At 44.9% G+C, this 72,089-nt stretch overlaps 1 long non-coding RNA gene across 1 annotated transcript; it reads left to right on the top strand.

Moving 5' to 3' along the window:
- The first annotated feature begins 40,543 nt into the window (after positions 1-40,543).
- LOC115651886 lies at positions 40,544-57,668 on the top strand. The gene is made up of 4 exons (XR_004000480.1): positions 40,544-40,585; positions 44,015-44,243; positions 45,029-45,055; positions 57,576-57,668. It is a non-coding gene; the product is annotated as an uncharacterized LOC115651886 (long non-coding RNA).
- The last annotated feature ends 14,421 nt before the right edge of the window (positions 57,669-72,089 follow it).

Below are 72,089 nucleotides of genomic sequence, written 5' to 3'. Positions count from 1 at the left end.
CCCCAGCCCCCAATTTCATGAGCATTAATGGCCCAATATACAATTTGCATACCCAGATGTGGCCCTGGGGCCAAAAAGTTTGCCCATCCCTGATCTAGGCTGAAGCCACTAATTCAGTATGAAGAATAAGTGGATGCTGGAAAAGAGGTACCAGGTACGTGAAAGAGCCAGTGCATAATAAAGAGGACAAATTAGATCATCTGTGATTTAATAACAAGCTATAGCACAGAGGATCATGGGGTCCATGATACTATGTTTTGGATCTGGATTTGCTTCAAATGCACTAATCAATAGACTGGCTTAGTGCATACGATCATGGCTCCTAGCAGCTGGCAAGTGATTGTAATAGCCTGCTAAGCTACTGGCCATTCAAGAGGGGCTCCTTTATCCCTAATGGAGAAGGCCATTGCTGAACATCCCAAGCCCAGTCACTACTGATGCCCGTGTTCTCTCTCTGTTTGTACCAATGGCTCATTACACTGACGTACAAACAGTATTTAAACCAAACCCATATACAGCGTTATCCACTCTAGTGATTTTGTCTCAAGTCGAGGTGGGCAAATAATTGATTTTTCGGTTTGATCAGCCAAAGGAAAAATCAGTAAAAATATTCAGTCCAGTTCTGGAAAAGTCTAGAATTTGTCAGCAAAATGGAAAAGTCTGATGAGTTTTGGAAAATTAAGGGTATAAATGTGTATGCGCCTGGATTGCCCTTTAGCCCAGAGTTAAGGTGCTTGCCTGGTATGTGAGAGATCCAGGTTTAAATCCCTACTCTGGAGCAGTGACATGAGCTCAGATCTCCCTCTTCCTTCCCACTCCCCAGGTGAGTGCTCTGACCACTAGGCTCTTCTGGGATGGGTTGCTCTCACTCTCTCCTGTTGAAGCTGGTCCACTTTGTATAATCATTTCAATATTCATTGGGACAAAGAGAGCAAGTATAAGAATGACTCTATAGCCAAGAGATTAAGGCATTCACCTGGGAGGTAAGAGATGTGGCTTCATATTATATGTATTAAAAACTGGCTAACTGATAGGTATCAAAACGTAATTGTAAACAGGGAACCATTGTCCAGTGGATGTGTTTCCAGTGAGGTCCTGCAAGAATTGGTTCTTGACCCTATTCTATTTAACATTTTTATCAATCACCTTAAAGAAAGCAAAATCGTTTGTTCTTCGGCCTCAATTTTTGTCTTGGTAGACATGGTTCCTGTTTTCTTGTGTTGGGGTGACCTCCGGTGTTTCTCTTCTGAACTGCAGGCTCTGTTGCCTCCTGAAGTCTGCCTAGCAACAGTGCCTTTAGCTAATCTTCAATGTTAAGTAAACCTGAAAAACCACTTTATTTGCATTTATATAGTGCTGGTAATGACTCTCAATGGGAGTGCTATTGGGTGACAAAAGACTCTTAATAGCACCTTAATGATTTCTTGCTTAAGATGCAAGCTACAAACTGCCAGAGAGAGCAGAAAAAAAAATTCTCTCTGGTTCCCTTTTAAAACCAAACTTTTTCTCTCTGCTAAAAAGCCCTTAGCAGAGAAAAGAAAAATATAATATTCCTACTGGCTTCTGGATTCTGTCTATCTCCCAACCGCTGCTACACCATGTCATAACCTTAGTCCCAGATTTGGACCTTAGCGTCCAAATTATGGGGGTTAGCATGAAAACCTCCAAGCTTAGCTACCAGCTTGGACCTGGTACTTGCTGCCACCACCCAAAAAATTAGAGTGTTTTGGGGCACTCTGGTCCCCCTGAAAACCTTCCCTGGGGACCCCAAGACCCAAATCCCTTGAGTCTCACAACAAAGGGAAATAATCCTTTTTCCCTTCCCCCCTCCAGGTGCTCCTGGAGAGATACACAGACACAAGCTCTGTGAAACTACACAGAGTGACTCCCCCTCTCCGTTTCCAGTCCTGGAAACAAAAGCACTTTCCTCTTCACCCAGAGGAAATGCAAAATCAGGCTAGCAAATTCAACACACACAGATCTCCCCTGATTTCTTCCTCTCACCAATTCCCTGGTGAGTACAGACTCAATTTCCCTGAAGTAAAGAAAAACTCCAACAGGTCTTAAAAGAAAGCTTTATATAAAAAGAAAGAAAAATACATACAAATGGTCTCTCTGTATTAAGGTGACACAATACAGGGTCAATTGCTTAAAAGAATATTGAATAAACAGCCTTATTCAAAAAGAATACAAATCAAAGCACTCCAGCACTTATATTCATGCAAATACCAAAGAAAAGAAACCATATAACTTACTATCTGATCTCTTTGTCCTTACACTTAGAAACAGAAGATTAGAAAACAGAACTACTTCTCCAAAGCTCAGAGAAAGCAGGCAGCCAGAAAACAAAGACCCAGACACAAACTTCCCTCCACCCAGAGTTGAAAAAATCCGGTTTCCTGATTGGTCCTCTGGTCAGGTGCTTCAGGTGAAAGAGACATTAACCCTTAGCTATCTGTTTATGACAGTCACTGATAAATTTTGCAGATGAAACAAAAATTGGGGGAGTAGTAAATCATAAAGAGGACAGGTCACTAATTCAGAGCAATCTGGATTGCTTCGTAAACTGGATGCAAGTAAACAATATAAGTTTTAATATGGCTAAATGTAAACATCTAGGAACAAAGAATTCAGGCCATACTTACACAGTGGGGGCGCTCTATCCTGGGAACCAGAGACTCTGATAAAGATTTGATGGTCATGGTGGACATGAGCTCCCAATGTGATGTTGTGATCAAAAGGGCTAATACGATCCTGGGATGCATAAACAGGGGAATGTCAAGTAGGAGCTAGAGGTTATTCTACCTCTGTTTCAGCACTAGTGTGACTGCTGCTTAGGGTGACCAGATGTCCCAATTTTATAGGGACAGTCCAGATATTTGGGGCTTTTTCTTATATAGGTGCCTATTACCCCTCAGCCTCCATCCCGATTTTTCATGCTTGCCGCTCTGGTCATCCTACTGCGGCTGGAATACTGTGTCCAGTTCTGGTGTCCACAATTTAAGAAGGATGTTGATAAATTGGAGAGGGTTCAGAGAAGAGCAGTGACAATTATTAAAGGATGAGAAAACACCTCATGGGGTAAACTCAAAGAGCTCAATTTATCTAGCTTAATAAAGAGAAGTTTAAGAGGTGCCATGATTAGTCTAAGTGTCTATATGGGGTACACATATGTAAAATGGGCTCTTTCATCTAGCAGGAAAAGGGTATAACATGATCCAACGGCTGGAAGTTGAAGCTAGACAAATTCAGACTGGAAATAAAGTGTAAATATTTAAAAGTGAGGGTAATTAAGAACTGGAACAATTTACCATGGGTTGCAGTAGATTCTTCATCACTGCCAATTTTTAAATCAAGACTGGATATTTTTTCTAAAGGATCTGGTCTAGGAATTTGGGGGATGGGAGGAGTTCTATGGTCTGCATTATACAGCAGATCAGACCAGATGATCACATGGTCCCTTCCGGCCTTGGAATCTAGGAACGTGTTATATGCTGCAAGGCTGGAACCTGGGACTTTTTGGGCTGCTGCTGCCTCCTCACGTCCATAGGAGACTTAGGCTTGGATTCCACAGGACCCTGTGAGGCTGGGCTCAGTAGGAAATACCACTCATCAGGACCTGAGTGGCAGCTCCTCACAGCCCCTGGATTGGCCGATACCAGTACTTAAGGTATGATGGGGAGCTGTCTGAACAACAACTTTGCCTGTCTCTGCTCCAGAGCCTGCTTGCGATAGGCCCTAGGCTCCGGCCTCCAATCCTGGTTTGTCCATAACTTTGCTATTCGATTGCTGTCTGTAACCTGGTGCATGACCCTGATCTCCTGGCAATCTGACCCTGCCTGCCTCCTGATGCCTGACTCTCAGTTTGTCCTCTGACTTCCAGGTACCTGACTTGGCCTGACTCCCGAGTTCCAGCTCCTGCTCTGACTGCCCTCATCCTGCAGGAAGTTTAGGCTGGATATTAGGAAAAATTATTTCACTAGCAGAGTGGTGAAGCACCGGAATGGGTTAGCTATGGAGGTGGTGGAATCACCATCCCTAGAGGTTTTTAAGGCCTGGCTTGACAAAGCCCTGGCTTGGATGATTTAGTTGCGGTTAGTGTTGCTTTGGGCAGGGGGTTGGACTAAATAACCTTCTGAGGTCCCTTCCAACCCTAATTTTCTGTGATTCTATGCATATATTTAGTACCCAACTCCTTAAAAATAGAGCTTCCTTCACTTGTTTCTTGAACTCTCAGCAGAGGTAGGCTTCATCCTCCTAGTCTAGCTCCACAGGCTCTCAGACTGCATAGTTTCCAACCAAGGCCCACAGTTCACCTTCACTTCAGGCACAAAGTGTTCAGGCTATCGGCCCTCAGTATGTCCACCTCCACCACACACCACCCCCAAAAGTATGGACAAACTGAACAGGTGAACAAAGTATTGGACGAATACTTAGTGCTTTCTAAATGATCATCAGGATAACCGGCCCACACTTCCGCTATATGCAGAGTTTTCTTATAACACTGACCATGCCTGCACTGGTCAGAGTCCCTTCTTTGCTAGTTACAGGTTCCATCCCCTTTTCCACCCAGCATTACCAGTAGCCTCCCTGAACTCTACTGCAGCTGACTGGGTTCAACAGCTCCATCTTCAGAAAGAACTTAAGAACCGCCTAGAATAATCAAAGAAAGCCTACAAAAGGCACATGCACCGTCGACAACAAGAAGCTCCAGTATTTACAGTAGGCCAGAAGGTGTGGCTCATTGCCAAACAACTCCAGACCAGGCGACTTGCCCACAAATTGAACCACCAGTTCCTGGGACCCTTCTCAATCTGCCAACCAATTAACCCGGTTACCTTCGAACTCCAGGCTTCCCCAGTTCCTCAAAATAAAACCAGTTTTCTATGTCTCCCTTCTGAAGCCCTACATTCAGAACACCTTCCCTGACTGAACCACACTGCCACCCCTACAAATCAAAATCCAGAGTCACAAGGAATATGAAGTCCATGCCATCCTCGATTCCTGATGGAAGCACAGCCACCTGTACTATCTGGTGGGCTGGGAAGGCTATGGCCCCAAAGAACATACTTGGGAGCCTGGCTCCCATGTCCACACCCTAGACAAACCTGGGTCAGCACCACCCTATAGGGGAGGCTGATGGGAGGGATGATGTTATAACCTGTGGGGCTGGAACTTGAGGGGTTCTGTGATGCTGATACCTCTGCATTGCCACAGGGAGCTTAGATTGGGCTGAGATTGGGCTTGGCAGGAAGTACTGCCCACTAGGACCTGAGTGGTGGCTCTTCACAACTCCCTGACTGGCCAATACCAATACTTAAATCAGAAAGCCATGAAGGGGAATTGTCTGAGCAATAACATAGACTGTCTGCCCAACTCTTCTCCAGACTCTGCTTGCGATAGACCCGAGACTCTGGCTTCCAACCTTGGTTTATCCTCAACTTCACTGTTTGATTGCTATCTGTAATCTGGTGCATGATCCCAACCTCCCAGTAACCTGACCCTGCCTGCCTCCTTGTGCCTGACTCTGGACTCACCCTCTGGCTCGTCTTGGTCCCTGATTCCCTAGTACCCTACTCAGTCTGACTCCCAACTCCTGCTCTGACCACTAGGTCTGATCTCTCTCATCCTGGTCATGACAGAATATCCCTTCCCTGAATCAGGCAGAAAGAAGATTTGAATCCACCTCTCCTACCTCCCGGGTGAGTGCCTGAATCATCAGGCTATAGAATGGTTCTCACTTTCTCATTGGCCCTGGGCAGGGGCGGCTCCAGGAACCAGCACAGCAAACATATGTCTGGGGCAGCAAGCCGCAGGGGGCGGCATGCCGGTCGCTGTGAGGGTGGCAGGCAGGTGGCTTTTGGCAGCGCGCCTGCGGGAGGTCCACCGGTCCAACGGCTTCAGTGGCAGGGACACCAATGGTGCGGCACCAGCGGACCTCCCACAGGCGCACCACCGAAAGCCGCCTGACTGCCGTGCTTGGGGCTACAAAAAACATACAGCTGCCCTGGGCCTGGGTTTCCCACATCCCAGGTAAATGCCCTAACCACTGGGCTAACACACATCCATGCATCTGAATCTAGCCCTGAAAATCCTTTCCCCTCCTGAAACTAATTGATTCAAATTCGCAAATACTTTTTGGTTGACAGAAACTGCATTAATCCAAAAAGTTTCGTTCAGCTCTTTTAATGAGTCTGATGACATTTGTTGTTTTACTTAAAACCCTGGTCCTAGAAGCAAACCCTGTGCGTGAGTCCTACCTTGTCTGAGTATCTGTGATTGGAATAAATTCTTAGATGCGGCACTGCTGCACCACAGGTACCAATGTCACAAGAAAGCACAATGTGGTTTCAGAACCATGTATTCAGTCAGTTCTGCAGATGAGCTCTCAGTTCTACTGATGAGATCTGCTATGGAATGACTGCATTACGAAAGGATGTTAAGACCCTTTCCAGACCACAAAATATGCAACAAAACTGTGTGCCAAATACCAGTCCTTTCCATGCACTAAGACAAAGAGCCACCCTGCAAGGTATTAATCCATGCAGCTGCCTTGAACTATTAATGTCTCTCAGTCTTACGTAAAAAGCCATTCCAGGCTGGCTGCCACTGTCTCCCAACCAGAGATTTGCATAGTCTTTAAAAAAACTGAAGGTCAGTCCCACACAGAGCCCAAAGGGTTTGAATGGGGAGTGAGCCTGGACACCTTCTCGGCCCTATTGTGGTCTCTCTGTAAACTATGGGCTTTGAGTGCGCATAAAAGACTACTCCCTAGTGGCTAGTCTACACGGAGGATGAGACACCGGCTACCACAACCAGCTTTTCTTCAGCTAAAGTGGGCTGTTGGAGAAAACTACCCAGAGTTCTAATCTCTCCTGTAAGCGTAGGGGTGCCGCCTGGTTGGGTTTTTTGTATTGCCTTCCTGGTTAAAAAGATTTTATGTGCCAGAGTTTCTTCTGCTTGGGACACAATAGCGTGCTTTACAGTTCATACCCCGTAGTCCCAACTGCAGCGCTGTGTGAGGATAAAGTAAGAAAAATGATAAAAATACACAGTGTTATAAAATGGTTCTGTAAAACATTTTAGTAATAATTACAGTTGGCAGTAGGACACTTTGTTAGTGTATGTGTGGGACAGGTTAGGGAGTTGCTGTTTTCTCTGCAGCAATCTTAGGCTATGACTACACCGCACTTTTGACTGTAAAACTTTTGTTGATCAGGGGTGTGAAAAAAACCACATCTCTGACCGACAAATGTTTTATTGATGAAGAGCACCGGCGCAGACAGTGCTTTGTTGGTGGGAGACACTCTCCAGCCATCAAAGCTATCACGCCTTGTTATGTGTGGTTTTATCTGGTCGGCAGGAGAGGTCTCTCCTGACGACAAAGGGTGGCTACACTGCATACCTTACAGCTGTGCCGCTGTAAGATGTGCAGTGTAGACATAGCCTTAGCCAGGAGGATATAAACGATTTTTCTCTGGCTCTGAATTCCAGCAAGCCTTAAGTGCTATTTATCTGTGTACCTCTAGGGCCTCCATCACTATGGAATCTGAGCACTTTGAGATGAGCTTTGGCTAACTTGGTTGGAGACTGTAATGTACTGGCTTAGGATATGTGAATAACAGCCTCTAGTTTCAGGGAGGGATGCAGAAAGTACAGGAGACCTGCAACAACTATTATGTACATGTTGTGTGTACTTTCAGAGCTAGTAGACTAGACTTCTACTGCTGCCTCTGCAAAACTAGGAAGTCTGTATTGCCTGGGGCTCATGGATTCATTATATCCCCAAATTAGGGTTCAAAAGTGTCCACTTTTGTGCTCTGCTGACACATATGCTGTCAACAACTAAAGAGAGACTTCTGCAGTTTTGTTGTAGTGATGTTGGTCCCAAGATATGAGAAAGACAAGATAGGTGATGTAGTATCTTTTATTGGACCAGCTTCTGCTGGTGGGCAGTCAAGTTTTCAAGCTTCTCACAGAGTTCTTCTTCAGGCCTGGCGGAGGAAACCAGAGTGTCTGAGCAAACTACAAGTAGGGACAGGCTGTTAAACGTAAGGGTGCATACCTGCTATAGGAGACTACTTAAAATGTAGTGAGCAGTAAAGGGTTAGCAGGCAAATTGTTGTAATGAGCCATAAAACTAGTGTGTCTGTTGAGTCCATAGTTTTTAGTGTCTAGCAGAATTATGAATTTTATCTCTGAGGCTGGCCTTTTGAAGGTGTTGTGCAGGTTTCTTTGAAGGACCTGTATTGAGAGGTCAGATATGGAGTAATCACTTTTCACAAAGTGTTCACCCACCACTGATAGGGCATTTAGGTATTTTATCATTTTTCCTTCTGAGTTTATTCGAGAGCATACTGTTTGTCTGGTTCACATCCATATAGTTGTTGTTGGGGCATTTAGTGCACTGGACGAGGTACACCACATGTTGTGATACGCCTGTGTAGGACCCATGAATCTTGAAAAGGATGTTGAGCATAGTTGCATTGGAATTATTTCTGCAAGTTTTGTACCTGTTGTTCTGGCAGGGTCTGGTACTGCTTTGAGTTGGTTTGTCCTGGTCTGTGGGGAGCTTACTTCTAATGATGAGCTTGGTGAGGCTGGGGGGTTGTTTGAAGGGCAGAAGAGGAGGTTCAGGAAAGACTTCTGTCGGATGTGGTCCCCATCAAATATGATGAGACCGTGTGTTGGTTCCAGTATGGAATAGCAGGTGACAAAGGGTGTGCGATCAGTGAGTTGGTATTTGTTTTCCCCTGTACTGAAGCAGGTTCTCCCAGGGCACTTGGGTGGTCCTTTCTATGATGAGATCTACTTCCCTGGTGGAGTGTCATTGTTTAGTGAAGGCAGTTTTAAGCGTGTTTATGTGTGTGTCAGATGCTCCCAGAGAGTCAGTCTGGCACCGTTCACAAGCACCAAATCAACTTGTAATAGGATGTCTTGCCCCATGGGCTGGAGGAGAGTAAGCCAACCCAATCACAGAATGAGCCCTGCCTGAGGGGAATCAGGCAATTCCCCATAAAGAACAGAAAGCAGCTCCAGTAAAGAGGAGAGCCAGGCTTAAGTGATGACAAAGCCCAGCTGGGGAAAAGAGCTGGAGTGAGAGCCAACTAAGGAAGCTCAGAAGAGGGAGGAAAGTTGTCCAGCAGGCAAGCCTGCTAGAGACCCTGATTAATCAGGGTAGAGACTAGGCAACCCAGAGGGGAACTTAAGAGGCTGGGTAAAAAGTGGCCCACAGAAAATTACAGGACAAGGAAAGAAGCAGACTTAGCCTGCAGCCCCTCTACTGGGCTCGATAATTCTGACAATAGGCTCATAGTCTCCATTCCTTGGGACAGGTAGGAGAATCTAGTCCCTCCCTCTACTCTGGATTATGGCCCAGGGCCCTGCACTGAACAGCTAAACCCCAAAGACAGGCTAAAGAATAGCTTCAGAGAGGACGGATTTTGTTTTTGTTAAAGACATTTTGGGACATTTAGTTTGGACAACTGTGACCCTGGAAAGGGTGGACTTAGCAGTGACCCTCCTGGGGGGATGAGTCACTGGAAGAGAAGCCACCATACAGTGGTAGAGCAATTGTCCTCAGAGCAGGGGGTGTTAGAGAAGAGAGAGAGCTGCTGTGCTACACATGGCCACAAGGGGGAGCCAATAGTGTGAGGTCTCATTTACTCCATTTAGAAAAACCGTTGCTGAGAACTGGCAAAAGTGAACTACTGGTGCTAATACCTTGCCCTTCCCTAGGACCTTCTATGCAAGAGTCCTAAATCACACCAGAGACATGACTGGATTCAGTCTCACAACACCCCTCTGCAGTAGGTATCACTATCCTCATTTTGGAAATGAGAAAACCAAGGCCCAGAGGTTAAAGGTCTGATTTCCAGAACTGCTGAGAACGTGCATTGGCTTCCATCAAATCCAAAGGAAGTTGCTGGGATTGTGTGTCACCTTACAAGCTTCTCTGAAAATCAGGCCATGGGAGACCCACTGAAAGTCCTATAGCAAGTTGGTGATGGACCTGGGAATAGAACCCACAGTTCCTGGCTGCCATGAGACCATCAGCCCCAAAAGGGTATCTTGACCAGCTAAACTCTTTTAAAGTGACGCCTCAGTCACAGAGCCCTGTGCATCTGTGCACTACAGCTTCTGGCTCAGCACAATGTCTTAACAGGGAACCAGTCTGAAGAGGAAACAAAAAAACAACCAACAACGTGCCTCATTAGTAGAGCAACAGACTTTTCCCACTATTCAAAGTCCCTGTTGTCATGAGGCCCAGCTGGAAATGGAGCCATAATTGCTCCAGTGCCCTCACTTGCAGACTCTGATGAAGTGCTACCATATCCCGGTTCCTTACAAGATCTGACACCTATTTTACATGACACAAAAATCCTCAGTTTATAAGCACACCAAGATGTTTAATGTAGGTATGTGCAGTGTCTGAAATACCTGCATGTTAGGTGACCCAAGGTGGCTTGGGGAATTATACTCCTCTAATGGCTGTTAAAGCTGCTGGATGCCTGGAAAATGGCCTGCATGAACATTCAGCTGCAAGATCTGGTCTTGGAGTTCATAGTCACACAGTGTGGACTGTAAATCAGCAGCTGAAAAGCGAACCTTTGCGGGAAATAGGAATAGGAGAGCAGGAACAAAGGGGAGGGCTGGAAGGAGAACAGGATGGAAAAGAAGAGTTAATCAGAGGGGAAAGAGGTAGTGAGGGAAGGAAAAATAGATCTTTGTTCTCCCGTTGTATAGAAACAGGTTCCAAACCATTACAAAACCCACCAACACTGCCTGCCTGGTCTCATATATCAGGGACACAAGGGAGGGTGATTTTGGAGGGCGCTGGCTGGACAGATAGGGCTGTGAATGGGCACAGGTCAGAAAGCCCAGGAGGGAATACTCTGATAAGGAAGGGGTGTTGGAGATTACAATGCTGAGTTTGGCTTCTGGAGTATTTTTTTATACACTCCATGTTTCCATCTGTGTCTGGTGGGAGACAAAGGGGGGAGTGAAGGGGGCCGGAGTTTGCTGGGTTAGTTGCTTGTTTAATGGTGTCTAACAGAAACTAATTAGCTGAGCTGGCCAAATACCCCACTGCCAGATGCACAGGGGACCAGCTTATTTTCTTTGGCCTGAACTCTTGGCCCCGCACAGGTGTGCAAAGGAGGAGGGGAAAGTGCAAGGAGCCTTTGCCTTGCCTTTTATATCCCAGCCCAGGGACCATCTGCAGCAGGCACTATGCATTGTCAGTGGAGCTAACCTCCCGGAAAGAAGCAGGGCCACATGGACCCCTAGCCACTATGCTAGCCAGGCACAGGCCTTTAAACCCCAGTCTACCCCTTTGTTCTGAAATGCTTTAAAACCATCCCCCATGCAGAAGAAGGCAGCTGGAGTGTTAACATCTTCCAGGGGGATGAACTCACCTCTCCCACCACCTCACCCCTCACACTCTAATTTTCCACTTTCTTCCTCCACTTTTCTGCTTGCCCACATGGGCTTGGTTGGCTACGAACCTGAGATCCACAGCTATCCTAAGGCAGAGTGCACTGTTGCCCCAGCAGGACCCTAGACTCTGGTGTATCAAGGACAGCATGAGAGTCCACAGTGTGCAGAGATCAGCTGAGATGTTTTAAGGAAGTGCCTTGTCCAGTCCAAATGCAGACCTGGGACCCCAGATCTTTCTGAACTGAAAGTTATTTGTGTTACCATGTAGATAGATACTAAGAGGCAGATAATCTCCCCAGCGTCCTCCCAGGGTTAATTCACTAATTAAACTAATTTAAAACTCCGGTCATGAGAAGTATTGTGGACAAATGAACTAAGGCACCATTTCAAACCCTGGCACGAGTTAAACTCCCATCCTTAATGGTCCATCCTACAACTCCAAAATCAACCCACTGGCATCTGTCCAGCCTGGTGGGCAATAAAATACCTGTAAGCAAGAAGTCTCTCCATTATCTCATAGAGCGTGCTCTGAAACTTACACCATAGAGCTCCATTAACAGCGGCTAACCTCCTGAGGAGACTGAACAAGGGGTACAACATGCATGGATTTTTCCATTCAGTCATGAAGCCAACCCAAAGGCAAAGTTCAACCATTTAGCCTAGTGTGTAAAAATTCAACCACCTGTGTTTCTTGGGCTGCCTGTTTCTCTCTCCCTCCTCTTCCATCTCACCTTGTCTCTCTCCTTTCACACACTATTTCCCCTCTTCTTCGGTCTCTCTCTTCCCTCCTCCCCATCTCTTCCATTCCCACATTTCCATGGGAGCCAAGAAGGCCAAAGCAGCATTGCTCACTCTCCAGTCCAGGGGAGATCCTCTGGTAGGCCAGCATAACAACTTTGCCATTTTCTCAATCTCTCAGTGTTTACCTTGTGGATAAATCAAAGCCTTTGAGGTGTCAAGCTCTCTTGCCATTCAACCTGCTAGGGCACGTTTGTAAACCCAGGTCTGCAGGATCCAAGCTTGTGGACTCAGTGTTTCCAAGCCCATGCTTGAGCATCCTCAGTGTATTGTAAACCTGGTGTTACAATTGCTGGACCCGGGTCTCACAGCCATGCTAATGCATCCATACTGCATGGCACAGACCTTCTGACGAGGGTCTGCAGATTGAGCTGGAACAGGACAAAGCTTGGACCCACCCTCTAGCAGGGTTCTAAGACCAGGTCTTGAATTCTTGCTGACCCAAGTCAGACTGATTTGTGTGCGAGTGGAAGGGGGCTTGAGCTCAAACCTGAGTCAGAGCCCGGACTTAGTATTCTGCATAAATAAACCCCTAGAGAGCTGAGCATTCAACATGGTGAGCCAGGAATTACAAACTCCTCTCCCATGCATTGTACTGAAAATTCAGTTCTCTTCATTTTAAATGAATATCTGCACGAAACAGCAATTTTGGAATCTCAGACACATAGCGCACTCTTTATACAACCATTGCTAGAAAAATATTGATCCACCATCATGCAGCAGACCTGCAAAGCTCAGTATATGGCCTGGGGCAGTTAAGGATCTTGATATAATTATTGAGCTGAATTTTGTACTCAGTATGCAAATATAACCAATTTTGCATAATGCAGCATAATTTCAAGATCAAGTACACACTGGACCCTCGCTAGAAGGCAGGATTTGGGATCCATGCTCAGCACCACGTTAACGTGGGGACCACGTTAAAAAGGAATTGTAGTTAAAGTAATTAAATTTGGGATCCATGGCCACAACCGCATTATATGTGAATTCGTACTACATAGACGCACGTTCTAGCAAGGGTCCAGTGTATTACTATTATTATTGTTTATACAGGGCCAAAAGTGTACTAAGCACTTTGCAGAGATCGGAAGACAGCGCCCCTTTCCCAAAGGGTTAGCAACGTAATTAGGCGAAAATTGGGATGGAAGGAGTGCCACACAAAAAGTAAAGAGATAAAATGGGTAAGCTTGGCACACATCTTGCTAGCCCCCCTTTTATTTTTTTTAAAGAGAGACAGTGCAAATCTTACATTATTCAAAGGACATTGCCAAACTCATCCATTTCACCCTCACCCACAACTACTTCAGATTTTCCAACACAGGCTCCCCAATATGTCAACCTCTTCTTGGGCCACCTTGAAAGAGAATTTCTGGAAAAATGCACCTTGGAACCAATGATATACCTGAGATACATTGATAATAATTTTCATCTTCTGGACAGATGAGTTAAACTCCCTCATAGATTTCTACCACAACTTCAACAACCACCACCCATCCATCAAACTCTTTCTAGCACATTCCTATACCAGCATCAACTTCCTGAACACCATGATTAGCTTAACCAATGGAATCCTACAAGCAACTATATACACAAGAAGCCCACCAATCACCGTATTACCTCCAAAGATCCTGCAACAATCCCAGACACACATACACAAAAATCTATTATCTATATCCAGGCACTCAGAACCCAGAGCAAATTCTGTGAAGAGAAAATTTGAGATACACCCCTAAGCACATTTAAAACTGTCTTCGCTAAATAAGGATACTCGACCGGAGAAGTAGATCGCATCATGGAAAAGCCACCCAAATAGCCCAGAAGAACTCCTTCAATACAGAAAAAACAGCCTACTGACTGTACACCCCTAGTTGCCACCTACCACCCCACACCGAAACCCATATGGGGTTTCATTAGACAACTACAACCCATACTTGCTGGGGACCACATATTGAAAAAAATCTTTCCCAAACCTCCTCTTCTGACCTTCAAACACCCCCCCCCAACCTCATGAAGCTCATCATCAGAAGTAAGCTCCCCACAGACCAAAGCCCATCAACTCAAAGCAGTATCAGCCCCTGCCAGAAGAGTTGCAGAATCTACAGACATATCTCCACTGCTGTGATGATCAATCCCCCTCAAAATAGACCTTTCAAGATTCATGGGTCTTAAACATGCCTATCACAGCGTGTGGTGCACCGCATTCAGTGCATCAAGTGTCCCAATGGCAACTATGTGGGTGAAACCAGACGGTCACTGCGCTCTCCAATGAACTCTCACAGATAAACGTTAAAAGACATAAACACCATGTCACTTGTGGGCAAACCCTTTTCACAAAGCGATCACTCCATATTTGACCTCTCAGTACTTGTCCTCCAAAGAACCAAACGCAAGCCTGGGAACTTAAATTCATAACTCTGCTAGACAGTTAAGACACACTGGTTTTATGGCTCTTTACAACTGTTTGTAACACCTCCTACTGTCTCCTAACCATCAATTGCCCATTTCAAACCCTTTATGCATAACAGTCTACCCACTAATTGCCCACTTCATTTCAAGTGACTGCCTGTCACATACCTTACACCTTCTGCTAAACAATCTGTCCCAACTTGTATTTAGCTCAGACACTCTGCTTCCTTCCCCAGACCTGAAAAAGAGCTCTTTATAGCCTGAAAGCTTGTATCTTCCACCAACAGAAGCTAGCCCAAGAAAAGATATTACCTCATCTACCTTGTCTCTCAAATCATGGGGCCAACATGACAACAACACTGCAAACATTACTCCTTAAGACATTTTTGATTATTTGGAATTTTATTGTGAGTTCCTTTTGTGTTAAAAATTGTGTGTTGACAAAATGATATGCTAGGAAAGATCTCTAAGTCAATCATTCTCTATGATCATTAGCGAATAATTAATACATGTTTGCAAATTAGTCTGACCATGTAGCAAGATATCATTATCTGAGAGTATGAACAAAACTTGATGCCATCCATAACACACACACATCTTTTGTGTGTGTGTGTGTGTGTGTGTGTGTGTGTGTGTGTGTGTGTGTGTGTGTGTGTATAAAGGAAATGCTCTTTTCAAGATTTACTGCATGTCTGTTACTGTGTGGGCTGTTTTGACTCTGCCGTGTAGCAGAGACGAGGCAAACCACGCACTATTGGAATCAGTTCAAACTTTTACAGTCCTTCAAATTGGGGCTGGAGCCGGAGAGGAAATACTAAAATCCTGTATATACAACTTCTGTCTGTGAGGGGGAGAGAAATTCCATGAAAATTAAGAACTCACTGATGTATAAATTTATATTCTGTTTGAGGGTGGGTTTTGTTTTTTTTAAAGAAACAATTGAACTCTTATATAAGGAAACCCAGGATCTTTAAATAACATTGGATTCTGTGAGCTGGTGGTAGTATAGGGGTTCAGTTTGTTCAAGCCAAGCTATTTAATTAGTTCGCGAGCCAAGTTTTCTGAAGGTGAGTCAGCTCAGATGTATTTCTGGTTAGAAAGTTAAGCCAAACTTTAAAACAAAAAAAATGGTATGTGCTGTAAACATTAAGCCAGATTGGGAAATCAACAACCCAAGTGTATTGTCCTTCACTCCCTACCAAATAAACCCCCCTCATTATATCACAGCCAGTAGGAAAAAATAGCTGAATTCCTCAGCCCCTCCAGGGGCAGGGAAAGTCCTCAATTCAGCAGGTCTTCTGGGGTACAGGCAGTCGGCAGGCTGGCTACCAAGGGACACTTGGCACCCTCTGGTAGCTGCACAGTTCTGCCTCAAAGGGTCCGTCTGCAGGAATAGGTCAAGAGGGAGAAAAAATCCTTGAATCCTCAGCTACATGGATAGTCCACAGGCCTAAACATAAGAGGTCACATTCCCTCCCCCCGGATCTGACCACTCTGCACTGCCCCAAGGGGTGCAAACAGGCTGCAATGTGGCTACAGCTGCCTAACCACGTATTCCCCGGCTCCTCCGCCAAACACCCCTCACCCCCCACACTCCAGTGAAGTGGGCAAGTGGTGGTGGGTGTCAGGGACGAGGAGCAGTAGCCCCAGTCATGGGCCATTGTATTAGGTGCTGTGCACATTCTTCGTTGGGGTACAGTCCCTAAGGGCATTTGCTAGCAGGCATAAGTAAGAGCACTCTGGTGCCTGCTCTACTTATGCCGGGGCCAAGAGTAAAAGACAGCTATAACTGGCTCCCTGATGCCATCCATCCCTTCACTCCTGCCATAAGCGGGGCTTGGCACAGGAGAGAATCTGGTCTAGGAGGAACCTAGCTCCTCCCACAGCTTTGCTTGTGGCGCTTTGTTTGGAAAACTAAACAGAACATCATTCTCTCTCCCCTATTTCTTTCTTAGAAAAAGTACCTCCACGCCCCCCACCCCCAAGAGCAACCTGAAAACACAGCCCAGGGTTTAGAAACAGGACTGTTAAAAACAGCCCAGTGTTTTCCAAGTGAGCAATCTCCCATTCTTCTGCCCACAGTTCCTATCCAAAGGGGAGCTGCCTTCATCGGTGCAATGCTCATATTGTTTCCATTATATTTTTATGACGGTCACGGACACAAGGGAAAAGAGAGAAAAGAATCGCAGAGGAATTAAAACTAATATAGAACCAGTATGTCAAGTTCTGCCTTTGAGGAGGCGCTTGACAAGAATGTGACGGTCAGTTCCCTCCAGCACACACGCCACCCAAGATATCTGAAACGCATGCAGCCCGCTCCGAAATAAAGCGAGCCAATCACTTCACTTGAATGGAAACATTACTTTTCCGCCCTCCTCACAGGCGAGAACGTTATGACCTCGCCGCACAGTTCTGTTTGAGTTACTTGCTCGTGTGACCAGACAAGTCAGGAAAAAGTAAGAACACTGACTTGTGAAACTGCTTTCTGCCTGCCTAAAATCTCCACCAGGTCTGAACTCCATGCAGCATTCAGCATTTCCTGAGCAGATGCTTCTTGCAGTACAGTGGTGAGCACAGGCACCAGCTTTCTTCTTTCCGGGTGGGTGCTCCACCCCTGCTCTGCCCCAAGGCCCCACCCCTACTCTGACCCTTCCCCCAAGACCTCACCCTCACTCCACTTCTTCCTGCCCCCACTCCATCCCCTCCCCCAAGGCCTCGCCCTACCTCTTCCTGCCCTGCTCACTCTCCCCAGCACTTCCTGCCCACTGCCAAACAGCTGACTGACGGGGCCTGCCAAATAGTTGATCAGCAGGTGGCTGGTGGGTGCTCAGCACCCACTATTTTTTTTGGTGGGTGCTCCAGCCCCAGAATACCCATGGAGTCAGTACCTATGGTGATAAGGCTGTGATCCAGTCAAGGGATAGATACTCTGTAATGTCTTGTAAAGTGGGAGGGAGAGGAAGCCACACAAAGGTACAGATCCTTGGTGCCATAAATAGCCTGTTGTAATGAACTCATGGCCAGCTAGGAACTTTATGGTCGTCACTATGCAGCAGGCCTTGGGCATTCAGACCTACACAGCAACAGCAGGAATAGAACTCAGATCCTCCAACCCCCAGCCACCCCATCAGCCAACATTTAAAAAAAGCCAACATGGCCTTATCACTTGCTAAAGGACACTCTCCATTCATTACATATATAAAGCCTGACACACATAACTGTTCTGATTCTTCCCAGAGGAGGGCAGTGGTTACACAGATACCAGAAAATGTTACCATAAACCACAGAAAACTACATTTAATCCCTCTGCCGGGTGTTGTCAGCAGCAAAGAGAAGTTCCTTCAGAAATCTGAAACACCGGCTCAAGCCACCATCCAGAAAACTTGGAAGCTACATTCACCACCCTGGGTACAGGAGATGCACACCGCTTCATTCAAGGGACTCTAGTCCAGGAGTGTGCAAATCGCTTGCATGCACTAGCATGACCAGGGATAGTTTCTAGTGAGCCTGGTGCCCGCCCCAGTGGGCAAGACTGGGGGGTGGTACAGCCACGCCGGAGGAGCTGCCCGGGATGGGCTCTGGCTTCTGCAAGTAGGGGCCTGACATGCTTCTACTTTCGCTCCTGTGGTTCCTGGTAGAGCCCTGCAGCTCCATGGATATCCGCTTTATATCCGTGGATATCCACATCCGCGGATATAAATTTTGTATCCATGCAGGGCTCTACATGTTTGCCGTCTTAGCTGTAGTATTGCACTGGAAATTCATGTTCAACTAGTTATTTCCCATGGCCCCTGGTCCTTTTCAGTGTCACTATGTTCCAGGATACTGTCTCCCATCTAATAAGTGTAACCTATATTCCTTGTTCCTTGATGTATGACCTTGCATTTGGCTATATTAAAAAGCATGTAGTTCAAATGAGTCCACCTTCCCAAGTAACCCACGCTGGTCTGTATGACTGACCTGTTTCCAACACTATTTACTGCTCAACCAATGTTATTACTGAACATTTTATATTTTCTTCCAGATCATTGATAAAGATATTGGCAAGCATTGGGCCAAGAACAGATCCCTGCAGGACCACATGAGAAATAGCCCCTTTGGCCTGTGATTCCCCATTTACAGTTACTTTTTGAGATCTCAGTGAACCAGTTTTTAATCCATTTAATATGAGTAACACTATTTTGTGTAGTGCTGGTCCTTTTTTTTTCAAATCAGATCATCATGCAGGACTACATCAAATGCCTTACAGAAGTCTAAGTACGTAATGTCAATATAGTTGCCTTTATCAACCAAACTTGCGATCCCATCCAAAACCCATATCATGTCTATTTGATAAGACCTCTTTTCCATAAACCGTGTTGATGGGCATTAATTATGCCGATTGCTATCAGAAGGCAAAGTTCCCATGCTATTCCAAAGATTGTGTATATATATTAGACATGATCCAAGCATATCCCCCCGTCACAGGTTCTGCCTTTGCCAACTTAATTAACAAATAAACTTCCATCTATGCTGCTCCTATTATGTTCTGTGGCAGTACTCAGCAGTCCCTGTTATAGGCCAATCCCCATAGTGCAAGGTGCTGTACAAACAGAACAAAAAGATGGTCCCTGCCCCCAAAGTGCTTACAATCTAAGCTTTTTCTCTGCAGTATGTCTTTATCTCAGGTCCCTGCCCACATTTCCCTCTGTCTCAGAGATACTCAGAGGGATGCTGAAAAATGGGGTGACATTTTTGCAAAAATGTTCATGAGAAATATAATCTTTGTTTTTGATTGAAATTTCATATTTGGTTGAAACTCCTACTAGTGCCCAGCTGCCAGCATGAGTCATCAGAAATAACTACATCTTTATGCAGGAACCTACTATATGACCTGAGGGTGAGTCAGCAAAAGAGCTCTGCATCCTTATGCAATCCTAGACCCTGCCATCCTGTTGCAGTGGTTCAGGGTTAGTAGCCAGCACCTTTTCCTTCCGAGTCAGTTTTAAAACAATTCCATAATATTACATTTTGTCTTGCCTATTGAGGTCCTGGCTATTCTTGTCCATTAAAGATCCCATAACACTTTCACAAGAATAGGGGTATTAGCCCTGTCATGGTATAATTCCCCACTCTGAACCTTCGCGTCCAAGAGATGGGGTACCAGCACGAATTCCTCTAAGCTTGATTACCAGCTTAGGACCTGTAGCGCTGCCACCAACCAGGAATTCCAGTGCCTGGTACACTCTGGTCCGCACAAAACCTTGCCCAGGGAACCCCAAGACCCAGACCCTCTGGATCTTAACACAAGGAAAGAAAACCCTTTCCTCCACTGTTGCCTCTCCCAAGCTTCCCCTCCCTGGGTTACCCTGGAAGATTACTGTGATTCAAACTCCTTGAATCTTAAAACAGAGAGGAAAATCCACCTTCCCCCCTCCTTCTCTCTCCCCCTCCCAGACTCTCCCTGAGAGAGAAAGTAATCCTAACACAGAGAGAAAATTAACCTCTCTCTCCCCCTTCCCTCCTTTCTCCCCACCAATTCCCTGCTGGCTCCAGACCCAGTCCCCTGGGGTCTCACCAGAATAAAAAAACAATCAGGTTCTTAAACAAGAAAAGCTTTTAATTAAAGAAAGAAAAAACAGTAAAAGTTATCTTTGTAAATTTAAGATGGAATACGTTACAGGGTCTTTCAGCTATAAACACTGGGAATACCCTCCCAGCCTAAGAATACAAGTACACATTAAAATCCTTTCAGCAAAATACAAATTTGAACTCTTTCCAGCTAAATACACATTTGCAAATAAAGAAAACAAACATAAGACTAACTCGCTTTATCTACCTAGTACTCACTATTCTGAACTTATAAGAACCTCTATCAGGGAGATTGGAGAGAAACCTGGTTGCACGTCGGTCCCTCTGAGCTCCCAGAGTGAACAACAACCAAAAACTAACAGCACACACACAAACTTCCCTCCCTCAAGATTTGAAAGTATCCTGTCCCCTGATTGGTCCTCTGGTCAGGTGACAGCCAGGCTCACAGATCTTGTTAACCCTTTACAGGCAAAAGAGATATGAAGTACTTCTGTTCTATTAACTCTTACTTATCTGTTTATGACAAGCCCACTCTGTGAATCAAATTCTTATGTACTAAAAATTCCCCCTGGAGCTTCAATTTGCTGTAGTATTCTCCACTTCCTAACCTGAACTCCTTTGTAGTGTTGCTGTGCACTGCTAAACCATTGGCACATTTCACCTCAACAGTGCTTGCAAATATATTTAGTGGTGGGTGAAATCACGGTCATAGATTGTTTATATCTTGCAACCGTTCAAGTATAAAACTAGGGAATTTATGCCAATTGAAAGGGGAGATTTCTAGCTTTCTGATGGGACATACAACACCACCTTTTAACTTTAAGGGTTACATGATATTGAACTGTGATATTTTTATGTAAAGAAAAACTACTTGGAGGAATTTTAGAGGTTTTTAAAATGCATTAGTTATTTTTTTCTCTCTTCCCCTTCATGTTATATAGAGGATGCAGGCTTTGCAGGTGGAGAGATGCCAAAAATAGTTAACATTAAAAAGGTTAAACTCTGAAATATTTCTGAAATACTTTTTCTGTTAAATATGTGGCATATACAGAATAGATGATGAGTTGGTGTGATATAAAAGTTTCACTGGCATCCATTAGAGATGACTGAGTAATACAGTTCAGATAATACAGCCAATCCATCCTTTTATATCACGTATATATTATTCATGCTGCAGTATGCTAGTCACCCCAATAAGTGCCAATAAAACTTTTAGGCCATGTCACACACCATATAGGTCCTATATCCATATACATTTAGCAATGTATTTCAGAAAGTTTACTTTTTTAAAAAGTTATTATTTGTATTACTGTAGCACCTCTGAACCCCCGTCATGGACTAGGACCCCTTTAGGTTAGGTATTGTACAAACATAGAACAAAAAGATGGTCCTTGCTCCAAGAATGTACAGTCTAAGTACTGTATAAGACAAGAGACAAATGGCTGATACAGACAGACACGAGAGTACAAGAAAACAATGAGACAATATTAAGCAAGACTATTTTTTGTATTCCTTCATTTGTAAAGCCTTACTCCCTTCGCACCATGATGGATGGATAAGGTTCTTATAACCAGGACAGTGATCAATTGTTCTTTATGTCCACTGAGGGTAGGACAGGACGTAATTGGCTGAGTTTGCAACAAAGAAGATTTAGGCTAGGTAATCAGAAAAATTTCTAACTATAAGAATAGTTAAGCACTGGAACAGGTTTCCTAGGGAGGCTGTGGAATCCCCATAATGGGGGGGAGGGGTTTAAGAACACGTTAGACAAACACCTGCCTGGGATGGCCTAGGTACACTTAATCCAGGGGGATGAACTGGATGACCTCTTGAGATCCCTTCCAGCCCTACATTTCTGTGAGCTAATTACTGAAATAAAAATTCACATATAGAGATCAATATAAATACATAGGGTTGAAACCTACAAACTCCATATTACCAAGGGAAAGGTCTGGTGGGCAGCTGTGTAATAACAGCCAACACACTACAGGCTACATGTATGCTACAGAGGCATTAACCTAAGGTGCACTTAGTTTGAGCCTCATGTCAGATGCCAAAAACATGTTGCCCATCATCCCACTAGAAGTGAAGACAAGGGACAGCTGCGAAGCCTTTCCACTGTTGGAAACTGAGACCTCCTTCGCACTCCCGAACACGGTGCTCACACGTTTTTGTTTCCATACGAAATGGTGTTAAGCTCATCTGTCAGAAACTGAACCAGAATCACCTCATTTTCCTCCCTATCCCTTCTTCTCCAGACATCAGGCCCCAGCACATTCCCCTGCACATGATCCAGAGCTGGCCCCTTCAGACTCAGAATAGAATCACAGCCTTGAGATTTCCAGGAAGAAAAGAGTTCACTGGAAAGACCATGGGAGGGTTTCATCCTTCAGCAGGAGGACAAGAACCCCTGTTGATATTTAAACTGCCATTATTAAGCTCTGGGTTGTTTTTATACTGCACATTAAACATTAAAGCTAAACACAGTAAGGACTCATATACATTTGGCAGGTCAAAATTCAGAGACCAGGGCGGTGCTTAATTTGTAATGAAAGAGGTGCTGGGGCTCAAGCAATTTTTTTACTTTCATGACTGATGCAGCAAGCCCAGGGGTGCTGGGGCTTTGAATGGCCAAACCTAGAGGTGCCAGACTCAGCCCCGGCAAGTCCTGGCACAAATTAATCACTGGACTTAGCGTTCTAAACTGATCCTAAACACCATGTTTGAATTCTTGGCCCAGATATCGATCAAGGTCCCCACAAAGGTATAGCATCAACTGAAAGACAGTAAAGCAATGGCTGGATCCACGATTATAAAGATCGGAATCAAAACCAATAACCTAGAACATGGCAAAAATAACCTTTTCTCCCCATGTCTAAGTCTTTTCTAATACGAAGAGCACAATGAGGGGAAATGGATGGTGTGGCCTGGGACTGAACGCCAGACAAATAGTTGTGCAATAGGAGGAATTTCTGCCAGATACACCAGAAGCTGGTGAGTGTCTGCGTCCTCTTCTGAGGCTGTATGTAGTAGATACAAGAGGCATGTTGGTGCCACCTCTTTTGCTGCTACATGAGTCTCTTCCTTGGAGAGATCTGGTTCATTTTTTGGCAGGAGGAGCAGTCCTACAGGAAGATGTTTGTGACCTATGTGCCTGTGTATGGTACGTGTAAAACACCCATTGCCTTAGTATCTCAACACCTCACACTCTTTGATGTATTTATCCTCATGGCACCTGTGTGAGGAAGAGAAGCACTATTATCCCCATTCTACAGATGGAGAACTGGAACACAGAGAGACTAAGCAATTTGCCCTAGGTCTCACAGGACGGCTGTTGCAGGATAGAGGCCTGAACCCAGGTCTCAGGAGTCCCAGGCTAGTGCACGAACTCCTGTGCTAGCTTTCATCTCTTAGCTTCTTGGTTCTCACTTCCTCTCCTTGCTATGTGCATGTTTTATTAACGTATTATTTGCTAAGCACTATCGATATGCTTACAAGTAACATAAACTGAGGGCAGTTCCTGCCTCAAAGAACTCACAATGGAACATGCTGTTGTTTCTTGCTCCATCTCTGTTTCTAACCTTCCTCCCAGGGGTTCTTGTCCTCCTGCTGAAGGATGAAACCCTCCCAAAGCCTTTCCAGTGAACTCTTTTCTTCCTGGAAAACCCAAGACTGTGATTCTATTCTGAGTCTGAAAGGGCCAGCCCTGGATCGTGTCCAGGGGAATGTGCTGGGGCCTGATGTCTTGAGAAGAAGGGATAGGGAGGAAAATGAGGTGATTCTGGTTCAGTTTCTGACAGATGAGCTTAACACCATTTAATATGGAAACAAAAACATGTGAGTGCCATGTTCGGGAGTGTGAAGGAAGTCTCAGTTCACAGGTGTGGGGCTGGCTCTTGATCTTGGGTTAGTCTCCTTCAGACCAACTCTTTCAGGGTGATGGGGACGAGTATTTCCTTTGTCAATGCAGGAAGAGAAGGTGCAGTATAAAAACAAACCAGAGCTTAATAATGGCAGTTTAAATATCAACATTTTTAACTACTTCACTGCTAGTCAAATACACAGAAGAAAGAGAGGCCCTCATTATCAAGACCTGCATAGTCTCCTATGAGCAGTAACCCTCTATGAGGTGATGACAGGGTGGAGCTTGGCTTGTAGGAGACATCACAGCTTCTGCCCCTCCCCCATCCCACACCCAATTTAATTTAAGCAAAACTTTAGACTTGACATTTTTTCTAAACTGCTTAAAAAATTAAAATAGATGAGCAAGAGACTGAAAAGACCTTTCAAAATTAAGATTCATTTTTTTAAAAAATTATCTTGCTAAAGCTACGATCATTTATCAATCCTTTTCTGCAAAAAAAAAAATAGTTTAAGCGTTTAGCAATTATTCTGATAAAGTTTGTTCAGACCTGGTAGGGTTTCCAGATAGAAAATGTGAACAACCAGGACAGGAGGTGGGGGGTAATAGGCACCTATGTGAGAAAAAGCTCCGAATATCAGGACTGTCCCTATAAAATCGGGATATCTGGTCACCCTAGGAGCTGGGGATATGAAATTCACACAGAGACTCAAGGCTTTGGATAAATAGTGATCAGTGGGGCCAAAAGGCTCTACATGAGCTAATTGGACTGCAGGCATAAGTGATTTACAACTTCAGCACAGAAAACTTCTACACAGAATACTTGCACTGAGGCTAAAATTCAGGGCTCATAGCCAGCCTTTGGATAAACAAGAGCTTTGGAGAAACGTCACACAAGGAATCAAGTTTCCATCACGACCGATTTCTTTTGGAAATATTTAATGAGTCAAGACTCATTTCAAGGAGGAAGAGTCTGTGTGTGACACATAGCCCGTTGCATCCATGGCTGTCATAGCAACAGCAAACTCAGAAGGACTTGTGGAGTGGCTGTGCAGCTGCTGTGCACCAGAAAGGAAGGACTCCCGGACTGGAGCACTAGTGCGCAGCCCTTCGACTCAGTCTGTGCACTGACGCCCGGAGTTTTGGATCACAGCGGATTCCCCATGCTACACTCTTCTGTCATGTTCCAAACTTGCTTGGTTTTTAAAGCACTTCTGTAGTTCCCCTTTCTACGTTTCCCCTCCTGCAGACTGAAATGAAGCATCCTCCCCTGGATGTGTTATGATCCAGAGGATAACCTCTCTTAATCCAGCAGCATGGGATGTCAGGGCTACAATTTCTAGTGTGGCAAAAATAACATCAAGAGTATCAGCCTATTTCAGGACAATTCTCTCATGTAGTGTGATACAGACAAATTATTCCAGGCTGTTACTGTACTTGCTGATAGATATTAAACATATGTGCCCACATACTGTATTTTCCCTTGTAAGGGCTTGCCCAATTCCCTTCCCTTCCCAAAATGTTCTTCTGGCTATTATCCACCCAAATTCATTCATTCCTGCTAACTAGAAGGAAGTGTCAGAGAATTCAGTTGATAAATTCTAGCTAGTCTCTACTGAGCCTGTATGTGAAAACAGATTCACAGCATCTTATAACTTAGCTAGATTTGGGTGGACTTTCCCAGGGAAGGCAAAAGGCAGATCTCTGACCTCTCCTTCTCCCCACCACATTTCAAGTGCCTGATCTAGAGCTCCTCAACAAAATAGTTATAAGATTTTTTTTTAACAGTGGAAAAACAACATATTTTCCCCTAACCTCATTCTGAGCTATGGTGGAGCCTTTTTTACTGATTATTTAAAAAAAAAATCCACCTAAGGCAAACATCCAGCATGGAAAATTTCAGCCTGAATGGTTTAAGTTTGGCAAACTTATAAGCAACAGAAAACCAGGTGTATACTGGAAAAAGTAGGGAACTTTACCTATAGGTGCTCCCCTGTAATGGCAATATACCTTTACCTATGGGTTACCTATAGTGCTGACCGCTGTATCTCTGCAGGGGTTCTATTCCTCTCCATTTGTGTGTGTGCACTTTACCAGTAATTTTTGTATGATAGAGCTAAAAATAAACTTGATTTGTCTTCATCCTGGTGTCTAGTCTTTACAGTTCAGGGAAGAACAACGTGAAGACAGAAAGTAGCATCGTAAGATAGTTACTATTTACAGACATTATCCTCAAAGAACCAAGGCAACCCTTAGTGATGGGCACATCCAACAGGCAGAAAAACTATGCAGTTATCTTAGTGGGACGCTAAATACTTGGGCCTTGTCTGCACTTCAGAAGGGCTTGCTGGCATAGCTTAAACTAGCTCTCCAAATGAAATAAGCAGTGCATAGCTGCATCTACATTGGGGCTTTTGCTGGCCCAGTTACATCATGTGATCCCGCCCCTCCCTTCCCCCCTACATTCCTAACCAACATAGCTATGCTAGCAAAACTTTTTAAGTTTAGAGGAGACCTTCATTTTCTCTTTAGAAACACACCCCCGGGCACCTTAGTAGAGTCTAGTTTCGGGGTCTTGACAATGCATGACATTGACCACCTGTCAAATGGCAGCAGTTTTCAGCTACTATTGTCCCAGGCAATATCCATACAAGTGACGTTGTGGCGAAAGATTCTGCATACCATTCTAAAGACCCAACTCCATCTAAGAACATGTCTACGCTGCCCCATAGTTTGGACTGTGGGAACGTGAATAGAAGTGCGCACCGAAGTATGGCGCTGTAACTCCCTTGTGTGGATGCTGTGGACACCAACTACAAGATTCCTAGTTTACATGAATGCAGTCCTCTTCAAAGGGGTTCCTGCTTGCACCATCCACAGGGGGGAGCTACAGCTCAACATTTTGGAGCATGCTGCAATTCACACCCTGTAGTCCAAACTGTGGGGTAACATAGACAAGCCCTTAGTCTACCTATATGTGAGGATCTGGTTATTGTGGCTCAGTGATGCTTAAGCACAGAAAGAAGTTCCTTTTTACATTGAAATATCTTCCCACTGACTTGCTGCCAAACTTCCTACTAATTTCACATTCATCTGTATAAGTCAGTTAGGAAGGCTAAGCTTTCAGAAACAATAGATGCCCTGCATTTACTGGCCACAGTCTGTCCCTCTATAATAATGCTTCCTGACATGCACAAACTTCATAGATACATAGATTAATAAGCCAGAAGGGACCATTGTGATCATCTAGGCTGATCTGTATAGCACAGGCCCTGGAACTGCCCAAAAATAATTCCTAGACCAGATACTTTAGAAAAATATCTAATCCTGATTTTAAAATTGTCAGTGATGGAGAATCCACCATGACTCTTAGTAAGTTGTTCCATGTGTTAATTACTCTGATCATTATAAATTTACACCTTATTTCCAGTCTGAATTTGTCTAGCTTCAACCTCCAGCCATTGGACCATATTATATCTTTCTCTGCTTTAGCAATTCAGCAGTTTACTTCATCATCGATTGACAGTGCTCGGGAAAGTGTACTGCCCAGGTATGTGAAGTGGTCCACTGCCTGAAGTCTCTGTCCATTTACAGTGATGGACGGTTCTGAGTACGGAGCGTGGGGAGCTGGCTGGTGCATGACCTCAGTCTTCTTGATGTTAATGGTGAGACTGAAGTTGTTGCATGCAGATGAAAACGTGTCCATACTGGCTTGCATTTCTGGCTCTGTACTAGCATTCAGAGCACAATCATCGGCAAAGAGAAAGTCTCGAAGTACAGTTTCCTTCACCTTGGTGATGGCACGCAGTCGCCTCAGATTGAATAGTTTCCCTTCAGTTCTGTACTTCAGGCCTATTCCTTCTGTGCAATGCTGAAAGGCATCAGTCAGAGTGGCAGAGAGTATCATGCTGAACAAAGTGGGTGCTAAAACACACCCTTGCTTGACACCGTTGGTGACTGGGAAGGCCTCAGATGTTTCACCGTCATCCAGAACACAAGCCATCATACCATGATGAAATTGAAGTGCCATTCATATGAATCTGTCTGGACAGCCGAATTTTGACATGATCCTCCACAGGCCCTGGTGACTGACAGAGTCGAACACTTTCATGAGGTCCACAAAAGTTATGTAGAGTTCACGATTCTGTTCTTGACATTTCTCCTGTAGCTGACGCGCAGCAAAGATCATGTCAATAGTCCCACGTCCCTTGTAAAAGCCGCACTGTGATTCTGGCAGTAAGCCCTGCTCCAGATGAGTGATCAATCGGTTCAACAGAACCCGTGCAAGTACTTTCCCCGCTGTAGAGAGCGGCGAGATTCCACGGTGATTGTCGCATACCTGGCGATTGCCCTTCCTCTTATAGAGGTGCACGATGGACGCTCTGCATTTGGCCGATTGCACTCCAATGTCTGGGAACGTCGAGGGATCAGTCTACCAATGAAGCTGAAGGTCTACTGAGCAGTGGTGCTTCCAACTCTGCTGTACGCCTGTGAGACATGGACTGTGGACTGTTGCAAAAAAAGCAAACGTGATTCTGGGATGCATTAACAGGTGTGTTGTAAACAAGACACGAGAATTCATTCTTCTGCTCTACTCTGCACTGGTTAGGCCTCAACTGGAGTATTGTGTCCGGTTCTGGGCACTGCATTTCAAGAAAGATGTGGAGAAATTGGAGAGAGTCCAAAGAAGAGCAACAAGAATGATTAAAGGTCTTGAGAACATGACCTATGAAGGAAGGCTGAAGGAATTGGGTTTATTTAGTTTGGAAAAGAGAAGACTGAGAGGGGACATGATAGCAGTTTTCAGGTATCTAAAAGGGTGTCATCAGGAGAAGAGAGAAAACTTGTTCACCTTAGGCTCCAATGATAGAACAAGAAGCAATGGGCTTAAACTGCAGCAAGGGAGATTTAGGTTGGACATTAGGAAAAAGTTCCTAACTGTCAGGGTAGTTAAACACTGGAATAAATTGCCTACGGAGGTTGTGGAATCTCCATCTCTGGAGATATTTAAGAGCAGGTTAGATAAACGTCTATCAGGTTTGGTCTGGACAGCATTTGGTCCTGCCATGAGGGCAGGGGACTGGACTCGATGACCTCTCGAGGTCCCTTCCAGTCCTAGAGTCTATGAGTCTATCGGAGTCATGCACAAAGGCTCAATTACTTCCACATTTCCTGTCTGTGAAGGCTTATAAAAATCAGATGGCAGGACAAAGTGCCCGATACTGAAGTCCTTACCAGAGCCAGTCTGCTGTCAGTTCACACACTGCTGATGGGAGCCCAGACCAGACGGGCCGGACATGTCATGAGAATGTCAGACAAGCGCATTCCTAAACAGCTTTTCTACAGAGAACTCACCCAGGGAAAGCGCTCCCATGGAGGACAAAAAAAGCGGTTCAAGGACACGCTGAAGACCTCTCTGAAGTCCCTTGAGATCAACACCTCACACAGGCAGTAATATCTCTGAGGCGAGGCGTACTGCTGAGGCTGAAAGAAAGCGTGAGTTACGCAAGTCCAGGGCTGCCTGCACATCATCGACAGTGGCATCACATGTCTGCCCGACGTGTGATAGGACATTCCACGCCCAAATCGGACTGATCAGTCATCTTCGGATGCACAGAGCCCGGTCATCGAACGAATGAGTTGTTGAGGTCTTCATCGACAGCGATGGACGAACATCATCTTTCTCTGCTAGACTGAAGAGCCTATTATTAAATATTTTTCTCCATGCAGATACTTATAGACTATAATCAAGTCACCCCTTAACTGTCTCTTTGTTAAGCAACGTAGATTGAGCTCCTTGGGTCTATCACTATAAGGCATGTTTTCCAATCCTTTAATTATTGTCATGGCTCTTCTCTGAATCCTCTTGGATTTATCAACATCCTTCTTGAATTGTACATAGACACCAGAACTGATCCCTGCGGGACCTCACTAGGAACACACCAATTCAATTATGATTCCGTGTTTACAATTATATTTTGAGGCCTATCAATCAGTTAGCCAGTTTTTAATGCATTTGATATGTATCATGTTAAGTTTATATCTTTCTATTTTTTTAAATCAAAATATCGTGTGATACCAATTCAGATGCCTTACAGAAGTCTCAATATATTACAGCAACACTATTACCTTTATCAACCAAATTTGTAATCTCATCAATAAAAGATATCAAGTTAGTTTGACAGGATCTATTTTCCATAAACCCATATTGACTGGCATTAATTAAATTACCCTCCTTTAAGTCTTTATTAATTGAGTCCCATTTCAGCCACTCCATTTCTTTGCCCAAGATCAATGTCAGACTGACAGTCCTATAATTACCTGAGCCATCCCATTTACACTTTTTAAATATTGGCACAATGTTAGCTTTCTTCTAGTCTTCTGGAACTTCCCCAGTGTTCCAAGACTTATTGAAAATCAACATAAACAGCCCAGAAAACTCCTTAGCCGGCTCTTTTAAAACTCTTGGATTCAAGTTATCTACGCCTGATTTTAAAACATTGAACTTTAGTAGCTCCTGTTTAACATTCTCCTGAAACATCCGTGGAATGGAAAGTGTGTTACCATATGATATAACTACAAGACGTATTTTTTCCCCAAATATGGAACAGAAATGTATTGAACACTTCTGCCTTTTGTACATTATTATTGATAATTCTACCATTTCCATCTAGTAATCAATTAATACCATTGTTAGGATTCTTTTTGTTCCTGATATACCTTAAAAACTCCTTATTTTCCTTAACTCTGCTGACCATAGATTTCTCCTTGTGTCCCTTTGTTTCCCTTATCAATTTTCTATAATTTCTAGCTTCTGATTTATAGTTTTTACTATCAAGTGCCCCTTTATTTCATTTGTTATATCTTATAGCTGCCTTCACTTCCCCTCTAGACCAGGTCACTTCTTTAAATACAGCCTTCTTCCTTGAGTGTGGCTTTTGGGGCATCTAGTAAAGTGTTCTTAAACAATTCCCAATTATCATTCACATTTTTATGATTAAATTCTTCCTCCCAGATGATCTGGCTCATAATTGTTGTCAGCTTTTTGAAACTGGCCCTTTGAAATCACCACGTATATGTATCACTGGTCTGGATTTCATTCCATTTGCACATTATAAAAGTGATCAAGTCGTGATCACATGTACCTAAGTTACCATTAATTTTTAGTTTTGTGATTCATTCCTCTTTATCTGTCAAGACAAGGTCTAATATAGAATTCCCCCATGTTGGATAATTCTGCTGTTGAAGCCTATTTTTCAAAAATTCTCCTGGCCAGGTGGCAGAAGCAATTTATGCAGGAGCCTGGTCTGATGGGGACCACAGCTACATTCCTTTCTTTTTGGCCGAGAATTTAATTTTAAAGTTAGTATCCCACTTCCCACGCCGCTGGGCTTCCGAAATTTTCTTCTACAAATAATCTTCCCATCTTGCATTGCCAGTTGTTACACATCTGGAGTCCAGACCTCACTGTCACTGACCCAATGCTGCTAGCACTCTCCCTCTCCAACTCAAAATGAAACAAATAGTAATCTTGATCCTAGTGTAACCTGGCTGCCAGACATTGTCGGCAGCAGTGTGGGCCAGTTCAAATAGCTAAGAGTCTCTCTTAAAACCAAAACACAACACCAGCTTGAGACCCACTCAAAATTTCCGAGATCACTAAATACCTTCCCTGGACAGGCTCACCAGTCCCCTCCAGCAAGCACTGAGTCTGTGTATGAATCAAGGAAAACTTTACTAGAGGGAAAGGGAACAGAATCAACTTGGAAATAGACAGCAACAATATTTCTGTCTCAGTCTGTTAACTTGGTTCCTTCCCCACTGGCGTTAACATTCAATACACAAATGTCTCTTTACCATGTCACTGCCCGCTTCACCACCCACTAAACCCCACTGAGGGTTTGGTGTCAGTGGCTTGTACAATCCCAGAGTGCTGAGGTGCTCTTGGACAGACTTGTCTGCAGTCCTTTGGGAAGTGCAGTCTGGCTTAACCAATGTACACTCAGTACCCGTGCAGAGGGCTCCCATCTCAGGGGCAGCCCTGGCCATTGGAAAAACAAAACAAGGGGAAAAAACCCCTTTGCACATTGCTGAAAATCCCCACATCAGGTCTCAACGTCACTCCCTCGAATACAGCTCAGCCACCCCACTGTTCAAACCTGAGCAGCACTGTGACCCCATGCACCAGGTCACAATGCCTCTCCCTCAGATTTGGCCAGGCTATCCCCTGTCATGAAAGTGGGGGGGTGGGCCAAACCTGAATGAGTGAAGCTTCAGTCTAGTGCCTGACCCCCCCATGCTTCTGCCATAACCACTGAACCATGAGATGGCTGGCCACGCACACACACACACCCCACAAGTCCAGCATGCCTCTCAGGGTGGCACAGCCTCCTCCCTCTGTTCTAGGGGGAAGGAAGAAGATGGCTATTGTCTTGTATATCACATGCTCTGTCTACTTTAAGGAAGGTGCCCCCACAATTTCCATAGGGCTCCAGAATTCTTCAATCTGGGCCTGCTGCCTGGTGGTCCACCACTGAACCCAGTTAGAGTGATTTCAGCTTTATTTATGGCTAGGTAAGAGTGGCCTCGCCAGAGGTCACTCAGCTCTGTGGCGACCCCTCTTTGCATTTCACCTTGTCAAGATGCCATCTCGGCATCACAAAGTCCTCTACATCTCTAATCATGAAGCCCTCCCAAAAGCCCAGGATCCTCAGGGGAGGGGAGCCAGTAGTACATGAGACCTGTCAGCTGACTCCTTTCCCTGCAGATGCATTCCTTGCCACCAGTTAGGTACCCTTTTACCCTCTTTTTCATCAGCTGCACCTTCCCGACCAGCCCTGAGTTTGCATCTAGTTATGGGGGGTTTTAAACCACTGCTCTGTGGCCATTCTTTCTCCTGTTCATCAACAGAGGGAGGCAGAGAGTTCCTTGCCCTCAATCTACAAGCCACAGTAGTAGCAATAATATTGTCTGCTGGAGGAGCGCGGAGGGACAGACACCCAGTTTCTTTCATTTAAAAGCATGCTGGGAGAGGCACAGACATGGCAGACTGTTGACTTCTAACACAAGAGCAACCTTTGCCAGCTAACACCATGCACTCTGCGTTGGTCCTGTTCTGTGGAGAGAGGATTCCAGGCTCTACTATTGTCAATATTTTCTTTAAATTTTTTACTGCAGAAGGGTGCCAGGATGACTGCACTACAGAATGCCATCTCCTGATCCTGGACATTCATTCAACATTGACTCAGGAAGGAAATGCTACTTACTGAATTCCCAGCACTAATTTTTCAACAACCTGACATCCTTGGAGGTCTCCTATCCAAATCTTAAACAGCCTACTTGCTACTTAGCTTGCAAGATCCAAAGAGACTAGAGTGCAAAGTGATGCTTCTTTACATTTTGCAATGCACTCTGCAAGTGAATCTGTTAGTGTATAGAAATAGATGCTCTCATATTTTAACGGATTATTTTAAACAGCCTTGGTAGTTCATTTCAACCCCCAGTCTTTCAATTTACACTGAGCACAGGTCTTCAGACACAGACTCTCATACCTGCTCTGGTAGATCAGATGGGTTTTGCTTTGTTTTGGTCATTATGCAGAGTTTAAGTAAAGGAGTTAGTTACAGACAAGGCATAAAAGGGAGAAGGAGGATACTGGGAAAGAAACTTTACCTCGCTGCACTTTGTAGAGCAGTGGTTTTTCTCCAAGCATCACCTATGGAGAACTCTGTCTAGGTGAAAAACCCTGAGTGCTTTCTCCGTTTTCTCTCTTTTGATTTCAAATCCCTGTTGATGTCATCAGCAGGTCCCCTCCCTGAGTAAGTTCTGAATCAGACCTGAGGAAGGACACTAGGATTTCACCTTGTTTTTTTGCTCCACAAAAACATTCCCTCAAAATTACTTGTGTCAAGACAGATGCTCCCTGAATCAGAAGTATGAAAGTTAACTGCCTGCAGTAACTCTTTCAGCCTATTCCAGCCTAACCAAATAGTTACACAGAACTCTGATATTATGGGTCAAAGCCTCAGTTATTTTCTTCATCAGCTGGGTAGATAAGAAACCAGGACTCGATCCTGCAAGCTCCTAAGCAATCTGGCCTAATCTAGCAAAGCATTTAAGGTAATGACTTATGCTAAATCTTAATGGCTTGAAGTCCCTGGATAAGAGGCGTTGCTAGATATGTACAAAATATTATATGGACAGCACGCTAGCTTGTGTGTCTGTGTATCACTGCCATCTGCTGGGCAGAATAGCTTGTTTCTGTCCAGATGCATATAATAAAATAATACATTTATATTGCTTCCTTTTCAAAGATCCCAATGTGTTTTACAAACTCCACAATGTGCAGCACAAACTGAGGTGGAGGGCAGCAGCCAAGGAAACAACCAGCAGGCACCAGCACAATGGTATCAGGGAAATCTTGCCCACAACCATATGGCCAAACTCTGCTTTCAGGGATTGTTAGCATCCATGCAGAGCAGACAGAACCCAGATGGATTTTATCTGGAAGACCCAGCACGTAAACTGCAGAGAACCCAGTTTATTATGCAAGGCTGGGACTCTGCTGGGATAGGAATTTGTGGGTCAATAACGTTTAGCTACTGCAAGCCGGATGCTTAGGCCAATAAACTCAGTCTGTCCTCCCAGCCTCCACCTCCACAGAGCTGTTCTTATTGCACTCTAGATAGAGGCTTGTGCATCAGGAATAGAGGGCTGCTAGTTCTATTCCATAGGCCTGTGGTGTCTGCGGACGCTCCCCCAACGCTGTTCTGCTGCACAATAAGTTTGTGTTTGGTCGTCACTAGGAACAATGGGTTAGACCATTAAATGTGTGGCACTGGGTGGAAATAACATGAATGATGGGTGGCAGAAATACTTCCTAGTGCCAAGAGAAAGGGGGTTGGTAATTATGGAGCCTATGGAGGCTCTTTGTTGTCCTCCTTCAGTTTGGCCCATGAGAATTTCTTTCTTTCCTTCCATTCTTTTCTAATCCTCTTCTGCTTGCTCACCTGGTTTGTTGGGAGACAGAGATCGGGAATGGTCTGTGGACCACACCAGAGAACTGCAGTAAGAGGGACTCTGTGGCCTGGTCACAGGGCTGGCGGTCAGGAACTCCTGAGTTCTAATCCCAGCTCTATCTGCGGTTTGGAGCAAGGCACTTAACCTCTCCGTGTCTCAATATCTCCAGCTCTAAAACATGGCTCCTAACACCTGCCCTGCTACAGAACATCTGTCTGAGAACCTGCCTCACCATTACATCGGTCCCCCACATCCCTGCTGCTGATTCTTAAAAGGGCATTAGCACAAAAGCACCACATATACCAGCATTTATGCCAGAGCTTCAGCTGGCTTCTGTGGAGCTATGCTGATTTATGCCCTCTGAGGATCTGTCCCACAATTCTTACATTTCTCGGGAGCAACCTTACTTATGGTGACTGGCTGGTATTTCAGTCTTAACCATTTCTTTACGCAGCCAGGAATCTTCCTAACTGCCCCATATCTGATAGCCTCTGGAATGTGTGCAATGGTCACTCTGCACTGACAGATAATAATATTGAATATATTAATGAGCAATGGACGAGCCAGTCTCTGTACACATGATGCATCTGACGAAGTGGGTATTCACCCACGAAAAATCATGCTCCAAAACGTCTGTTAGTCTATAAGGTGCCACAGGATTCTTTGCTGCTTTTACAGATCCAGACTAACACGGCTACCCCTCTGATACTCTCTGTACACATTTCATATTGTTAGCTACTGACCTGGTTAGCCCTGTAAATTAGGAATAAAGGAGCTGCCAGAGTGGATCAGATCTATGGTCCATCAAGTTTAGTATCCTGTCTCACCTGGCCACTACCAGCTGTCTCAGAGGAGGGTGCAAGAACCCTCTCCCTCCTCCCCCCATGAAGGTCTCATCCTAATCCTTAATGATTAGGGAAACATGAGGTTTTATCTCCTTTCCAAAACTTTTGTTAACTAACTATTATAAATCAGTATGTTCTTGTTATCCATAGAAATGGGTGATCTCCCTTTGACTCATGCTAAATTTTTGGCCTCAGTATCCCGTGGCAATGAGTTTCACAGTCTAATTACACACTGTGTGAAAAAGCAAACAAAATGTTAGGATGTATAAGGAATGAGATGGACAACAACCCAGAAAATATTATAATGCCATTATTTAAATCAATCGGACATCTATGATACCCTGAGCAATACTGGTCACCTCATTTCAAAAAGGAAATTACTGACATCAGGAATCATGGATCCATTTATACTGCTGTAGCTCAGACCAAAAAGTCTTTAAACGGTGATCATGGAAAACATCGTATTTGTTAAAGAAAAGAAACTCACAACATTTTACTCTTTCATCCCTATTGTTTGTTTTGGCAAGTCCCTTATTTTGGGTCCATCGTCTCATATTCTAAAGGCCACACATTTGGGTATCGAAAAGTCCAAGTCTGAAAGAAAAGAAACACTCACTCAGGGGATGCTAGCAACAGCAGCAAACAGAAGAAGGAAAAAGGTCTCCCACTGCCTATGGGAAAGAAATCCCATAAGCTGTCCAAGGAACTTTTATAGGATGGATCTCTATGCCAGGGGCCAGCAACCTGCGGCACGCAAGCTGATTTTCAGTGGCACTCTGCTGCCTGCCTGGGGTTCTGTCCACTGGCCCTGCTCAGCTCACTGCCGGCCTGGGGTTCCGGCCACCAGACCCCTGCCAGCCAGGGTACCGGCTGCCAGCCTCAAGGGCTCCGCCACCGGCCTGAGGTCCTGGCCTCCAGCTCAGGGCTCCGCTTCCAGCCTTGACCTGGCGCTCTGCAGTCACCTCCAACTGTGGCCCACTGGGGCAGTGAGAGGTGCAGCCAGAGACAAGAGGGGGTGCAGCTCAGCACTCTCACTTTAAAAATTGTTCCAACACCACTGGGATATTTTTGCTGTTCTGATTTGCTGCTTATACCATGCCACATGGAACAGCGATTCCTTTTTCTGCTGTGAGTTGAGGGGTACATTTGACAAAATGCCAGCTTCTAAGAAAGCAAAGTCAGATGTCCATTCATTTCAGCCTTCTTGGACAGACACATTTGGATTTATTCAAAAGAAGGACCATGGTGTTTGTGCTTTCTGTTGTGAAAGTGTTGTTTGTTGCACATCAAGTGGTCGACAACATTTTGAAACAAAGCACAAGAGAACCTTTCTTGACAAAGCAGACAAGACTCAATCAATCAAAAAGCCAAGTAGCAGGGTATAAGAAGCAGAGCAGTGTTTTTAAATGCTTAAGTGTAAGTAAAAATCAAGCTACAGAAGGAAGTTACAAGATTGCCACAGTGCACTGCAAAAAACGGATTGCCATTTATAGATGGGGAATATATAAAAAGTTTTTCTCAGCAGTTCGGAGGTTTTGTTCAATGATTTGCCAAAGAAAGATACGATTGTATCTAGAATTAAAGAACTGCCTGTCTCTTCCAGAACAGTTGAGAGACGCAGGGCCGGCCTTAGGATTTATGGTGCCCTAAGCGAGATTATTAAACTGGTGCCCCTGTGCCTGATCTGCTCTTAGCAACAGAAACATAAGCTTACAGTATTGGAAAACTTGCCACATTCACGTTATTAAAACCAGTTTAACTTAATTAAGAACACTGTAATGCTGATGGACTAGCACTAAAGAAGCAGCACTATAGAAAAAATTCTGATATGACAGAATAATGCAAATTTTTTTTAATTTATCAAAATTTTATTGGAAATTTTGTTTTTAATTAAAAGCAATCTTTCTGGCTTTTTTGGCTGCAAAATCAGTAATAATGTCATCGTATGACAAAGACAAAGTCGTGTCTTGTTTGATTGCAAGAATAGCAAGACCAGTTAAGCGTTCCTGACTCATTGTAGAGCGGAGATAGTTTTTAATGAGCTTTAGTTTTGAGAAACTCAGTTCTCCTGATGCTACTGTTAAAGGAATTGTCAGTAGAATACGAGTGGCAATGTACACATTAGGATATATGTCAACAAGTTTGCAGGTATGAATAAACTGTACAATGTCCATCACCGATTTTGCATGTGGCAACATTGATGACAGTGTACTCAATTCTTCGTACAGTTCAAGTCCATTTAAATCAAAACTATCACCGTGCTTCAGGAGGCTCTCTAGGTTCTTGCACTTTGTCATTAGTTGCTCGTTTTCCTATTTCATTGAATTTAGTTATGTCATACAAAAATCCAAACTGTTCATGGTGTACTTGCAAGGTATTGATGAAAGGTTTAACAGCACATACTGCTTTATCCATCACAATATTAAAAAATTCAACCTCAAATTTCTTTTCTGGATCCTCTATAGGCATGATCTGCTGTACAGATTCTTCACAAAGTAGTGTCCCTGGCCTTTTTAACTCATATTAACTATGTATTTACTTTATGAAAGTTGGAGAAAACATTGTGAAAACGTAAAACATTGGCTGCCCAACTTCTGGGCTGGCAAAAGTTATACTGACTCACAGGGAAAAAAAAAAGCAGGAGAATCTTAGTACAACATATAGTCACTCTATACCAGGGGTCGGGTCGGCAACCTTTCAGAAGTGGTGTGCCAAGTTCACTGTAATTTAAGGTTTCTCGTGCCAGTAATACATTTTAATGTTTGTAGAAGGTTTCTCTCTATGTCTATATTATATAAATAAACTATTGTTATTATCTGAGGTCTTGGCCACCGGTCCTGCTCAGGCCACTACCAGCTGAATAAATGAAACCCCAAACCGGCAGCGGGCTGGTGGCTGGAACCCTAGACAAGGACGCCAGGCCCTGCTCAGCCCGCTGCTGGTCTGGGGTTCTGACCACCAACTCCTGCCAGCCAGGATCCCAGCCGCCAACCCCCCCTCAGCCCACTACCAGCCTGGGATTCTGCTCACCCAGGCTGGCAGGAGGCAGAGTGGGGCTGGTGGCTGAGCTCCTGACTGGCAAGGGGCCAGCAGCCGGAACCCTGGAGTAGCAGTAGGCTGAGTGCTGCTGGCACCTCAGACTGGCAGCAGACTGAGCCACTCAACCCCCCATCGGCCCTGCTCAGCCCGCCACCAGCCCGCTCAGCCCTCTGCCAGCTGAGTGAATGGAACCCCAGGCTGACAGCAGGTTGAGTGGTTCAGCTGGCCTGCTCAGCCCACTGCCAGCCTGGGGTTCCTTGGGGGTCCCCAGGCCAGCAGCAGGTGCTGAGTGGGGCCGATGGCTGGTATCCCTGCTGGCAATAGGGCAGCAGCCGGAACGCCAGAGAGTGATGGACTGAGCCGCTCAGCCTGCTGCTGCATACCATCAAAAATCAGCTCACCTGCCACCTTTGACACATGCCGTAGGTTGCCGACCCCTGCTTTATACACTAGTAAGGAGATGAGCATATTACAGTTGTTGGAGGGCTCTTATCAGGAGTAACAGGCTATAGGAAAGTCAATCAACATTTTTTGTTTCTCTGATGAAAACTGGCCCACTCCCTGCCTCAAACCAAACCTGTCACTAATAATTGTCAACAACTTAATTTTCTGTTTTTGGCTAAGATATTGATTTAAAAAAAAAATATTGAAATTGGATTCAGGATTGTTAGCAAGAATTTTTGGCAAACAAAGTTGTTAAATGACAATCTAAATGGCAACACAGTACTGCTTTCATGCTTGGCTCACCCCCCAGCCCGCTGGTCCAAGAGCTGCAGTAGAGGAGGAGATAGGTGGAAAACCGCAGGACCCCAAAATCCACCTCTTGGGGTGCAGAGTGGCAACAGCAGCAGCAAACCCTCAGGTCCAATCACACGCCAATGGGCACCACCACCAGCCTTATGGACCATGGTGAAGTTAGCACAGCATCTGATCTCAGGGACAGGGCACCCCTGGAGCCACAGCAGCTCATCCTGCCCTGTGCAACTCCCCTGGATGAGATGGATCGCTGGCAGCTGCCAGCCTGGGGGAGAGGCGCTCCCCAGCTAGGGTGGCCAGATCCAGATGTCCTGATTTTATAGGGCCAGTCCCGATATTTGGGGCTTTGTCTTATATAGGCACCAATTACCCCCACCTAGAGTGACCAGACAGAAAGTGTGTAAAATCAGGACAGGGATGGGTGGGGGTGGGGGGGTAAAAGGAGCCTATATAAGAAAAAGACCCCAAAATTGGGACTGTCCCCAAAATAGGGATATCTGCTCACCCTACCCCAATCCTGACTTTTCACACATCTGGCTAACCCCAGCCAAACCCTGTGTGACATTCCAATTCTGGCTGCCTGCCCAGGAAGTGAGTTACTTTCACTTTCATTTCTCAGCAAGCAGCCAGCCTCGCCTCCCCCCCAGCACTTCACCCAACCTAGCCCTGACGAAGGGGAGGGAGGAGAGAGAGAGGGGTGCTCCTGGGGAGGAGGGAGAAAGGAGGGGGTGCTCCGTGGGGCGGGGGGGAGAAGAATGGATGTTATGGGAGACAACAAAGGATACTGGTTCCAGAGCCACAGAGCCTGCCTCACCTGACCTCAGCCGGGGGGAAAGAGTCACACTCACAGGTGAGCTCCTTTTCCAACCCCCACCCCCTCCCCTTCCCAGAGACCCCAGCAGCCAATCCCATTCCTCAGACTGTGCTGCATTCGGCTCTCTCTAGGACCCAGCAGCCCTGCTTCTACACTGTCTGGGCTGCCTGCAGAGTGGTGCCCCCAGGCAGAGTGAGGCCCTACGCCGCTGCCTATTCTGCCTATGCCTAAGGACGGCCCTGGAGAGACGCATAAGTGAAATGGCAGAAAACATTAACAAAAAGCAGACGACTGCATTAAAAGACAGCAGTGTTTAGCGTTGCAGCTGATGAGAGTGTGGATATAAATGACATTCCACATTTGGCAGTTGTTGCAAGATATTGTGCTTCTGATGAAATCCAAGAGGAATTTTGTTGCCTAAAACCCCTGCATGGCACAACAAAGGGGGAAGATATACTGGAAAGTTTTGTAAACCATTTTGAAGAATGAGGAGTTGACATCAGATAAATATTGTGTGTGACAACAGATGGTGCTCCTGCCATGGTCGGAAAACAGAAGGGATTTATAAAGTTACTTGAACATCAGATTGGCCGCCCGACAGTCAAATTTCACAGTATCATCCATCAAGAAAACCTGTATGGTAAAATTTCTAATTCAGAGCTTAATAATGTGATGAATTCAGTGGTGTGAATTGTGAATTTCCTCATTGCTCTATCTGCTTTGACTCACAGTTTCAAGCACTGCTAGAAGAGATGGACAATGCTTATAACGACATTCCACTTCACAGCAACATTCAATGGCTAAGTTGTGGTAAGGTTTTGATGCGCTTTGTAAACTCTTTTGATTAAATCAAGGCCTTTTTGTCTGAAAAAGCACAAAACTACCCCGAACTGGTTGATAACAAAAGGCTGTGTAAGCTCATGTTTCTAACTGACATCACCGCTCACCTAAATGAACTCAACCTCTGTCTCAAATGTGCAGGGCAAACGGTTCTGGATCTTTATGAAGCCTGGAAGCCATTTGTTGTAAAACTGGCAGTTTTTTCTCGGGATAGTCAAACTTCCACTTTCCACCCATAAAAGATCTATCGACACGTTGCACTGTCAGTGTCGATGAGATTGGAATGTACATGCAAGAACTGGAATCAGACTTCTCTGATAGATTTCAAGATTTCCAGCGATTTGGCCCAGTGCTTTCTTTTTTAATTAAACCTGAAAAGTTCAACAAAAGCGACTTGGATTTGTCTGTATTTCAGTGGATGGGTATTGAAGATTTTGAAATTCAGCTCATCCATTTAAAAAGCTCAGAATTGTGGGCATCGAAGTTTGTGGATCTGCGGAGCACACTTGAAGCTACCAAGAGAGATCATGGGGCCTCTGTTCTGACCTACTGGACGTCCCTGCCAGTGAAATTTAACTATTTGAAGAAAATTGCGTTTGCAATGCCTTCAGCATTTGGATCCACATACCTGTGTGAACAGGTGTTTTCACACATTAAATCCGTCCTCTGTCCCTCTCGGAGCTGGTTAACAACTCTGTGGTTAACAAGCCTGTGTGCAGCTTAAAGTATCCAAATACATGCTAGACATTGGAAAACTCAGCAAGGAAAAGCAAATGCAAGGATCACACTAAACTGATAAGATCTGCATTTTAATTTAATTTTAAATGAAGCTTCTCAAATATTTTAAAAGCCTTATTTACTTTACATACAACAATAGTTTAGTTATATAAAATAGACTTATAGAGGGAGACCTTCTAAAAATGTTAAAATGTATTACTGGCACATGAAACCTTAAATTAGAGTGAATAAATGAAGACTTGGCACACCATTTCTGAAAGATTGCTGACCCCTGCTCTATGCCAAACTTTGAATCTCTTATTAACTACTAGGTTTTCCCTACATTCTCTCTTGAAAATAACCTGCTTCGAATGTTCTTCCTATCATCATCAATCCATGTCTCTTAATCATTGGGGGCCAGTGGAAAGATGGAGCTAGCTGTAAATGAGGCACATCAGGGATTTATGGCTTTATTTCTTGCTTTTTTTAATGTCCCATCCAAAATGCTTTGAAAAGCAGGCAGCAAACTTTCCAACATGCTTTAAAACCTCATCTTTCCCCCAGCATGCTCAGCCTCCCCACAGTGATAGTGGCACTGAAGATCTGCCTGCTACATAGCAAATACAACATAGAAGACAATGAATGGGGAGGAAGGATGTTCTTTAATCCCAAACAAGTGAATAGGCAGGACATACCTACCTGAGCCAAACAAAAAATTCCCTGTTCACTGCTAGACAAGACCATCTAAACAAAAACAAAACACAACCCTGGATTCCTCAAGCTAAAGTGAAACTTGACCCTGAAAAAGTTCACTGCTGTAATTTTAAACATATGGGTTTTTCAGTGAAATTAAAAACACCATAGGTCAGGTTCTCTATCCCCTTTCCCTTAACTAAAGGGCTTACAAAAGCACTAGCTGATACTGCCCTATAAAACCAAGACTGGAGTTCTCAAATCTAAAATTCAATCAATCAATCTAAAATGTCCATCACTGCTACTGCTAACACTATTACAATCCTTCAAGGGTTGGCTTGTGCACCACAAGTCTGTCCAGGGTTACCACCTGGAGTCCCACTCACTCTTAAGCTACATCTGCACTGCTGTAAGGTCTCCTGTGTAGCTGCTCTGTGCCGGCAGGAGAGCGCTCTCCCATAATTAAACCACCCCAATGAGCGGCAGTGGCTATGTCAGCAGAAGACATTGCACTGTCCACACTGGTGTTTCTGGTGGTGAAATTTATGTCACTTGGGGGGGTGTTTTTTTCACACCCCTGACAGACAAAAGTTTTATCAACAAAAGTGCTAATGTAGATATAGACTTAGTTGGTAAAGTCGTTAAGGCAGAAGACACCTTTTTGGTTTATATGTGTGTGCACACAGAGCCCAGCGCAATAGGGTCCTGATCTCTGAATAAGCCCTCCAGGCACTCTTGCAATGCAAATAAGTATATGGCACTCTTTCTCAAGCATATCGTTATCATAATTAATGAGGACAAATTTTGGAAGGATATTAAACCTCATGCTTCAGGACTTAAGCCAATCTCTAATGATTAAGGATTGGGGAAGAAAACATTCAGTTGCCTGCCAACCAGAGAACCATATCCAAGAACCTATCTCTGGTTTCTTGCATAGCAAATAGTGCCACTACCCCGGGCCATGGTGCACTTTTAACAAAGCCCTATTGATCTGGACTTGCTGTCTGTTTGAGTTGTTTATTTTTTAAAAAGAATCTCCAGACCATTTTTCATCTGATCAATAAACCAGATCGCTGCTGTTTACACAAATGCAGATACAGAAACATTACACTAAACCCACCTTCAATGGGTGCTGTCCGGTTGGCAGTTAGCCTGATTTGCAATCACTGACATTAAAGAATGCACACGTTAAACCAGATTTTTTATATCTTTCAGGACACCCAGAAGGAACCTGAGCTAACCAAACCAAGCACCGTGAGGTGTAACTACTATATCTAATATGTTGCATTTTGAATCTTGACGCTAAGTGACGGTGGTTAGGATCACTTAGTAACTACAATGTGAGAGGCAGATACAGCCGAGTTCTTGAACTGAAGCAGCTTCTGCTAGCCAGTGCCGGAGACAAGTTACTGGACTAGATGAACCTCATTTCTGACCCAGTTGGGTAAGTCCCATATTCCAGTGTCTGACAAGGAGAAAAATCAGAGTCAAAATAAAAAATAACTCCAGGTGTATTCTTCTGCCCAGTGTTTTGCAGTAGCAGGTGAGAAATGTTCTGTTCTTGGTTCACCCATTCCATGGCGCTGTGACACTGGGAAACATCTTTGCCGAAGAACCTAAAGCCTTAGAGCAGTGGTCCCCAACACGGTGCCCATGAGTGCCATGGCACCCGCCAGGGCACTTATGTGCACCCGCTTAGTGCCCAGCAGGGGAGAGAAGCCACAGCCGTGCACCTGCCAGGGACAGAGAACTCCAGGGCTGCAGGCACTGGCATTCTCTATCCCTGGCAGGCGTGGGGCTGTGGCTTCTCTCCGGCTTCTCCGGGGCTGCAGGCTGAGGGCGCCAGTGTTCTCTGTCCCTGGCAGGGGCGGGGCCACAACTTCTCTCCGACAGAGAAACCATGGCCTCACGCCTGCCGGGACAGAGATCTCTGGGGCTGCAGGCTGTGGGCGCCAGTGTTCTCGGTTCCCAGCAGGCACGGGATTGCGGCTTCTCTCTGGCTTCTCTGGGGCTGCAGGCTGTGGGCGCTGGTGTTCTCGGTCCCTGGCAGGCGCAGGGCCGTGGCTTAAGCCAGAGAGCTCCAGGGCTGCAGGCTTCATTCTATGTTAAAGTAAGAATAATAAATATATTTGGATCAGCAGTTCAACAGTGTTTTACTTTTTTTAAATAAATAAGACAAAAACTGTTTATGATATTTATTTTGTAAAACTTCATCAATTTTTCTTACAGGTAGATAAGAAGGAGCCAATTCACAAGGTAAGGTGAAAGAGTAATTGCTGAATAATTTAATTAATACTTTTTATATGTAAAATTACCCTTTTTATCTTATGGGTTCATATATTGTATAATATTACATATGATGTTTTTCGTATTATTTAATGTACAAATACAAAAGAAGTCTTGAAAAATTGTTGGCGCCCGTCACACTCTTCTGAAAACATGAATGTGCTGGCCACAAAAAGGTTGGGGACCACTGCCTTAGAGGATTGCATTTCACTTGGAGCACTACATGTTTACTATTGTCGGCTGCTAGGCTGAACATCAGAATCTCTTCATGGGGACACTGTGTGGTTTCTAGGCTACCAAGTGTGATCATTTTATGGCAAGCAGGGTCTTTTGTGCACCATCAGAGAAATGACAGTAACATTCCAGCCCTTGAAAGCTAGTTTTGGAATGTGGAGGTGTGTGTGTAAGGGGCTTGGAGAGGTAATCTACGCTGTTCACAATTGACCTTTTCACATAGAGTTAAACAGGCTTCTTCCCCTGGAGTCTTTATCCTTGTCTGGGCTGCACTTGGTAGCAGGGAAGGAGATAAATAGGCAATGTCACTTTAGATCCAGTGCTGCAAGGCACCTGGCACTTCCCAGGTGGATCAGACTCTTTGCCAGGAACAAAAGCTGCCCAGACTTAAAAGGAGAGAGATCTGATAAAGATACACATAGAGGATTAAAGATGAGGGTGGTGCAGCCAAACAGAAGCATAAATCATCACAAAGTCACAACTCTCAGACACCTGGCATCGATGTATTTAAGGAGCTAACGTACAGATTAAAATTACATACAGAAGAAAAATTTTAATTATAGGCACCTGCAATATTAAGACTAAAATGGGCCTGCTTCTGTTCCTATTGAAGTCCATTGCAAAAACAACCATCAGCTCTAATGGGATCAGGATTAACCTCCAGAGACCTGCAGGTGACAAGCTTGTATTTTCAAGAAGAAATGTGAGATTGCGACTGATTTAAAGAACCCTGTTAACTGGAGCTGGGGGAAATGAGTTAGGCCTGTGCAGGGCACCTCTGGGAGGCATTCATTTATCTTAACTCTAATCAGACATGAAAGTCCAGAAACCAGTCCTGTCTGCAACAAACAGAATACGCTATACACAAGTCATTGTTAGTGTCGTATACAACTGAAATTATTTTCTTCTATTGACAATGCAGTTGTCATGGTATAATTTAGCATCAGAGACTTGGTCTAGCTAATGATGACAAGGCAATACCACAATGGTGCATTAATCCAGGGACAGACAGTTGCATTTGCTAGACTAGATCAAATTGATCCATCAAGACCAGCATCCTGAGCAGAAGTGCCAGATGGCCAATGCTACAAAAGAAGATGTAAACCTTTTTGCTGCAGCTTGCTGTATTTGCAGTGCTGTGCACAGGGGCTGTAGGAGGGACAGAGGAAGTATTTCCTTCCTGATCCCTGTGCAGATTTATAATGATCATTAACTTAGCATGCAAACTGCCAATGATACTACAGGACCAAACCCTACATTTCCACTCAAAGGCCACATAAAAGGGGCTTGCTCAGCCCCTGGATCACAAACTCTTCAGAATTCAAGGCATGTTTGGGATCCAGAATTTTGGCCCATTATAGAGATAAGTGGCAGTTATAAAATTTGGATACAGACGCAATTCTGATCAGAGGTTTTGATACAGGCTTATTTCAGAAATATTCAAAAATACTATGTACAGCTCCTAACACAATGGGGAGCAGACTTCAGCTAGGGCCATTGGGCACTCCTTTAATACAAATAATGATATTTAATACAGTATCTCACACACACAAAATTCCTTTCATGCAAGCACAGCACATTACCTACACTAATTAATTAAACCTTGTGCTGTATATTTGAGTAACTGGGACAAAGAATCCAGAGCTCCTGATGCCCCAGTGTTTAGTGCCCTAACCACTGATCTTTGCCTTCCTTCCCCCTAAACAATTACATGTTAAAATAATACAGAAAACTCAGGAATTGTTTGAGGAGAAGTGGAGGAGGTACTTTAAACACATTCAGTAAAATAATTCTTCGGGGACATCTGACCCAGCAGCACTGACAGATATAGATACAGAAGGGACACTTGCCAAAGATGCAGTGGGGCCAGTTCCTCATCTGGTGTAAATCAGTGAAGCTCCTTTGACTTCAGTGGAACTATCTTGATTTACCCCAGCAAAGGAATCACAGTATATTGGCTTGCAGTTGCCTGTGTTAGTCCTCCAGAAAATAGCAGCACTTTGTAGTAGCAACTTGATGTGTTTGCGTCTACTGGAAAAACACAGACACATCAGAAGAGCTCATCTGTCTGACCTGTTCTCAGCTTCAGCTCACCCAGCCTCAGCTGCTGCAGGAGGCAGAGTCAGCTAAACTCCCTCTGAGAAAGGGCAATGGGCTTTCGTGGGAAATGTTCTGGTGAAGCAGGCTAGAGGTTAAGTATGAAATAGTCCCTGACATTGTAGGTTTCACGTGTTATTTGCACAGGAGGGGAGAAAGAAAATAAATGGAAGTGCCGAGCATAGGTTTCCATCCATCTGCAGCAGAAATTGTGTTTCTAATTCTTCAGCTCCTCTTTGGTTCTGCTGAGTTTGCAGATTAAGCCAAGCACTGCTCTTTCCTAAAGCCCCCAGCCCTCATTCTTCCATTACCCCAGCACCCAGTACTTCTGCTTAAAAACATTTGGGGTCAGATTTCAGATTGACCCTTTTTTGCTGCTCAGGTCCATTAAGGACCCTACACCAACGACAGGTTGTGCTCACACCTCCAGAACACAGTGGCCTCCTCTAATAAAAATGGCAATTTAAGAACAATAGCAACAGTAGCTACAAAAAGAACAGGAGTACTTGTGGCACCTTAGAGACTAACAAATTTATTTCAGCATGAGCTTTCGTGAGCTACAGCTCACTTCTTCGGATGCACAGAATAGAACATACAGACAGGAGATATTTATACATACAGAGAACATGAAAAGGTGGAAGTATGCATACCAACAGGAAGAGTCTAATCAACTGAGATGAGCTATCGTCAGCAGGAGAAAAAAAACTTTTGAAGTGATAATTAAGATGACCCATAGAAGGTGTGAGGAGAACTTAACATAGGGAAATAGATTCAATTAGTGTAATGACCCAGCCACTCCCAGTCTCTGTTAAGGCCTGAGTTAATTGTGTCTGATTTGCATATTAATTCAGAGTTCAGCAGTCTCTCTTTAGAGTCTGTTTTTGAAGTTTTTTTGTTGCAAAACTGCCACCTTCAAGTCTGTCACTGAGTGGTTGGAGAGGTTGAAGTGTTCTCCCACTGGTTTTTGAATGTTTTGATTCCTGATGTCAGATTTGTGTCCATTTATTCTTTTGCATAGAGACAGTCCGGTTTGGCCAATGTACATGGCAGAGGGGCATTGCTGGCACATGATGGCATATATCACGTCGGTAGATGTGCAGGTGAATGAGCCCCTGATGGCATGGCTGATGTGGTTAGGTCCTATGATGGTATCATTGAATAGATATGTGGACAGAGCTGGCATTGGGCTTTGTTGCAAGGATAGGTTCCTGGGTTAGTGTTTATGTTGTATGGTGTGCGGCTGCTGGTGAGTATTTGCTTCAGGTTGGGAGGCTGTCTATAAGCGAGGACTGGCCTGTCTCCCAGGATCTGTGAGAGTAGCTACCTAACTGTGAAGCCCTTGCTTGTGTCCTGTGCCTTCACACTCCTAAGAACTCTACTTGTATAAAGTCAAATGGTTCTCAGCACTGCTGCAGCCTGTGACACACCCACACCCCACATGGAGTCTTTACTGGTGTTTTCCTTTCTCTGAAATAAAACCATTGTAGGTTGCAGCTTAGATCCAGAACAAGTCCGTTCCTACGTGAGCCTGAGGATATATTTACAGCAAAAGCTGTGTAGGTGCCAGCCTACCCAAGCTAACTTGAATCCACTTAGCACAGCTAACAGTAGCAGTAAAGACGGCACAGTGTGGGCTAGCAACCAGGGTCTGTACCAGCCTTGTATAGCCTGCGCTGAGCTGTCTTCCCAACTATTGTTACTCACTAGCTAGGAGAGACTAGCTGATGCACAGTTTTAGTTAGACATTCCCTTAGATTGTAATGTAGGACACCTTCAGTGCCACACAACCATTGCTTAGCACTGTCCCCTATTTCCCTGCAGACACACAGAAACAAAGGCTGTAAACCCAATTGGATTCTAACAGCTTGGTAAGAGTTTTCAGTTGGGGGAACTCCCTTTCCTTTTTGGCCTCTCCCCATAGCTACATAACCAACTTCTCTGAGAATGTAGGAGCTCCTTGATGATAATGATAAAAGGGAAAAACACAACAGGTATTTACTAGCTCCAAGAGAGGCAAAAACAGCCCCAAACAGCTGCTAAAGGGCCAGCACTGGTTGACTCTACCAAAGTTAAAGGGGCAGCCCCAGAAAGGCATGCTGGGACTAAAATCCTACCAAAGCACAGCCCTGCCCTGGGGTGGGTTAGTAAAGAGCATGAAGTCATTAGAAAGGAGATTTCTGCTTTGGTGTTGCCTGCTGCAGCTATATCACAATTTATTACAGATTTTTAGTGATAGCACTATTTTGAAGGGCAGGAAGAAGAGCTTGTCTCCTCCATAATCCAAGCCCTGACAGACATCCAGAGCAAATCTGCCTGTGACTTTTCTTTTTAGACAAGTCTCTTTTCCCTATGTGGAATGGCCCTCTGTTCCCTGGCCAGGAAAGCTGACTACTCCTCACTTCCCTGATCCTATAAACCCAGGGATTTCAGTAGGGCTCCACTTTGGTGCAGGAGCAGGGGTCATCTCACACCATGGTCCCGCTGGTCCCTGTGATTTAACAAGCAAGGAAAAGACTCCTCCCTAAGGGAAGACACATGGGTGAATTCAACTGTGCAGTGAAACTGGGGCCTGGGCCTGCTTCTATTGAGCTATTGGGCAAATCCTGCAGTCTACTCAGCCCAAATGCCAACTGTCTGCATGTGGGGTAAGGCATGAAAGCTTGAACCAGAAAGAGCTAGTTATACCATGATTTGGTGCAACCACTGGTCAGTGCGTGCCACAGGTCCCCCAGTGTGCCAATCCACACAGGACAGGTGTTGTTTTGGCTCTTTAACTCAAGCGTAGTAGCTTATGCATTTAGCTCTGCAGATCCTGAGTTCAATGCCTCAGGTGTCAGTTTAAGAGGGTGACTGTCACATAAGCTTATCTAGAGAGGAAGAAATCAATCTGAGCCTCAGGAAGGATTAATGATTTGGGAAATAGTTGGAATTGGATAACGGTAGTAAATCTAAAAGCCCCTGCATTGCTCTGATTAGCTCTAAGGCTATTTGACTTTGGAATAGATGCTTTACTGGTTCCTAATAATTTTTTGCAATCCCAGTGCATCTTCCATATAAGGGTCTCAGGGTGCTTCACAACCCAGCTGCCTCCCCCATTAGGCACAGAACTGTAAAAAGGGATTAGGAGAAACTCTAGGCCTCGTCCTCCAACCCTAATTGAGCTGAATGGGACTGAAGAAATGATGATGCTCACAAGAAACAAACTGCAGGATCCAGCCCAAATTCTTCAGCCCAGGTCCACCAAGGTATTCAGTCTCCTAATTTCCACTGATTTCAATTAGTTGGGCCTTCTAGCCCAGTTCTGGGAGTGCTGATCACCTGCACACACAGGCTTAGCAGGGCTCATGGCACCAGCCTAGCACTAAAGCCCTGAGAACACACACTGTAAACTACAAAAGTGACAGCTGTCATAGCTGTCTCCAAACACCATAAAAACTCACTGAGCCGCACAGATTTGAAAAAAGCCAGCCAGGGGCATTTGGCATAAGTGATCGGCTATTGGCAAATGAGTGCATGGAAAAAGGATGAGGTCCCTTAGAACATGGGGTGAGGGGGCCTTTACAGTTGTGGTAGTTGATTGCTTTTCTAATGGAATTTAGGGCTGGTGAAGGTGATGGCTTGGCAGGCCTCGGGGCTGGTGTTTGGTTTCTTTATCATGAGCAGTGCCATTGCAAGCTTCAAGTTCTCCACTCCACCAATGTGCATCTAGGAATGGAAATGTAGTTCCATTTCCATGGCCCATCAATCCTTTACTTCATGTCTGAGCTCCCACAAGAGAATAAATTAGAGGGTGGTTACAGTAGAACCTTAGAGTTACAAACACCAGAGTTATGAACTGACCAGTCAACCACACACCTCAGTTAGAATAGGCAGCAGCAGAGACAAAACAAACAAAAACAAAAAACAAATCCAGTACAGTCCAAGGGAAAGCAGCATTTTTCTTCTATATAGTAAAATTTCAAAGCTGCATTCCTGAGGTGTTCACAACTCAGAGGTTCTGGTGTATCTTGATACACACATCAGTAGAAAATACTCAGAGACTGCTAACTCATTTCCCATAGGCCACCAGGGAAAACAATCACACAATAGAGACTTTCAGCAGATATACATGTCAGATTTGAATTCGTAACTTAGGCCCAGATCCTCAAAGTTAGTTAGTTAGGCACCTAAATGCTTTGAGGATTGGGACCCTAGGACATAATCTGAACTCAGTTTCACTGATATAAATCCAGAATAATTCCATTGAGGTCTATGGAGTTATTCCAGATTTGCACATTCACTGTAACTGAGAACAGAATCTTACATAAGAACGGCCTTACGGAGTCAGACAAAAGGTCCATCTAGCCAAGTATCTGTCTACCAACAGTGGCCAATGCCAGGTGCCCCAGAGGGAGTGAAGCTAACAGGCAATGATCAAGTGATCTCTCTCCTGCCATCCATCTTCATCCTCTGATGAACAGAGGCTAGGGACACCATTCTTTACCCTTCCTGGCTAATAGCCATTTATGGATTTAGCCACCATGAATTTATCCAGTTCCCTTTTGAACATTGTTATAGTCCCAGCCTTCACAATCTCCTCAGGTAAGGAGTTCCACAAGTTGACTGTGTGCTGTGTGAAGAAGAACTTCTTTTTATTTCTTTTAAACCTGCTACCTATTAATTTCATTTGGTGACCCCTAGTTCTTGTATTATGGGAATAAGTAAATAACTTTTCCTTATCCGCTTTCTCTACATCACTCATGATTTTATATACCTCTATCATATCCCCCTTAGTCTCCTCTTTTCCAAGCGGAAGAGGCCTAGCCTCTTTAATCTTTCCTTGTATGGGACCCTCTCCAAACCCCTAATCATTTTAGTTGCCCTTTTCTGAACCTTTTCTAGTGCTAGAATATCTTTTTTGAGGTGAGGAGATCAAATCTGTACACAGTATTCGAGATGTGGGCATACCATGGATTTATATAAAGGCAATAAGATATTCTCTGTCTTATTCTCTATCCCCTATTTAATGATTTCTAACATCCTGTTTGCTTTTTTGACCACCTCTGCACATTGTGTGGACATCTTCAGAGAACTATCCACGATGACGCAAAGATCTTTTTCCTGACTCGTTGTAGCTAAATTAGCCCCCATCATATTGTATATATAGTTGGGGTTATTTTTTCCAATGTGCATTACTTTACATTTATCCACATTAAATTTCATTTGCCATTTTGTTGCCCAATCACTTAGTTTTGTGAGATCTTTTTGAAGTTCTTCACAATCTGCTTTGGTCTTAACTATCTTGAGTAGTTTAGTATCATCTGCAAACTTTGCCACCTCACTCTTTACCCCTTTCTCCAGATCATTTATGAATAAATTGAATAGGATTGGTCCTAGGACTGACCCCCGAGGAACACCACTAGTTACCCCTCTCCATTCTGAGAATTTACCATTAATTCCTACCCTTTGTTCCCTGTCTTTTAACCAGTTCTCAGTCCATGAAAGGACCTTCCCTTTTATCCCATGACAGCTCTAAGTACACTATGTCCACTGGATCCCCCTTGTCCACATGTTTGTTGACCCCTTCAAAGAACTCTAATAGATTAGTAAGTCATGATTTCCCTTTACAGAAACCATGTTGACTATTGCTCAACAGTTTGTTTTCCTATGTGTCTGACAATTTTATTCTTAACTATTGTTTTGACTAATTTGCCCGGTACCGACGTTAGACTTACCAGTCTGTAATTGCCGGGATCACCTCTAGAGCCCTTTTTAAATATTGGCGTTACATTAGCCAACTTCCAGTCATTGGGTACCGAAGCCGATTTAAAGGACAGGTTACAAACCTTAGTTAATAGTTCTGCAACTTCACATTTGAGTTCTTTCAGAACTCTTGGGTGAATGCCATCTGGTCCCGGTGACTTGTTAATGTTGAGTTTATCAATTAATTCCAAAACCTCCTCTAGTGATACTTCAGTCTGTGACAGTTCCTCAGATTTGTCACCTACAAAAGCCGGCTCAGGTTTGGGAATCTCCCTAACATCCTCAGCCATGAAGACTGAAGCAAAGAATCCATTTAGTGTCTCCGCAATGACTTTATCGTCTTTAAGCGCTCCTTTTGTATTTCGATCATCAGGGGGCCCCACTGGTTGTTTAGCAGACTTCCTGCTTCTGATGTACTTAAAAAAATTTTGTTATTACTTTTGGAGTTTTTGGCTTGCCGTTCTTCAAACTCCTCTTTGGCTTTTCTTATTACACTCTTGCACTTAAGCTGGCAGTGTTTGTGCTCCTTTCTATTTACCTCACTAGGATTTGACATCCACTTTTTAAAGGAAGTATTTTTATCTCTCACTGCTTCTTTTACATGGTTGTTAAGCCACGGTGGCTCTTTTTTAGTTCTTTTACTGTGTTTCTTAATTTGGGGTATACATTGAAGTTGGGCCTCTATTATGGTGTCTTTAAAAAGGGCCCATGTAACTTGCAGGGATTTCACTTTAGTCACTGTACCTTTTAACTTTTGTTTAACTAACCCCCTTATTTTTGTATAGTTCCCTCTTTTGAAATTAAATGCCACAGTGTTGGGCTGTTGCGGTGTTCTTCCCCCCACAGGGATGTTGAATGCTATTGTATTATGGTCACTATTTCCAAGTGGTCCTTCTATAGTTACCTCTTGGACCAGCTCCACTCAGGATTAAATCTAGAGTTGCCTCTCCCCTTGTGGGTTCCCGTACCAGCTGCTCCATGAAGCAGTCCTTTAAAGTATTGAGAAATTTTATCTCTGCATTTTGTTCTGAAGTGAAATGTTCCCAGTCAATATGGGGATAATTGAAATCCCCCACTATTATTGGGTTATTAATTTTGATAGTATCTCTAATTTCCCTTAGCATTTCAACATCACTATTACTGTCCTGGTCAGGTGGTTGATAATAGATCCCTAATGTTATATTTTTATTAGAGCATGAAATTTCTATCCATAGCGATTCTATGGAACATGTGGATTCGCTTAAGATTTTTTACTTCATTTGAATCTACATTTTCTTTCACATATAGTGCCACTCCTCCCCCTGCACGACCTGTTCTGTCCTTTCGATATATTTTGTACCCCAGAATGATTGTGTCCCCTTGATTGTCCTCAGTCCACCAGTTTTCTGTGATGCCTATTATATCAATATCCTCCTTTATCACAAGGCACTCCAGTTCACCCATCTTATTATTTAGACTTCTAACATTTGCGTACAAGCACTTTAAAAACTTGTCCCTGTTTATTTGTCTGCCCTTTTCTGATGTGCCAGATTCTTTTTTATGTGACTGTTTATCATCTGAGCCGGCCCTTACATTAACCTCTTCCATCCTCTGTTCCTGACTATAACCTGGAGATTCCCTATTATCAGACTCTCCCCGAAAAGAAGTCTGTGTCTGACCCACATGGTCCTCTGCAGCAGTAGGCTTTCCCCCATCTCCTAGTAAAAACTGCTCTACAACCTTTTTAATGTTTAGTGCCAGCAGTCTGGTTCCACTTTGGTTTAGGTGGAGCCCATCTCTCCTGTATAGGCTCCCCCCATCCCAAAAGTTTCCCCAGTTCCTAATGAACGTAAACCCCTCCTCTCTACACCATCGTCTCATCCACGCATTGAGACTCTGAAGCTCTGCCTGCCTACCTGGCCCTGAGCGTGGAACTGGGATCATTTCTGAGAATGCCATCATAGAGGTCCTGGATTTCAGTCTCTTCCCTAGCAGCCTAAATTTGGCTTCCAGGACATCTCTCCCACCCTTCCCTTCAGTGCGAGAGGCAACCCCAGCACCATCTGGAAGGAGGGTCCCAACTATGGGAAGGTTTCCCTCTGCTCCCATTGACTGTTCTGCTTCCCTGGGCCTTTCTTCCTCCTCAACAGCACAGAGGCTGTCTGAGCAGAGGTGGGACAATTCTACAGTGTCCCGGAAAGCCTCATCAACATACCTCTCTGCCTCTCTTAGCTCCTCCAGTTCTGCCACCCTGGCCTCCAAAGTCCGTACGTGGTCTCTGAGGGCCAGGAGCTCCTTGCACCAACTGCACACATACGCCACCCGCCCACAAGGCAGGTAATCATACATGCTACACTCAGCGCAATAAACTGCATAGCCCCCACTCTGCTGCTGGGCTTCTGCCTGCATTGTCTCCTAGTTAATGAAAGGGTGGTTTAAAGAAAGAGGTTTTGGAATATGGTTTGGAGTATAGGTTTTAAGGGGACTACAGGGGAACAGGTAGGACCGACAAGGGACCCCCCCTCCCTCCCTCCCTCAACTCCCTTGCAAAACTCCCTGTTAGCAGCCCCTGTTCGCAATGTTGCCTTTTGTGTCCCTTTATTGATTTCTAAAACCAACAAGTCTCCACTAGGCAGATGACATCAGCCCCCAGCAGCAATGTGTGCAGCAATTGTAAAAAAAATAGGAGCCTGGGAGTGGGCATATGTGACAGTCTGTACTCTTTGTTCACCCTTCTTACAAAACTATGATAAATTTTGTACAAAGTATGCCTTGGGAGCTATCATTTGAAAACTCATAATCTGCTGAACATTATTGTCCCAGTAAAATATTGTATGTACAGTTATAAAATTCTACTGTATAAGGCCTTTTCCAAATCTGGGAAAGCAGCTTCAGATAGGTTCCCCAGAGACAAAAGGCTAACCAAAACCTCATCCAGGTATCAACATAATCGAATGAACTATCATCTGGTTAAGTGGCCGTTCTTTGGCAGGCAGAAGAGTGTGAGTGAGAAATTTACTATGAAACAACTGTGGGGTTCCCCGTATAAACAAACTGGCTGTTGCCTGAACCCCAGCTGGAGATGATTCTCAAAGAGGAGGCAAACATATAAAAATGTAGAACAGGGGCTCCAAATCACCTATGTCCCCTCATCTCCACTCAAGGCATTAACAATGTTTGAAAGACAAAAGCAGCATCATGGAACTGGGGAAGGGGTTCTAGCTGAAAGGTCCTGCCAGACCACTGTAAGCATGTGCTGAAAAAAACCTTTTCTGCTTTGAATTTACGTAGCTCATTAAGTTTGGTATTAGTTTGTGTTTTACCTTTTATTTCTTTGTAACCACTTCTGACTTTTATGCCTCATTACTTGTAATCATTTAAAATCTATCCTTTATTTAATAAATTTGTTTTATTGCTTATCTAAGCCAGTGTGTTTGGACTGGAGTGTTTGGGAACCTCCATTTGAGATAACATGATTTGTGCATATCATTTTCTGTAAACGAAATGATAGACTTTTGATGAGCTTGTATTGTGCAGAAGGAAAGAGCTGAGCAGTACAAGACATTTCTAGGGACCAGTCTGGGACTGAGAATTTGCTGGGGTTACTCTGCATTATAATTTGAACGTGCCTGGCTAGAAGTACTCAGAAAGCTCAGCCAGGAGTAATTTACATACTAGAAGCTGTGTGTGAGCAAGACTGGGTGTGGTGGCTGTCACAGCAAAGCAGTTTAAAAGGCACTCCAAACTGGAGAAGTGAGGGGACACTTAGGCTCAACCCCTGCTCTGTCCCAGGCCCTGCCCCCACTCCACCCCTCCCCCAAGCCCCCACCTCTGCCAGCTTCTTCCTAACCCCACCCCACCCCACCTCATTATGCCACTCCCCCGCCTCATCCTGTCCCTGCTCAGCTGAAAAACTGATTGCAGTGGGTGGGAGGCACTGGTGGGGAGGGGTAGGAGCTGATCAGTGGGGCAGCCAGCGGGTGGGATGCACTAGGGGAGAAGGTGAGGAGCTGATCCACAGGACTGCCTGTAGGTGCTGAGTACCCACTATTTTTTTCGGAGCTGGTGCTTATGTTGTCTCCCATCCATTAGACCCCATTCTGCTCCCCAAATCAGGGCTAGAAATCCAGGAGCACTGCCTCCCCACATCCACTCTAACAAAAGGGGAGGGATAGCTCAGTGGTTTGAGCATTGACTTGTTAAATCCAGGGTTGAGAGCTCAATCCTTGAGGGGGCTATTTGGGGAACTGAGGTAAAAATCTGGGAATTGGTCCTGCTTTGAGCAGGGGGTTGGACTAGATGGCCTCCTGAGGTCCCTTTCAACCCTGATAGTCTATTAAACCTCACTCCTCTCCTAGAACCAAGGGTGAGAGTGAAAAATTGGTGTGTAATTAGAACATGTCTGGCTTCCACCTTTGGTTCTGCTCTGTCTTTCTAGGAGCTCATGCCATTTAAGGATTCAAACACAGAGATAACTGTACCCTCACCCTTGTGAAAACCTGGCCCTAAAGCTTCTAAGAGGTACTCAGATTTTAAAAGATATTTAGACACCTAAACATGCAAATAGGTGCCTAGTGGGATTTTCCTCAGCACCCAGTTAGGCAGATGAGTGCCAAATCCCTTTTGAAAATCCTCCTAGGTCCCTGGTTCTCTAGACTCTTCAGTACCAAAGTATATGACCCATAATACATTAATTAAAAGTAAATAATGTAACTGTTAGCAGAAATGGTGAACTGCAACTGATGACTGCTCTAGCCTCATGCCTCTCACTGCAGTCAAGGGGTATAATAATGGCCCTATTGTATGTTAGCTCTGACACCACTAAGCTGTTGTGACTTTATTACAAACTGGGATGGCTTGTTGCTTTTGTAAAGTCTGGTTGTTAAGGGACTGATCCAAATCCCACGGAAGTCAATGAGAGTCTTTCCATTGATTTCAATGGACTTTGGTTCAGGCCCTAAATGAACAACTGGCAAATTTATACCAAAGAGTTGGCAAACTCTGTTATTTCAAGGTTTCTGCCAGTGATGACCAGACATGAAGGCACACCTGTGTCTCTTTAGACTCTAACTCATCTTTACAAATTGCGTTGGTTCTCACCACCCCTGGAGTGAGGGGCCAGCCCTCAATTCTTGCCTACTGGCTTGCCAATGGCAGCTGCATAATCAATCTGCTGTGATCATCTCCTACAACCAATAACCCAGAGGCCAGTAACTCAACTGGAACATCAGTCACAGTCATGGGTGGTGGGTGAACCCCTGGCTTGGGGAGGCTAACCTCACAGCCCTGCCCCTTCTGCCTGAGGCCCTGTCCCTTCCACGTCCACTGGAGCCCAGCCACCACTGTGGCTACTGGCCCCTGCTCTTCACCATCAGCCCCCGCCCCTGCCACGCTGTGGCTGCTGGTCCCTGCCCCAGGCTAGTGCCCCCAGCCCTCCCCTGGCCCCAGAGAACTGGAGAACTAGGCAGCGCAGCCCCAGCCCCCTGGCTCCAGAGTGCCAGAGGGCCAGCAGCACAGCCCCAGCCTCCCCAAGCCTCGCAGCTGGGCCCAACCCCCAGCCAGCCAGCCCTGCTACCCCCGCTACCCCCGAAGGTGCCCCCAGTCGAACTGCCAGCCTCAGTGCTGAGCAGACGGCTCAGCCGGAGCGGCACCAGCCCAGTGCTGGGCAGGTGGCAAGGCCAGAGTGGCGCCAGCACTGGGAGGATGGGTGGTGGTGGCCCCGGGGGCACACTGCAGCCCCCAGCTTGCCTGCCCCAGGGAACAGCAGGCAGGATGGCCCTGGAGGTGCAGCATGTGCAGGGGGACGTCAGGCTGTTTGGGAACTCAAAGCCTTCCCGTGCCTACGGTACCTGCCGCCCATGGTCTCAATCCATGATTCAACCTGGTACCATAAATAAAATGCCTCTAAAATGAGGAATAGCTAGGCCCTGGTTTCTCTGTGCTAAGAGTGTCCCTTCCACAAATTGTGACTAATCTGGTTATCATCATGGCTACACACATCTAACTTCCGGTGAGGATAAAATTCAGATCCTCCTGCTCCAAAAGCACAGGCCCCTACTTCTCTAGAAAGGAAAATCTCCACGAGCTATTTACATGGGAGGGTGAGAATCGAGCAGTTTTCAGTCTATCCAGTACTTAAGCGCACACATGCTAAATGTGGTCCAACCCACAGTTTCTCCCAAATAAATTAATAGCAAAGTGCATCTAAAAGGGACTTTTGGCGGGATCTCCCTGTCATCACATGGCCTTAATCAACAAATGGACGTAACATGGAAAGTGTTTCCTGCTTGTCAGTCCCGATTATAGAGAGAATCCCATTTTTCATTTCTTCTTGTAGTTAAGGGGAGGTGCAGTGAAGTGCAGGAGGACTTGCTTGGAGCAACTCAGGTGCAGCAATGCTCCACGTATATGGAAATAGAATGGATTTGCTAGTGTCAAAGTTAGAATCAGGACTCACAATTTGTCAGACCACTCTGTTTTATTAGCGCAGCGCTCCGCCAATAACACAGATAGTTTGTGTCTTGCAAGGGCACTCACATTATCTTATTTATACAGATAAAAGAGCAGGAATTAGACAAAGGGACAAAGAAAGCAAAACAGTAAAATTCACCTGGGGCACAGCATGCATATCCTACTTCCTTACTAACTCTCATCAATCTAAGGCTAATACTTCACCAATCGCCCTTAAACGGTGCAATTGTTCTATGTTAATATCTGTATTCCTGACACCTGGATTGCAGCATTCCAACAGTTTTGCTTAAAGGTACAGACAGCATTTCTTTAATCCTTTCTATTTTCACAATATAATCCATTCAACTTTCACAGTAGGCTAGTCCAGCATCCTGCCTCTAGCAGTGGGCAATGCTTCACGTTCCAGGCCAGACAATGTTACAAACCTTCCATGGCAGGGACTGTCTTGGTTCTTCTGTATCTGTGCAGCACCTAGCACAGTAGGGGCCTGGTCCGGGGCTCAAAGACATTACTGCAATACAAATAATACATAATACTCCCTCAAGTGCTCCTAGTCTACTGGGCTGTGCTGTATACAGGGGAAAGGTCTTTCCTGAGCCCTGGGATGATCCGTTTATACCCTGAAATATCAGATTACATTACCCCTTTCGAGAGGCAGTGTGACCTAGGGAGCAAGCTGACCTCAGCCACCAGGTCCTAAGGTCTGTTCCCAGCTCGATCACAGGCTTATACCGAGGCCTTGATCAGTCCCTTAATAAAGCCATGTCTACGCTTCTCCATGTCAAAGAGGAGCATAAAGATCACAACTGACCAGGAGCCTTGCGAGAACTAATGCACTAGCCCTTGGGAAATGGTTGGCTCAGCATGTTAGCATCTTAGCACAGAAACGATTACAGTGTGTAGGGTTTGCAGTTTTATTCTGTGTTGCTTCACCCTTCACCCAGAGGCACCAACTCCGTGAGTGCTCTGGGGCAGGAGCACCCCTAGGGAAAATTAGCTGAGCACTCGCCAGCAGCCAAGCTCTCACCTCCCCCCAGTGCCTCTTGCCTGCCATGAACAGCTCGGGATGCTTTCGGAGGGAGGAGGAGGACCAGGGATGCAATGCTCTTGGGGGATGTGGGGGAAGAGGCAGTGTGGGGGCAGGGGTTGGGCAAAAGGAGGGGAATGGGGATAGGGTGAGGGTGGAGCAGAGGTGGGAAGGGGCAGGGGCTTGGAGAAGGTTAGAGCATACCAAAGTATATACCGAAAACCTACCGACTGCTATGCCTACCTTCATGCCTCCAGCTTCCATCCCAGGCACATCACACGATCCATTGTCTACAGCCAAGCCCTGAGGTACAACCGCATCTGCTCTAACCCCTCAGACAGAGACCAACACCTACAAAATCTCCACCAAGCATTCTCAAAACTACAATACCCGCACGAGGAAATAAGGAAACAGATCAACAGAGCCAGACGTATACCCAGAAGCCTCCTACTGCAAGACGAACCCAAGAAAGAAAACAACAGGACTCCACTGGCCATCACATAGAGTCCCCAGCTAAAACCTCTCCAACGCATCATCAGGGACCTACAACCCATCCTGGACAATGATCCCACACTTTCACAGACCTTGGATTGCAGGCCAGTCCTCGCCCACAGGCAACCTGCCAACCTGAAACATGTTCTCACCAGTAACTGCACACCACACCATCATAACTCTAGCTCAGGAACCAATCCATGCAACAAACCTCGATGCCAACTCTGCCCACATATCTACACCAGCGACACCATCACAGGACCTAACCAGATCAGCCACACCATCACCGGTTCATTCACCTGCACGTCCACCAATGTAATATACGCCATCATATGCCAGCAATGTCCCTCTGCTATGTACATCGGCCAAACTGGACAGTCACTATGGAAAAGGATAAATGGACACAAATCAGATATTAGGAATGGCAATATACAAAAAACCTGTAGGAGAACACTTCAACCTCCCTGGCCACACAATAGCAGACCTTAAGGTGGCCATCCTGCAGCAAAAAAACTTCAGGACCAGACTTCAAAGAGAAACTGCTGAGCTTCAGTTCATCTGCAAATTTGACACCATCAGCTCAGGATTAAACAAAGACTGTGAATGGCTTGCCAATTACAGAACCAGTTTCTCCTCCCTTGGTTTTCACACCTCAACTGCTAGAACAGGGCCTCATCCTCCCTGATTGAACTACCTCATTATCTCTAGCTTGCCTGCATATATATACCTGCCCCTGGAAATTTCCACTACATGCATCTGACAAAGTGGATATACACCCACGAAAGCTCATGCTCCAAAACATCTGTTAGTCTATAAGGTGCCACAGGACTCTTCGCTGCTTTAACATTTGGTAGAAATGCCCAGTTTACTCAATGTGTAATCAGAAGCTGCCCTCAGTTTAATAAAATCACCAGAAACAACACACCCTGCATAGTGGAACGAGGCTCACTCTTTTAAACTGGTACCAAGGGAGATCTGATTACTGCATTCACATTAACACAGGCTCATTGTCTATCATTTTGGCTCTGATATCAACATGGCAATGATGTGTAAACCTGTTAAAACTTCTAAAATAAATATATATATATATATAAGTTTTTTAAAAAGGCAGTCCCTGGCCCAGAAAGGTTAGAGACCAGACTCAAAAGGGACTACTGATGGAATGGGGGTGGCAGTGACAGGAACACATCCTAGTTAAGGGACAATAAGCACCACTCACATCAAAGGATTTTTGTTAAAAGGCTAAATAAACTAGGAATAATAATGGCGGAATAACCAGCCACCTGCCTAGCCGTTAATGACTGGCAACTTGTCAGCAGATGTGGGGTTTGAACAACATTGTAGTTGCTTTACTGAGGAACTTGGGTTGGGTGTTCCCTGCAAGAGGAAAGGCATGGGACGAAGAGCCAGGATGCTGGTGGGAGACATGGAGAAGCAAGCGCGTGTCTGCTGCTTGCAGGGATACAGTGGCAAAAGTCTCTCGAACTTGCTGGCCTTTGGATACAGTATCCTCTGCACATCCCATCCTAAACTTCTGCCCTCACAGAAATTGGAGATGGAAAAAGACTTGATAGGAGCATGCAGGCAATCTTCCAGTCAGTGCAGGATTAGTCCCTAAAGGACATTTTCTAGTGTAGTGGTTCCCACAGCGTGGCCCATGAACTGTAGATCGTCTGGTCACAAGCATGTTGTCTGTGGTCAAAGGGTACTAGTGTCTACCTCTTCATTTCCAGATGCTACATTAAATACTTTCCTAGTGTCTCTTCTCCATATAAGCAGTTGCTGCAGTTGTCACAGATAAGGTAAATGAACCCCATGGGATGCAGGGAGGTACCATGTTTGATGACAAATGAGAGAGGGGTCCAGTAGTTCTATTTTCTAGTCTTCTGTTTCTAAGTGTAAGGACAAAAAGATCAGATAGTAAGTTCTATGGTTTCTTTTCTTTGGTATTTGCATGAATATAAGTGCTGAAATGCTTTAATTTGTATTCTTGTTGAATAAGGCTGTTTATTCAATATTCTTTTAAGCAATTGACCCTGTGTTGTATCATCTTAATACAGAGAGAACATTTGTATTTTTTCTTTCTTTTTATATAAAGCTTTCTTTTAAGACCTGTTGGAGTTTTTCTTTACTTCAGGGAAATTGAGTCTGTACTCACCAGGGAATTGGTGGGAGGAAGAAATCAGGGGAGAGCTGTGTGTTGGATTGCTAGCCTGATTTTACATTTCCTCTGGGTGAAGAGGAAAGTCCTTTTTGTTCCCAGGACTGGGGAATGGAGAGGGGGAATCACTCTGTGTAGTTTCACAGAGCTTGTGTCTGTGTATCTCTCCAGGAGCACCTGGAGGGGGGAAGGGAAACAGGATTATTTCCATTTGTTGTGAGACTCAAGGGATTTTGGGTCTTGGGGTCCCCAGGGAAGGTTTTTCAGGGGGACCAGAGTGCCCCAAAACACTCTAATTTTTTGGGTGGTGGCAGCAGTACCAGGTCCAAGCTGGTAACTAAGCTTGGAGGTTTTCATGCTAACCCCCAAATTTTGGACGCTAAGGTCCAGAATCTGGGAATAAGGTTATAACAGGTCCACAAGCCAAACTCTGTTCAGCAGCTTTATCTTTGCCTTGTCTTCCACTCCCGAGGAGGCTGCATGTCAGTGGTGGGGGAAGTGATTCCTGACCAACATTTCCAAAGTAACCAGTGATTTTTGGACACCCAACTTGAGACACCTTGAAGGTGGCTGATTTTCAGAGGGTGGATATTCAGCACTTTCTAAATACAAATCTCCTTTAAGGTGTCTCTAGTGGGGCCCCCAAAATCACTATTTGCTTTTGGAAATCTTGGCCTTTGTCTAAATCTCAGAAGAGTGTTGAAAACGTAGATATCAGTTGATGAAAGGCACTATTGAAATCTTAGTTACTGATAAGCTTGACTATTAATAAAGGCAGCTGTGAAGCTGAATCCCCATGCACAGAGCACTGAACTACCTAGGCACGGCTCCTCTTAAAAGAGCATTTAGAAGATTCTTTACCCTTTTTTCCAGTATTGCTTACAAAGATTGTGTTAAACTGAGAGTAGAACCCGGAGGATGGAATCAGAGCCACCCTGTGAGCCATATTCACTCACACAGATGAAGCAGGGCCCTAGTGTGATAAAAAATGCTTTGGCTCATGTTGATAAGCCCCAGACCCAGGCTATGGAAAGTTATTTACAAACCTGGGTCCTACCCTTGTTTTCCTGTAAAGAGCCGGTTGCCGAGTACTGCATGGGGCTCAAAATAATTCTATACAGTGTCAGTCATGGAACTGCATTGTTACTACTTCAGGCTTCCTAGTGCAACACACAAGTGCAAACAGTTCATTCTAGAGTGACCAGATAGAAAGTGTGAAAAATCGAGACAGGGGCTGAGGAGGGGTAATAGAAGCCTATATAAGAGAGAGCCTGAAATATCAGGACGGTTCCTATAAAATCGGGATATCTGGTCACCCTAGTTCATTCACAGAGCTCTTCAGGGCTCATTTCTAGTTGGACAGTGGCCAAAGTGGCAGGTAATAGCCACATGCCTATTTTGCGAGAGTGAGAAAAGGATTTGTTGGTCTAGTTTTTGAACCCCTGATCTGTAGCATATTTCCTTTCTCTCAGCCCTACTTCACTAACATTGTGAGTTACAGTATATGAAGATATTGTGCCTATCCCTGCCCATGTTACAAACTTCTTAGCAGTATTCAGGTCAGGCGGTAGGTGGTGCTCCGCGTTCACTTTCAATTGCCATTACATCCCATAATTGTAAATTACATGCCTTTCCTCTGCCTGAGGCTCAGTTAGGAGGAAAACATGCTCTGCCCAGTTAAAGGGCCTTAACTCTCCAGGAGTTCTACTTGGAATTTGTTCTCTGACTCACCAGGACTGCAAGAAACATAACAGCCCTGGGCTTTGAAACGAGGCATTGATTCTTCAGGCCTGTTATATAGCGGATTTATCTCCATTACAGCCCAGGACGTTTGAACAGGGGCGCCATTTCAGATTTTCAAGGGGGGGCAAAGAGGCAACTTTGTGATTCCAGGGGCTACTTAGGCACCTGAAAAAGCTTTTTTTTTTTAATTTTTTTAAGATAATAACTTAGAAATTAGCTGACAGGAGCACTATATCTAATTCCTATATAAAAGAAGAAAATTAAATAAATATTAGACCCTCTCAACTCCAATATTAACATGTTCTGACATCTTTTGGCAAGTCACTTAAAGGACACTAGTTAGGTTTAACATTTTAATGTATATTCTTACTTTGTTACTAACTTACTAAATACAACAATTCTCCCCCCACCCCACCCTCCAAATATCTAGATTACTGTCTATCATTTAGGCTACTTGCTTTTTGCAGTCACCAAGCTTGGACTAGATGATTAACTTTTGGAAATATCCTACTAGGGCAAGGCCCCATGAGTTTACACTGTACCTACCTGGGGATTTAGGGGTGTTACCTCACTACTAATAATAGACTAGAAACTAACTTTAAACAGGAGTTGAAACTGAAACTTTCAAGTCACTTTCACAATATTGCCCACCCCAAATGTTCAAAACTCATGAATCAGGCTCACCAAAAATGAAATTGCCTTAAAAATCCTGAGATTATTTAAAAACTATAGATTTGTGTTCGTTTTATTTGCCTTCTGCTTTTTGAGCCTTTAGGATGCTCTGGGGGCACATTTTGATGCTTTCTCCACAGCCATGAGGGTTAGAAACTTACTTTTTCTTTAAGAATGAAGGCTGAAATCATCACATCTCCACTTGACTCCAGGAGCTGGGGCTTTAAGAAAAACAATTATCATGAGACTCATGACAAAATCATGAGAGTTGGCAAAACCTCTTTCAATTCTATTTAAAGGCTAGTTACTTTCCAGAAGGCTCTTAAACACAACAATACAGTGAGTGAGTTTCAGGTCTCACAGGACAATATTTAAAACCAAACTACAAAAAAACCTCCACATTTTACAGTGGAGAAAAAAATTGAGTCTTCTGATATATATCAGGGCCACTGCAGGCAGGAAAGGAAAATAAACAGACACAGGAGCTCTGGGCAGCTCTTCCTCTTGAAAGAAACTTGGGGGGGGTGTCAAATCTTCCAGTGCTTAATCAGGTAAAACTTCTATAGCTGTCAGTGCCTCTACTCACCAACTTTATAGATTCTGTGGATGCAAATTCTGTTCTTTGTTCTGGAATTGGCCTGAATACAGCAGAAACCCTAAGAATTTGAGGCATAAGCACATCTGATACTCATATGATACTTTCCCATTCCTTCCTTTTCTCAAACTCAGAACACAAAATGACAAAACAAAATGGTTTTCAGTTAAAATGTAAAATTGCACAGCAGCCATTGCTCTACAGCCCAGCCTCAGCAGAACCTGCTACCCCTTGGGAGTTTAGTCATCTCCTCTCATGCTCTCTCTCTCTCTCTCTCCCTTTCTTCGTTTTTCCTGACCTCTGTGCTGCTTTTCATGCTGTCAACCATGGCAGCCAGCCCAACCTCCTGGGACCATTTGCTGGAGTCTCAGCGAATTGGCAGCCTTGGTTTTGCTCCCAACAAGCAGAGCCCCCTTTTTCGCAGCATTCAGCAGACAGGCTGGTGCCATGGATACGGAGATAACCCTCAAAGACCTGGGTTTTACTTCCCCCACAGACTTCCTGTATGACCTCGGACCAGTGCCTTAGGGATAGAGTTTCAAAAGTGTTTTGGCAGGTAGGCATCTAGTGGGGTTTACAAAGCACCTAACCTAAGCGCTTTTGAAAATCCCACTAGGTGCCTAAATACCTTTGAAAATCTGGTCTTTACTCTCTGTGCCTCAGTGCCCCATCTGTACAATGGGGACAACAGCACTGCTCTACCTCACAGAGGGTTGGGAGGAGAAATAGGTTAGACATTGTGAGGTGCTCAGATACTCTGGTGATGGAGCCACATAAGTACCACAGGTAGAGTGGGAACTTCTCTGTACCACTGCTAGCCCTTCCCTGGGTTTTGACCCCTTCTTTTCACCTATTCGCCTCCCTTCTCACTCTTTTCTAAGGCCATGTCTACATATGCAGCACTGTACCGATACAGCTGCACTGCTGCAGCACATCTGGTGAAAGCACTCTCTGCCAACGCAGATAGATAAAACCACCTGTACAAGCGGCAAAAACTATGGCGGTGGGAGAAGCTGTGCACACAGGCGCTTAGGTCGATGTAAGTTATGTCACTCAGATGAGTGGTTTATTCACAACCCTGAGTGACATAGGCTGACAAAAGCTGAGTGTAGACAGCCTGAATGTAACCTTGGCTGTATTTCTTCTGAGGCCTCGTCCAGACTAGGGGAGGAAAATCGATCTTAGATACGCAACTTCAGCTACGTGAATAACGTAGCTGAAATCGAATATCTAAGATCGAATTACTCACCCGTCCAGACAGCGCGGGATCGATGTCCGCGGCTCTCCGTGTCGATTCCGGAACTCCGTTCGGGTTGATGGAGTTCCGGAATCGATGTAAGCGCGCTCGGGGATCGATAAATCGCGTCTAGACTAGACGCGATATATCGATCCCCGAGCAATCGATTTTAACCCACCGATACGGCGGGGTAGTCTGGACATGGGCTGAGTCCCCTGTGTTCTGTCATCAACACCCCACACCCAGGCTCATCTAACGACTTCCTGATCCTTAATTTAACTACCAGCCCTTTCTTATCTTAATCACCCTGCCTCTGTTTAACAACGAAATACTGACTCCCTGCCCCAGGGGCACAAGCTGGGAGCAGCACTTCTCCTCTGCAGAACTCACATTCCACACTCAGGCTGTGCTGCAAATAAGATTCCCCTGGGGGTAGGGCATCTGTCAGGCACAGACCTCCAGCATATAAACTCGGGAAGCAGGAGCCTACCCCAGCCCCCACTAAATGGCACCCTTGTTGCATTATAAAGTAGTAAAGAAATAGGCTAATTGCTCCCCTTCAGCCCACTCTGAAAACAGGAGAGGTGGGGGAAACTGCTAGAAAAAGGTATCACCAAACAGATCTGGCGTTCCTTTCTCTTTTCTTTTCATAGGAGCAGAGCAGCTAAGGTTGTACTGGATGATCTAATAGCTCTTCTCCATCACCTTGCAGCCCATATGGGACAGACATCTCCCAGGCTTTTGTATAAGAACTGACGAGGTTTAAAATGCCACCTTGGAACAATCCACTTAAAAAAAAAAGTCTAAGAAATATATCTCAGCCCTAGAGACTAGGAATCTCTTTAGCCTTGCTGGAGATGTGTGTGACTGAATGGACCTGGAGACTGAGCTAGTCATTGACCAGATCGATGATCCCTCCAGAACAGGGTTGATACATATTAGTGGACCTGCAGGAGGAGGCTTGCACAGCTACTGGCCCTTTAGTACCTGTTCTCTCACCACCATGCCAATATTTTTCATAAGTGCTAATTTTCTAGGGGAGAGGAAAATTAAAGATCAATGGCATATATCCCATTCTCTTTTTTTGAGACCAAATGCAAAACAACAGCTTCTGCTTGCTCAGATTTTATTAGTATTGTTATGGTATCACCTAGAGGCTTCCATTAGGCTGCAATCCTGTTGTGCTATAAATATTAGACATGTCAAGGCCATCTCCCAGTAGACCGTGGCTTTGCAACTTACAGCTGCTGAGCTAACATGGTGCCTAATGTTCTTAAAAGGCATTTATATTTCCCATCCCTCAGACTGGTAACCTTGCCACCATTAGCTTTGACTTCCTGACCTGTATCTAAGCTCATCACTAAAACCTTGCCACTATATAAATCCATGATACACCCACACTTTGAATACTGCATGCAGTTCTGGTCGCCGCATCTCAAAAAGGATACATTAGAATTGGAAAAGGTACGGAGAAGAACAACAAAACTGATTAGGGGTATGGAACAGCTCCAGTATGAGGAGAGATTAAGAAGACTAGAACAATTCAGCTTAGAAAAGAGATGACTAAGGAGGGACATGCTAGACGTCTATAAAATCATGACTGCTGTGGAGAAAGTGAATAGGGAAGTGTTATTTACCCCTTCACATAACACAAGAACCAGGGGTCATCCAATGAAATTAACGAACAGCAGGTTTAAAACAAACAAAAGGAAGTCCCTCACACAATGCACAGTTAACTTGTGGAACTCATTGGCAGGGCATGTTATGAAGGCCAAAAGTATAACTGGGTTCAAAAAAAGAATTAGATTAGTTCATAGAGGATAGGTCCATCAATGGCAATTAGTCTAGATGGTCAGGGATGCAACCCCATGCTCTGGGCGTCCCTAAACCTCTGACTGCCAGGAGCTGGACTGGATTACAGGGGATGGATCAGTTAAAAATTTCCCTGTTCTGTTCATCCTCTCTGATGCATCTGGAACTGGGCACTGTCAGAAGACAGAACACTAGACTAGATGGACCATTGGTCTGGCCCAGTATGGCCATTCTTATGTTCTTTGGCTTCAGCATCTCTGGAAATCATGCCTGTCTCATGATCCCCAACAAAATCATATTCTTCCAGTCATGAAACCCTGTGCTTGCTCCTCTTCTTTCACCAAGTTTAGGCTCATCTTCACCTTCAAGGCCCTTCACAACTCTACTTTAGCCTACATAGCCCTTGTCTCCACCTAAGCCTCCTTCTGCCCAAGCCTCTTAACCCAACAGCTCACTTCTTCTCCTTCACATGGTGACTTCTTTCATGTTGCCACTTATGCCCAGACGAGTCTTTTATTTAAAGCACAACAAGCCGCTGTTTCCTCAGTTCAAGAAGATACTGAAAACCCACAAACCCTGGGAAGGCTTCCCTCTGACCCTTTGATCACCAGAAACAAGTATTGTATAGACAAGGCCATGCTCCCAAATGCAGCGCATTCAATCTAAATTACAACAAGAACCTCAGTAATGGGCATGGCGGGTGGGAAAGAGAAGAACCATTTATTGCTGTTTTCCCAAGGCACTAAGAGGAATGAGAGAGAGAGAGAGAGAGAGGATGGGAGTGGGAGGGAAAATGCAGAGCTTCAGATGAGCATCCAGAAGGGGCAGGGAGTAATCCAAACCACATTTCTGGTGGTTGCCTGTTAGTGGAATATACCCATGCCCTCTCCTCTTTTCTCCCTCGACCCTGTAAAAAAAAAAATCCAATTTACTCAAAGCTGTTTTGGACACATATAGCACAGTACATTGCCTTACAGAGTATTCCTATGAGATTATGGAACGAAAGACCTTAGAAGCATCAGTTTTACACCCAGTTGAGTTCGCTCCAAGCCCTTGGACGTCACTTAGCAGAATCAGGCTCACAGGGGCCTGATCCAAAGTCCAAGAATCCCATTTATGTCAAAGAACTTTTTAATCAGACTCTCATGGCATTTAATCAAACTCGCGCTGCTGTGAAAGCCGTTGAGCATTCAAAACTGCTGTTGGCTGTGAGTTTTATTTCCAAAATGTTTTAAAAGTTTCTGGTGCTTTGGGTTTCTCTGTTTTCGAAAAGATGTGCATGTGGGAGTGTGGGGGAAACACTGACATTTCCTTTCCCACGGCTCTTCTTCTCCGTGCAGCGCAACATGTGGTGTTCTTGTTGACCACTCTCGGTAACTGCCATGTGTAGCACTGGGTTTTAATCGATTGACACATGACTGCATACATTGTCTTCTCCTGTCACAGTACCGCAGACAGCATCAGAACGTGCAAAAAGAGTGGATCTGTGGCAAGTCACCACTCAGGACTGTCTGTGGCAATTAATTATTGCTTTAAGCAAGTGATTTTCAAACTTTTTTTCTGGGGATGCAGTTGAAGAAAATTGTTGATGCCCACGACCCAACGGAGCTGGGGATGTGGGGGCTGGGAGGGGCTCAGGGCTGGGGCAGAGGGTTGGAGTGCAGGGGTGAGGGCTGCAGAGTGGAGCCGGGAATGAGGGGTTCAGGGTCTGGGAGGGGACTCTGGTCAGGGGCAGGGGGTTGGAGTGCAGGAGGGGGTCAGGACTTTGGGCTGGAGGTGCAGGCTCTGGGGTAGGGATGGGGGGCTGAGGTGCGGGAAGGGGTTCCAGGTTTGGGAGAGCTCAGGGCTGGGGCAGGGAATTGGGGCACAGGGTTGAGGCATGGACTTACCTCCTGCGCCTCCTGGTCAGTGGCGCAGCCAGGGTACAGAGGCAGGCTTCCCACCCGTCCTGTCACCGCGGACCATGCTGCACCCCGGAAGCAGCCAGGAACAGGTCCGGCTCCTAGGCAGAGGTGCTCAAGCAGCTTCACACAACTCTCACCTGTAGGCACACACCTGCCCCTCTCACCCCCAGTTCCCATTGGCTTGGGGCGGGGGCTCCGCATGGAGCCCCATGGTCCCCCTGCCTAGAAGCCAGACCCACTGCTGGCTGCATCCGGGGCGCAGCATGGTGTGGGAAAAGTTAGGCACTAGCTTGCCTTAGCTGGGTAGCACCGCTGACAGGACTTTTAACATCCCGGTTGGCGGTGCTGACCAGAGCAAGGCGACCCACTGCCTTACATGCCGCAACCCACGGTTTGAAAAACACTGCTTTAGTCAGCATGGTGGCCTCACAAGAAGGGTGGGAAAGGCAGAACTAACTACGAATGCTTTGTGCTAACACAGGTCACACACACACGGAAGTTCAGAAACTAGTTGGTTTTGGCCTGATCACAAGACATCCAACTGATGTAAATGGAAGAGGCTCCAGCAAGCTGGAAACAAACATGAGACAAGGCTTTGATACTGTGTGTAACTCTTCGTTGCCCTTCTCAGCCCAAAGGCCTGTAAGTAGCACAGGTCTGTTTCAAGCGTAAGTTGTGGACTAAAAAGTGCAACTATTATACACACAAGTACTTTAATCAGAGTCAAGTATAACAACATTTCTTTGTTAAACCACAAAAAATTATCACATCAACAGTGCATTAGCTAGTAAGAAAAATAACTGGAATATGTCTTTAGTTTTTTGAAATATTTGATGAA

The sequence above is a fragment of the Gopherus evgoodei genome, chromosome 5, assembly GCF_007399415.2.
Source record: "Gopherus evgoodei ecotype Sinaloan lineage chromosome 5, rGopEvg1_v1.p, whole genome shotgun sequence".
In the NCBI taxonomy this organism is placed as follows: Eukaryota; Metazoa; Chordata; order Testudines; family Testudinidae; genus Gopherus; species Gopherus evgoodei.
Note: the sequence above shows the minus strand (reverse complement) of the source record. Positions and strands in the feature narration are given on the sequence as shown.